Here is a 72089-nt window from a genome sequence, read left to right on the forward strand (position 1 = left end):
TCAGTCCTTTTGTACTTAAGTCGGCATTGTGCCTTTTGTATTGAATTCCGATGCAATTTCTGTGTTTCATCGTCAATAAGAGGGTCCAAGGGATACAGTAAACCTGAAGTAAAGCATCGTAATCTATAACGAGTGTCACAGGAATGGTTCAAAACATAGACAGTAGGAAGAGACAGTCTTCTTGTACTTATGTCGGCATTGTGCCTTTTGTATTTAATTCCGATTCAATTTCTATGTTTCAGCGTCAATAAGAAGGTCCAAGGGATACAGTAAATCTCAAGTGAAGCATCTGAATCTATAACTAGTGTCACAGGAATGGTTCAAAACATAGACAGTAAGAAGAGTCAGTCCTCTTGTACTTAAGTCGGCATTGTGCCTTTTGTTTTTAATTCCGATGCAATTTCTGTGTCTCATCGTCAATACGAGAGTCAGAGGGATACACTAAACCTGAAGTGAAGCATCGGAATCTATAGCTAATGTCACAGGATTGGATCAAAACATAGTCAGTAAGAAGAGTCACTCTTCTTGTCCTTAAGTCGGCATTGGGCCTTTTGTGTTTAATTCCGATGCAATTTGTGTGTTTCTTCGTCAATAAGAAGGTCCAAGGGGTACAGTAAACCTGGAGTGAAGCATCGGAATCTATAACTAGTCTCACAGGAATGGTTCAAAACATAGACAGTAAGAAGAGTCAATCTTGTTGTCCTTAAGTCGGCATTGTGCCTTTTGTATTTAATTCCGATGCAATTTCTGTGTTTCATCGTCAATAAGAAGGTCCATGGGATACAGTAAACCTGGAGTGTATCATCGGAATCTATAACTAGTGTCACAGGAATGGTTCAAATCATAGACAGTAAGAAGAGTCAGTCTTCGTGTACTTAAGTCGGCATTTTGCCTTTTGTATGTAATTCCGATGCAATTTGTGTGTTTCATCGTCAATAAGAAGGTCCAAGGGATACAGTTAACCTGGAGTGAAGCATCGGAATCTATAACTAGTGTCACAGGAATTGTTCAAAGCATAGACTGTAAGAAGAGTCAGTCTTCTTGTACTTAAGTCGGCATTGTGCCTTTAGTATTTAATTCCGATGCAATTTCTGTGTCTCATTGTCAATAAGAAGGTCCAAGGGATACAGTTAACCTCAAGTGAAACATCGGAATCTATAACTAGTGCCACAGGAATGGTTCAAAGCATAGTCAGTAGGAAGAGTCGGTCTTCATGTACTTAAGCCGGCAATGTGCCTTTTGTATTTAATACCGATACAATTTTTGTGTTTCTTTGTAAATAAGAAGGTCCAAGCGATACAGTAAACCACAAGTGAAGCATCGGTATCAATAACTAGTGTCACAGGAATGGTTCAAAACATAGTCAGTAGGAAGAGTCGGTCTTCATGTACTTAAGTCGGCATTGTGCCTCTTGTATTTAATTCCGATGCAATTTCTGTGTTTCATCGTCAATAAGAAGGTCCAAGGGATACTGTAAACATGAAGTGAAGCATCGGAATCTATAACTAGTGTCACAGGAATGGTTCAAAACATAGTCAGTAAGAAGAGTCAGTCCTCTTGTACTTAAGTCGACATTGTGCTTTTTGTAATTAATTCCGATACAATTTCTGTGTTTCATTGTCAATAAGAAGGTCCAAGGGATACAGTAAACCTGGAGCGAAGCATCGGAGTCTATAACTAGTGTCACAGGAATGGTTCAAAACATAGACAGTAAGAAGAGTCAGTCTTCTTGTACTTAAGTCGGCATTGTGCCTTTTGTATTTAATTCCGATGCAATTTCTTTGTTTCATCGTCAATAAGAAGGTCCAAGCGATGCAGTTAACTTCAAGTGAAGAATCGCAATCTATAACGAGTGTCAGAGGAATGGTTCAAATATAGAGAGTAAGAAGAGTCAGTCCTTTTGTACTTAAGTCGGCATTGAGCCTTTTGTATTGAATTCCGATGCAATTTCTGTGTTTCATCGTCAATAAGAGGGTCCAAGGGATACAGTAAACCTGAAGTAAAGCATCGTAATCTATAACGAGTGTCACAGGAATGGTTCAAAAGATAGACAGTAGGAAGAGACAGTCTTCTTCTACTTATGTCGGCATTGTGCCTTTTGTATTTAATTTCGATTCCATTTCTGTGTTTCAGCGTCAATAAGAAGGTCCAAGGGATACAGTAAACCTCAAGTGAAGCATCTGAATCTATAACTAGTGTCACAGGAATGGTTCAAAACATAGACAGTAGGAAGAGTCAGTCCTCTTGTACTTAAGTCGGCATTGTGCCTTTTGTATTTAATTCCGAAGCAATTTCTGTGTTTCATCGTCAATAAGAGAGTCAGAGGGATACACTAAACCTGAAGTGAAGCATCGGAATCTATAGCTAGTGTCACAGGATTGGTTCAAAACATAGTCAGTAAGAAGAGTCACTCTTCTTGTCCTTAAGTCGGCATTGTGCCTTTTGTGTTTAATTCCGATGCAATTTGTGTGTTTCTTCGTCAATAAGAAGGTCCGAGGGGTACAGTAAACCTGGAATGAAGCATCGGAATCTATAACTAGTGTCACAGGAATGGTTCAAAACATAGACAGTAAGAAGAGTCAATCTTGTTGTCCTTAAGTCGGCATTGTGCCTTTTGTATTTGTATTTAATTCCGATGCAATTTCTGTGATTCATCGTCAATAAGAAGGTCCAAGGGATACAGTAAACCTGGAGTGTATCATCGGAATCTATAACTAGTGTCACAGGAATGGTTCAAATCATAGACAGTAAGAAGAGTCAGTCTTCGTGTACTTAAGTCGGCATTTTGCTTTTGTATGTAATTCCGATGCAATTTGTGTGTTTCATCGTCAATAAGAAGGTCCAAGGGATACAGTAAAACTCGAGTGAAGTATCGGAATCTATAACTAGTGTCACAGGAATTGTTCAAAACATAGACTGTAAGAAGAGTCAGTCTTCTTGTACTTAAGTCGGCATTGTGCCTTTAGTATTTAATTCCGATGCAATTTCTGTGTCTCATTGTCAATAAGAAGGTCCAAAGGATACAGTTAACCTCAAGTGAAACATCGGAATCAAGAGTCAGTCCCCTTGTACTTAAGTCGGCATTGTGCCTTTTGTATTTAATTCCGAAGCCATTTCTGTGTTTCATCGTCAATAAGAGAGCCAGAGGGATACACTAAACCTGAAGTGAAGCATCGGAATCTATAGCTAGTGTCACAGGATTGGTTCAAAACATCGTCAGTAAGGAGAGTCAGTGTTCTCGTCCTGAAGTCGGCATTGTGCATTTTGTATTTAATTCCAATGCAATTTGTGTGTTTCTTCGTCAATACGAAGGTCCAAGGGATACAGTAAACCTGGAGTGAAGCATCGGAATCTGTAACTAGTGTCACAGGAATGGTTCAAATCATAGACAGTAAGAAGAGTCAGTCTTCGTGTACTTAAGACGGCATTTTGCCTTTTGTATTTAATTCCGATGCAATTTGTGTGTTTCATCGTCAATAAGAAGGTCCAAGGGATACAGTAAAGCTGAAGTAAAGCATCGTAATCTATAACGAGTGTCACAGGAATGGTTCAAAACATAGACAGTAAGAAGAGTCAGTCTTCTTGTACTTAAGTCGGCATTGTGCCTTTTGTATTTAATTCCGATTCAATTTCTGTGTTTCAGCGTCAATAAGAAGGTCCAAGGGATACAGTAAACCTGAAGTGAAGCATCGGAATCTATAACTAGTGTCACAGGAATGGTTCAAAACAAAGTCAGTAAGAAGAGTCAGTCTTCTTGTACTTAAGTCGGCATTGTGCCTTTTCTATTTAATTCCGATGCAATTTCTGTGTTTCATCGTCAATAACAAGGTCCAAGGGATACAGTAAACCTGGAGCGAAGCATCGTAATCTATAACTAGTGTCAATGGAATGGTTCAAAACATAGACAGTAAGAAGAGTCAGTCTTCTTGTACTTAAGTCGGCATTGTGCTTTTTGTATTTAATTCCGATGCAATTTCTGTGTTTCATCGTCAACAAGAAGGTCAGAGGGATACAGTAAACCTGAAGTGAAGCATCGGAATCTATAGCTAGTGTCACAGGAATGGTTCAAACATAGTCAGTAAGAAGAGTCAGTCTTCTTGTTTTTAAGTCGGCATTGTGCTTTTTGAATTTAATTCCGATGCAATTTCTGTGTTTCATTGTCAATAAGAAGGTCCAAGGGATACAGTAAACCTGGAGCGATGCATGGGAATCTATAACTAGTGTCACAGGAATGGTTCAAAACATAGACAGTAAGAAGAGTCAGTCTTCTTGTACTTAAGCCGGCATTGTGCCTTTTGTATTTAATTCCGATGCAATTTCTTTGTTTCATCGTCAATAAGAAGGTCCAAGCGATACAGTTAACCTCAAGTGAAGCATCGCAATCTATATCGAGTGTCAGAGGAATGGTTCAAAACATAGAGAGTAAGAAGAGTCAGTCCTTTCGTAATTAAGTCGGCATTGTGCCTTTTGTATTGAATTCCGATGCAATTTCTGTGTTTCATCGTCAATAAGAGGGTCCAAGGGATACAGTAAACCTGAAGTAAAGCATCGTAATCTATAACGAATGTCACAGGAATGGTTCAAAACATAGACAGTAGGAAGAGACAGTCTTCTTGTACTTATGTCGGCATTGTGCCTTTTGTATTTAATTCCGATTCAATTTCTGAGTTTCAGCGTCAATAAGAAGGTCCAAGGGATACAGTAAATCTCAAGTGAAACATCTGAATCTATAACTAGCGTCACAGGAATGGTTCAAAGCATAGACAGTAAGAAGAGTCAGTCCTCTTGTACTTAAGTCGGAATTGTGCCTTTTGTATTTAATTCCGAAGCAATTTCTGTGTTTCATCGTCAATAAGAGAATCAGAGGGATACACTAAACCTGAAGTGAAGCATCGGAATCTATAGCTAATGTCACAGGATTGGATCACAACATAGTCAGTAAGAAGAGTCACTCTTCTTGTCCTTAAGTCGGCATTGGGCCTATTGTGTTTAATTCCGATGCAATTTGTGTGTTTCTTCGTCAATAAGAAGGTCCAAGGGGTACAGTAAACCTGGAGTGAAGCATTGGAATCTATAACTAGTCTCACAGGAATGGTTCAAAACATAGACAGTAAGAAGAGTCAATCTTGTTGTCCTTAAGTCGGCATTGTGCCTTTTGTATTTAATTCCGATGCAATTTCTGTGTTTCATCGTCAATAAGAAGGTCCAAGGGATACAGTAAACCTGGAGTGTATCATCGGAATCTATAACTAGTGTCACAGGAATGGTTCAAATCATAGACAGTAAGAAGAGTCAGTCTTCGTGTACTTAAGTCGGCATTTTGCCTTTTGTATGTAATTCCGATGCAATTTGTGTGTTTCATCGTCAATAAGATGGTCCAAGGGATACAGTAAACCTGGAGTGAAGCATCGGAATCTATAACTAGTGTCACAGGAATTGTTCAAAGCATAGACTGTAAGAAGAGTCAGTCTTCTTGTACTTAAGTCGGCATTGTGCCTTTAGTATTTAATTCCGATGCAATTTCTGTGTCTCATTGTCAATAAGAAAGTCCAAGGGATACAGTTAACCTCAAGTGAAACATCGGAATCTATAACTAGTGCCACAGGAATGGTTCAAAGCATAGTCAGTAGGAAGAGTCGGTCTTCATGTACTTAAGCCGGCATTGTGCCTTTTGTATTTAATACCGATACAATTTTTGTGTTTCTTTGTAAATAAGAAGGTCCAAGCGATACAGTAAACCACAAGTGAAGCATCGGTATCAATAACTAGTGTCACAGGAATGGTTCAAAACATAGTCAGTAGGAAGAGTCGGTCTTCATGTACTTAAGCCGGCATTGTGCCTCTTGTATTTAATTCCGATGCAATTTCTGTGTTTCATCGTCAATAATAAGGTCCAAGGGATATAGTAAAAATCAAGTGAAGCATCGGAATCTATAACTAGTGTCACAGGAATGGTTGAAACCATAGACAGTAAGAAGAGTCACTCTTCTTGTCCTTAAGTCGGCATTGTGCCTTTTGTGTTTAATTCCGATGCAATTTGTGTGTTTCTTCGTCAATAAGAAGGTCCAAGGGGTACAGTAAACCTGGAGTGAAGCATCGGAATCTATAACTAGTCTCACAGGAATGGTTCAAAACATAGACAGTAAGAAGAGTCAATCTTGTTGTCCTTAAGTCGGCATTGTGCCTTTTGTATTTAATTCCGATGCAATTTCTTTGTTTCATCGTCAATAAGAAGGTCCAAGCGATACAGTTAACCTCAAGTGAAGCATCGCAATCTATAACGAGTGTCAGAGGAATGGTTCAAAACATAGAGAGTAAGAAGAGTCAGTCTTCTTGTACTTAAGTCGGCATTGTGCATTTTGTATTTAATTCCGATTCAATTTCTGTGTTTCAGCGTCAATAAGAAGGTCCAAGGGATACAGTAAACCTGAAGTGAAGCATCGGAATCTATAACTAGTGTCACAGGAATGGTTCAAAACAAAGTCAGTAAGAAGAGTCAGTCTTCTTGTACTTAAGTCGGCATTGTGCCTTTTCTATTTAATTCCGATGCAATTTCTGTGTTTCATCGTCAATAACAAGGTCCAAGGGATACAGTAAACCTGGAGCGAAGCACCGGAATCTATAACTAGTGTCAATGGAATGGTTCAAAACATAGACAGTAAGAAGAGTCAGTCTTCTTGTACTTAAGTCGGCATTGTGCCTTTTGTATTTAATTCCGATGCAATTTCTGTGTTTCATCGTCAACAAGAAGGTCAGAGGGATACAGTAAACCTGAAGTGAAGCATCGGAATCTATAGCTAGTGTCACAGGAATGGTTCAAACATAGTCAGTAAGAAGAGTCAGTCTTCTTGTTTTTAAGTCGGCATTGTGATTTTTGTATTTAATTCCGATGCAATTTCTGTGTTTCATTGTCAATAAGAAGGTCCAAGGGATACGGTAAACCTGGAGCGATGCATCGGAATCTATAACTAGTGTCACAGGAATGGTTCAAAACATAGACAGTAAGAAGAGTCAGTCTTCTTGTACTTAAGCCGGCATTGTGCCTTTTGTATTTAATTCCGATGCAATTTCTTTGTTTCATCGTCAATAAGAAGGTCCAAGCGATACAGTTAACCTCAAGTGAAGCATCGTAATCTATAACGAATGTCACAGGAATGGTTCAAAACATAGACAGTAGGAAGAGACAGTCTTCTTGTACTTATGTCGGCATTGAGCCTTTTGTATTTAATTCCGATTCAATTTCTGTGTTTCAGCGTCAATAAGAAGGTCCAAGGGATACAGTAAACCTCAAGTGAAGCATCTGAATCTATAACTAGTGTCACAGGAATGGTTCAAAACATAGACAGTAGGAAGAGTCAGTCCTCTTGTACTTAAGTCGGCATTGTGCCTTTTGTATTTAATTCCGAAGCAATTTCTGTGTTTCATCGTCAATAAGAGAGTCAGAGGGATACACTAAACCTGAAGTGAAGCATCGGAATTTATAGCTAGTGTCATAGGATTGGTTCAAAACATAGTCAGTAAGAAGAGTCACTCTTCTTGTCCTTAAGTCGGCATTGTGCCTTTTGTGTTTAATTCCGATGCAATTTGTGTGTTTCTTCGTCAATAAGAAGGTCCGAGGGGTACAGCAAACCTGGAATGAAGCATCGGAATCTATAACTAGTGTCACAGGAATGGTTCAAATCATAGACAGTAAGAAGAGTCAGTCTTCGTGTACTTAAGTCGGCATTTTGCCTTTTGTATGTAATTCCGATGCAATTTGTGTGTTTCATCGTCAATACGAAGGTCCAAGGGATACAGTAAACCTGGAGTGAAGCATCGGAATCTATAACTAGTGTCACAGGAATTGTTCAAAGCATAGACTGTAAGAAGAGTCAGTCTTCTTGTACTTAAGTCGGCATTGTGCTTTTTGTATTTAATTCCGATGCAATTTCTGTGTTTCATCGTCAATAAGAAGGTCAGAGGGATACAGTAAACCTGAAGTGAAGCATCGGAATCTATAGCTAGTGTCACAGGAATGGTTCAAACATAGTCAGTAAGAAGAGTCAGTCTTCTTGTTTTTAAGTCGGCATTGTGCTTTTTGTATTGAATTCCGATGCAATTTCTGTGTTTCATCGTCAATAAGAGGGTCCAAGGGATACAGTAAACCTGAAGTAAAGCATCGTAATCTATAACGAATGTCACAGGAATGGTTCAAAACATAGACAGTAGGAAGAGACAGTCTTCTTGTACTTATGTCGGCATTGTGCCTTTTGTATTTAATTCCGATTCAATTTCTGTGTTTCAGCGTCAATAAGAAGGTCCAAGGGATACAGTAAATCTCAAGTGAAGCATCTGAATCTATAACTAGCGTCACAGGAATGGTTCAAAACATAGACAGTAAGAAGAGTCAGTCCTCTTGTACTTAAGTCGGAATTGTGCCTTTTGTATTTAATTCCGAAGCAATTTCTGTGTTTCATCGTCAATAAGAGAATCAGAGGGATACACTAAACCTGAAGTGAAGCATCGGAATCTATAGCTAATGTCACAGGATTGGATCACAACATAGTCAGTAAGAAGAGTCACTCTTCTTGTCCTTAAGTCGGCATTGGGCCTATTGTGTTTAATTCCGATGCAATTTGTGTGTTTCTTCGTCAATAAGAAGGTCCAAGGGGTACAGTAAACCTGGAGTGAAGCATCGGAATCTATAACTAGTCTCACAGGAATGGTTCAAAACATAGACAGTAAGAAGAGTCAATCTTGTTGTCCTTAAGTCGGCATTGTGCCTTTTGTATTTAATTCCGATGCAATTTCTGTGTTTCATCGTCAATAAGAAGGTCCAAGGGATACAGTAAACCTGGAGTGTATCATCGGAATCTATAACTAGTGTCACAGGAATGGTTCAAATCATAGACAGTAAGAAGAGTCAGTCTTCGTGTACTTAAGTCGGCATTTTGCCTTTTGTATGTAATTCCGATGCAATTTGTGTGTTTCATCGTCAATAAGATGGTCCAAGGGATACAGTAAACCTGGAGTGAAGCATTGGAATCTATAACTAGTGTCACAGGAATTGTTCAAAGCATAGACTGTAAGAAGAGTCAGTCTTCTTGTACTTAAGTCGGCATTGTGCCTTTAGTATTTAATTCCGATGCAATTTCTGTGTCTCATTGTCAATAAGAAAGTCCAAGGGATACAGTTAACCTCAAGTGAAACATCGGAATCTATAACTAGTGCCACAGGAATGGTTCAAAGCATAGTCAGTAGGAAGAGTCGGTCCTCATGTACTTAAGCCGGCATTGTGCCTTTTGTATTTAATACCGATACAATTTTTGTGTTTCTTTGTAAATAAGAAGGTCCAAGCGATACAGTAAACCACAAGTGAAGCATCGGTATCAATAACTAGTGTCACAGGAATGGTTCAAAACATAGTCAGTAGGAAGAGTCGGTCTTCATGTACTTAAGTCGGCATTGTGCCTCTTGTATTTAATTCCGATGCAATTTCTGTGTTTCATCGTCAATAATAAGGTCCAAGGGATATAGTAAAAATCAAGTGAAGCATCGGAATCTATAACTAGTGTCACAGGAATGGTTGAAACCATAGACAGTAAGAAGAGTCACTCTTCTTGTCCTTAAGTCGGCATTGTGCCTTTTGTGTTTAATTCCGATGCAATTTGTGTGTTTCTTCGTCAATAAGAAGGTCCAAGGGGTACAGTAAACCTGGAGTGAAGCATCGGAATCTATAACTAGTCTCACAGGAATGGTTCACAAACATAGACAGTAAGAAGAGTCAATCTTGTTGTCCTTAAGTCGGCATTGTGCCTTTTGTATTTAATTCCGATGCAATTTCTTTGTTTCATCGTCAATAAGAAGGTCCAAGCGATACAGTTAACCTCAAGTGAAGCATCGCAATCTATAACGAGTGTCAGAGGAATGGTTCAAAACATAGAGAGTAAGAAGAGTCAGTCTTCTTGTACTTAAGTCGGCATTGTGCATTTTGTATTTAATTCCGATTCAATTTCTGTGTTTCAGCGTCAATAAGAAGGTCCAAGGGATACAGTAAACCTGAAGTGAAGCATCGGAATCTATAACTAGTGTCACAGGAATGGTTCAAAACAAAGTCAGTAAGAAGAGTCAGTCTTCTTGTACTTAAGTCGGCATTGTGCCTTTTCTATTTAATTCCGATGCAATTTCTGTGTTTCATCGTCAATTACAAGGTCCAAGGGATACAGTAAACCTGGAGCGAAGCATCGGAATCTATAACTAGTGTCAATGGAATGGTTCAAAACATAGACAGTAAAAAGAGTCAGTCTTCTTGTACTTAAGTATCATTGTGCCTTTTGTATTTAATTCCGATGCAATTTCTGTGTTTCATCGTCAACAAGAAGGTCAGAGGGATACAGTAAACCTGAAGTGAAGCATCGGAATCTATAGCTAGTGTCACAGGAATGGTTCAAACATAGTCAGTAAGAAGAGTCAGTCTTCTTGTTTTTAAGTCGGCATTGTGCTTTTTGTATTTAATTCCGATGCAATTTCTGTGTTTCATTGTCAATAAGAAGGTCCAAGGGATACGGTAAACCTGGAGCGATGCATCGGAATCTATAACTAGTGTCACAGGAATGGTTCAAAACATAGACAGTAAGAAGAGTCAGTCTTCTTGTACTTAAGCCGGCATTGTGCCTTTTGTATTTAATTCCGATGCAATTTCTTTGTTTCATCGTCAATAAGAAGGTCGAAGCGATACAGTTAACCTCAAGTGAAGCATCGCAATCTATATCGAGTGTCAGAGGAATGGTTCAAAACATAGAGAGTAAGAAGAGTCAGTCCTTTTGTAGTTAAGTCGGCATTGTGCCTTTTGTATTGAATTCCGATGCAATTTCTGTGCTTCATCGTCAATAAGAGGGTCCAAGGGATACAGTAAACCTGAAGTAAAGCATCGTAATCTATAACGAATGTCACAGGAATGGTTCAAAACATAGACAGTAGGAAGAGACAGTCTTCTTGTACTTATGTCGGCATTGAGCCTTTTGTATTTAATTCCGATTCAATTTCTGTGTTTCAGCGTCAATAAGAAGGTCCAAGGGATACAGTAAATCTCAAGTGAAGCATCTGAATCTATAACTAGCGTCACAGGAATGGTTCAAAACATAGACAGTAAGAAGAGTCAGTCCTCTTGTACTTAAGTCGGCATTGTGCCTTTTGTATTTAATTCCGAAGCAATTTCTGTGTTTCATCGTCAATAAGAGAGTCAGAGGGATACACTAAACCTGAAGTGAAGCATCGGAATCTATAGCTAATGTCACAGGATTGGATCAAAACATAGTCAGTAAGAAGAGTCACACTTCTTGTCCTTAAGTCGGCATTGGGCCTTTTGTGTTTAATTCCGATGCAATTTGTGTGTTTCTTCCTCAATAAGAAGGTCCAAGGGGTACAGTAAACCTGGAGTGAAGCATCGGAATCTATAACTAGTCTCACAGGAATGGTTCAAAACATAGACAGTAAGAAGAGTCAATCTTGTTGTCCTTAAGTCGGCATTGTGCCTTTTGTATTTAATTCCGATGCAATTTCTGTGTTTCATCGTCAATAAGAAGGTCCAAGGGATACAGTAAACCTGGAGTGTATCATCGGAATCTATAACTATTGTCACAGGAATGGTTCAAATCATAGTCAGTAGGAAGAGTCGGTCTTCATGTACTTAAGCCGGCATTGTGCCTTTTGTATTTAATTCCGATTCAATTTCTGTGTTTCAGCGTCAATAAGAAGGTCCAAGGGATACAGTAAATCTCAAGTGAAGCATCTGAATCTATAACTAGCGTCACAGGAATGGTTCAAAACATAGAAAGTAAGAAGAGTCAGTCCTCTTGTACTTAAGTCGGCATTGTGCCTTTTGTATTTAATTCCGAAGCAATTTCTGTGTTTCATCGTCAATAAGAGAGTCAGAGGGATACACTAAACCTGAAGTGAAGCATCGGAATCTATAGCTAATGTCACAGGATTGGATCAAAACATAGTCAGTAAGAAGAGTCACTCTTCTTGTCCTTAAGTCGGCATTGGGCCTTTTGTGTTTAATTCCGATGCAATTTGTGTGTTTCTTCGTCAATAAGAAGGTCCAAGGGGTACAGTAAACCTGGAGTGAAGCATCGGAATCTATAACTAGTCTCACAGGAATGGTTCAAAACATAGACAGTAAGAAGAGTCAATCTTGTTGTCCTTAAGTCGGCATTGTGCCTTTTGTATTTAATTCCGATGCAATTTCTGTGTTTCATCGTCAATAAGAAGGTCCAAGGGATACAGTAAACCTGGAGTGTATCATCGAAATCTATAACTAGTGTCACAGGAATGGTTCAAATCATAGACAGTAAGAAGAGTCAGTCTTCGTGTACTTAAGTCGGCATTTTGCCTTTTGTATGTAATTCCGATGCAATTTGTGTGTTTCATCGTCAATACGAAGGTCCAAGGGATACAGTAAACCTGGAGTGAAGCATCGGAATCTATAACTAGTGTCACAGGAATTGTTCAAAGCATAGACTGTAAGAAGAGTCAGTCTTCTTGTACTTAAGTCGGCATTGTGCCTTTATTATTTAATTCCGATACAATTTCTGTGTCTCATTGTCAATAAGAAGGTCCAAGGGATACAGTTAACCTCAAGTGAAACATCGGAATCTATAACTAGTGCCACAGGAATGGTTCAAAGCATAGTCAGTAGGAAGAGTCGGTCTTCATGTACTTAAGCCGGCATTGTGCCTTTTGTATTTAATACCGATACAATTTTTGTGTTTCTTTGTAAATAAGAAGGTCCAAGCGATACAGTAAACCACAAGTGAAGCATCGGTATCAATAACTAGTGTCACAGGAATGGTTCAAAACATAGTCAGTAGGAAGAGTCGGTCTTCATGTACTTAAGTCGGCATTGTGCCTCTTGTATTTAATTCCGATGCAATTTCTGTGTTTCATCGTCAATAATAAGGTCCAAGGGATACAGTAAAAATCAAGTGAAGCATCGGAATCTATAACTAGTGTCACAGGAATGGTTCAAAAGATAGACAGTAGGAAGAGACAGTCCTCTTGTACTTAAGTCGGCATTGTGCCTTTTGTATTTAATTCCGAAGCAATTTCTGTGTTTCATCGTCAATAAGAGAGTCAGAGGGATACAGTAAACCTGAAGTAAAGCATCGTAATCTATAACGAGTGTCACAGGAATGGTTCAAAAGATAGACAGTAGGAAGAGTCAGTCTTCTTGTACTTATTTCGGCACTGTGCCTTTTGTATTTAATTCCGATGCAATCTCTGTGTTTCATCGTCAATAAGAAGGTCCAAAAGAAACAGTAATCCTGAAGTGAAGAATCGGAATCTATGACTAATGTCACAGGAATGGTTCAAAACATAGTCAGTAAGAAGAGTCAGTCCTCTTGTACTTAAGTCGGCATTGTGCTTTTTGTAATTAATTCCGATACAATTTCTGTGTTTCATTGTCAATAAGAAGGTCCAAGGGATACAGTAAACCTGGAGCGAAGCATCGGAATCTATAACTAGTGTCACAGGAATGGTTCAAAACATAGACAGTAAGAAGAGTCAGTCTTCTTGTACTTAAGTCGGCATTGTGCCTTTTGTATTTAATTCCGATGCAATTTCTTTGTTTCATCGTCAATAAGAAGGTCCAAGCGATACAGTTAACCTCAAGTGAAGCATCGCAATCTATAACGAGTGTCAGAGGAATGGTTCAAAACATAGAGAGTAAGAAGAGTCAGTCCTTTTGTACTTTAGTCGGCATTGTGCCTTTTGTATTGAATTCCGATGCAATTTCTGTGTTTCATCGTCAATAAGAGGGTCCAAGGGATACAGTAAACCTGAAGTAAAGCATCGTAATCTATAACGAGTGTCACAGGAATGGTTCAAAAGATAGACAGTAGGAAGAGACAGTCTTCTTGTACTTATGTCGGCATTGTGCCTTTTGTATTTAATTTCGATTCCATTTCTGTGTTTCAGCGTCAATAAGAAGGTCCAAGGGATACAGTAAACCTCAAGTGAAGCATCTGAATCTATAACTAGTGTCACAGGAATGGTTCAAAACATAGACAGTAGGAAGAGTCAGTCCTCTTGTACTTAAGTCGGCATTGTGCCTTTTGTATTTAATTCCGAAGCAATTTCTGTGTTTCATCGTCAATAAGAGAGTCAGAGGGATACACTAAACCTGAAGTGAAGCATCGGAATCTATAGCTAGTGTCATAGGATTGGTTCAAAACATAGTCAGTAAGAAGAGTCACTCTTCTTGTCCTTAAGTCGGCATTGTGCCTTTTGTGTTTAATTCCGATGCAATTTGTGTGTTTCTTCGTCAATAAGAAGGTCCGAGGGGTACAGTAAACCTGGAATGAAGCATCGGAATCTATAACTAGTGTCACAGGAATGGTTCAAAACATAGACAGTAAGAAGAGTCAATCTTGTTGTCCTTAAGTCGGCATTGTGCCTTTTGTATTTAATTCCGATGCAATTTCTGTGTTTCATCGTCAATAAGAAGGTCCAAGGGATACAGTAAACCTGGAGTGTATCATCGGAATCTATAACTAGTGTCACAGGAATGGTTCAAATCATAGACAGTAAGAAGAGTCAGTCTTCGTGTACTTAAGTCGGCATTTTGCCTTTTGTATGTAATTCCGATGCAATTTGTGTGTTTCATCGTCAATAAGAAGGTCCAAGGGATACAGTAAAACTCGAGTGAAGCATCGGAATCTATAACTAGTGTCACAGGAATTGTTCAAAACATAGACTGTAAGAAGAGTCAGTCTTCTTGTACTTAAGTCGGCATTGTGCCTTTAGTATTTAAATCCGATGCAATTTCTGTGTCTCATTGTCAATAAGAAGGTCCAAAGGATACAGTTAACCTCAAGTGAAACATCGGAATCTATAACTAGTGCCACAGGAATGGTTCAAAGCATAGTCAGTAGGAAGAGTCGGTCTTCATGTACTTAAGCCGGCATTGTGCCTTTTGTATTTAATACCGATACAATTTTTGTGTTTCTTCGTAAATAAGAAGGTCCAAGCGATACAGTAAACCACAAGTGAAGGATCGGTATCAATAACTAGTGTCATAGGAATGGTTCAAAACATAGTCAGTAGGAAGAGTCGGTCTTCATGTACTTAAGTCGGCATTGTGCCTCTTGTATTTAATTCCGATGCAATTTCTGTGTTTCATCGTCAATAATAAGGTCCAAGGGATACCGTAAAAATCAAGTGAAGCATCGGAATCTATAACTAGTGTCACAGGAATGGTTCAAACCATAGACAGTAACAAGAGTCAGTCCCCTTGTACTTAAGTCGGCATTGTGCCTTTTGTATTTAATTCCGAAGCCATTTCTGTGTTTCATCGTCAATAAGAGAGCCAGAGGGATACACTAAACCTGAAGTGAAGCATCGGAATCTATAGCTAGTGTCACAGGATTGGTTCAAAACATCGTCAGTAAGGAGAGTCAGTGTTCTCGTCCTGAAGTCAGCATTATGCATTTTGTATTTAATTCCAATGCAATTTGTGTGTTTCTTCGTCAATACGAAGGTCCAAGGGATACAGTAAACCTGGAGTGAAGCATCGGAATCTGTAACTAGTGTCACAGGAATGGTTCAAATCATAGACAGTAAGAAGAGTCAGTCTTCGTGTACTTAAGTCGGCATTTTGCCTTTTGTATGTAATTCCGATGCAATTTGTGTGTTTCATCGTCAATAAGAAGGTCCAAGGGATACAGTAAACCTGGAGTGAAGCATCGGAATCTATAACTAGTGTCACAGGAATTGTTCAAAGCATAGACTGTAAGAAGAGTCAGTCTTCTTGTACTTAATTCGGCATTGTGCCTTTAGTATTTAATTCCGATGCAATTTCTGTGTCTCATTGTCAATAAGAAGGTCCAAGGGATACAGTTAACCTCAAGTGAAACATCGGAATCTATAACTAGTGCCACAGGAATGGTTCAAAGCATAGTCAGTAGGAAGAGTCGGTCTTCATGTACTTAAGCCGGCATTGTGCCTTTTGTATTTAATACCGATACAATTTTTGTGTTTCTTTGTAAATAAGAAGGTCCAAGCGATACAGTAAACCACAAGTGAAGCATCGGTATCAATAACTAGTGTCACAGGAATGGTTCAAAACATAGTCAGTAGGAAGAGTCGGTCTTCATGTACTTAAGTCGGCATTGTGCCTCTTGTATTTAATTCCGATGCAATTTCTGTGCTTCATCGTCAATAATAAGGTCCAAGGGATACAGTAAAAATCAAGTGAAGCATCGGAATCTATAACTAGTGTCACAGGAATGGTTCAAACCATAGACAGTAAGAAGAGTCACTCTTCTTGTCCTTAAGTCGGCATTGTGCCTTTTGTGTTTAATTCCGATGCAATTTGTGTGTTTCTTCGTCAATAAGAAGGTCCAAGGGGTACAGTAAACCTGGAGTGAAGCATCGGAATCTATAACTAGTCTCACAGGAATGGTTCAAAACATAGACAGTAAGAAGAGTCAATCTTGTTGTCCTTAAGTCGGCATTGTGCCTTTTGTATTTAATTCCGATGCAATTTCTTTGTTTCATCGTCAATAAGAAGGTCCAAGCGATACAGTTAACCTCAAGTGAAGCATCGCAATCTATAACGAGTGTCAGAGGAATGGTTCAAAACATAGAGAGAAAGAAGAGTCAGTCCTTTTGTACTTAAGTCGGCATTGTGCCTTTTGTAATGAATTCCGATGCAATTTCTGTGTTTCATCGTCAATAATAGGGTCCAAGGGATACAGTAAACCTGAAGTAAAGCATCGTAATCTATAACGAGTGTCACAGGAATGGTTCAAAAGATAGACAGTAGGAAGAGTCAGTCTTCTTGTACTTATTTCGGCACTGTGCCTTTTGTATTTAATTCCGATGCAATCTCTGTGTTTCATCGTCAATAAGAAGGTCCAAAAGAAACAGTACTCCTGAAGTGAAGCATCGGAATCTATGACTAATGTCACAGGAATGGTTCAAAACATAGTCAGTAAGAAGAGTCAGTCATCTTGTACTTAAGTCGGCATTGTGCTTTTTGTAATTAATTCCGATACAATTTCTGTGTTTCATTGTCAATAAGAACGTCCAAGGGATACAGTAAACCTGGAGCGAAGCATCGGAATCTATAACTAGTGTCACAGGAATGGTTCAAAACATAGACAGTAAGAAGAGTCAGTCTTCTTGTACTTAAGTCGGCATTGTGCCTTTTGTATTTAATTCCGATGCAATTTCTTTGTTTCATCGTCAATAAGAAGGTCCAAGCGATACAGTTAACCTCAAGTGAAGCATCGCAATCTATAACGAGTGTCAGAGGAATGGTTCAAAACATAGAGAGTAAGAAGAGTCAGTCCTTTTGTACTTTAGTCGGCATTGTGCCTTTTGTATTTAATTTCGATTCCATTTCTGTGTTTCAGCGTCAATAAGAAGGTCCAAGGGATACAGTAAACCTCAAGTGAAGCATCTGAATCTATAACTAGTGTCACAGGAATGGTTCAAAACATAGACAGTAGGAAGAGTCAGTCCTCTTGTACTTAAGTCGGCATTGTGCCTTTTGTATTTAATTCCGAAGCAATTTCTGTGTTTCATCGTCAATAAGAGAGTCAGAGGGATACACTAAACCTGAAGTGAAGCATCGGAATCTATAGCTAGTGTCACAGGATTGGTTCAAAACATAGTCAGTAAGAAGAGTCACTCTTCTTGTCCTTAAGTCGGCATTGTGCCTTTTGTGTTTAATTCCGATGCAATTTGTGTGTTTCTTCGTCAATAAGAAGGTCCGAGGGGTACAGTAAACCTGGAATGAAGCATCGGAATCTATAACTAGTGTCACAGGAATGGTTCAAAACATAGACAGTAAGAAGAGTCAATCTTGTTGTCCTTAAGTCGGCATTGTGCCTTTTGTATTTAATTCCGATGCAATTTCTGTGTTTCATCGTCAATAAGAAGGTCCAAGGGATACAGTAAACCTGGAGTGTATCATCGGAATCTATAACTAGTGTCACAGGAATGGTTCAAATCATAGACAGTAAGAAGAGTCAGTCTTCGTGTACTTAAGTCGGCATTTTGCCTTTTGTATCTAATTCCGATGCAATTTGTGTGTTTCATCGTCAATAAGAAGGTCCAAGGGATACAGTAAAACTCGAGTGAAGCATCGGAATCTATAACTAGTGTCACAGGAATTGTTCAAAACATAGACTGTAAGAAGAGTCAGTCTTCTTGTACTTAAGTCGGCATTGTGCATTTAGTATTTAATTCCGATGCAATTTCTGTGTCTCATTGTCAATAAGAAGGTCCAAAGGATACAGTTAACCTCAAGTGAAACATCGGAATCTATAACTAGTGCCACAGGAATGGTTCAAAGCATAGTCAGTAGGAAGAGTCGGTCTTCATGTACTTAAGCCGGCATTGTGCCTTTTGTTTTTAATACCGATACAATTTTTGTGTTTCTTCGTAAATAAGAAGGTCCAAGCGATACAGTAAACCACAAGTGAAGGATCGGTATCAATAACTAGTGTCATAGGAATGGTTCAAAACATAGTCAGTAGGAAGAGTCGGTCTTCATGTACTTAAGTCGGCATTGTGCCTCTTGTATTTAATTCCGATGCAATTTCTGTGTTTCATCGTCAATAATAAGGTCCAAGGGATACCGTAAAAATCAAGTGAAGCATCGGAATCTATAACTAGTGTCACAGGAATGGTTCAAACCATAGACAGTAACAAGAGTCAGTCCCCTTGTACTTAAGTCGGCATTGTGCCTTTTGTATTTAATTCCGAAGCCATTTCTGTGTTTCATCGTCAATAAGAGAGCCAGAGGGATACACTAAACCTGAAGTGAAGCATCGGAATCTATAGCTAGTGTCACAGGATTGGTTCAAAACATCGTCAGTAAGGAGAGTCAGTGTTCTCGTCCTGAAGTCGGCATTGTGCATTTTGTATTTAATTCCAATGCAATTTGTGTGTTTCTTCGTCAATACGAAGGTCCAAGGAATACAGTAAACCTGGAGTGAAGCATCGGAATCTGTAACTAGTGTCACAGGAATGGTTCAAATCATAGACAGTAAGAAGAGTCAGTCTTCGTGTACTTAAGACGGCATTTTGCCTTTTGTATTGAATTCCGATGCAATTTGTGTGTTTCATCGTCAATAAGAAGGTCCAAGGGATACTGTAAACATGAAGTGAAGCATCGGAATCTATAACTAGTGTCACAGGAATGGTTCAAAACATAGTCAGTAAGAAGAGTCAGTCCTCTTGTACTTAAATCGGCATTGTGCCTTTTCTATTTAATTCCGATGCAATTTCTGTGTTTCATCGTCAATGAGAAGGTCCAAGGGATACAGTAAACCTGGAGTGTAGCATCGGAATCTGTAACTAGTGTCACAGGAATGGTTCAAACATAGTCAGTAGGAAGAGTTAGTCTTCATGTACTTAAGTCGGCATTGTGCCTCTTGTATTTAATTCCGATGCAATTTCTGTGTTTCATCGTCAATAAGAAGGTCCAAGGGATACAGTAAAGCTGAAGTAAAGCATCGTAATCTATAACGACTGTCACAGGAATGGTTCAAAACATAGACAGTAAGAGGAGTCAGTCTTCTTGTACTTAAGTCGGCATTGTGCCTTTTGTATTTAATTCCGATTCAATTTCTGTGTTTCAGCGTCAATAAGAAGGTCCAAGGGATACAGTAAACCTGAAGTGAAGCATCGGAATCTATAACTAGTGTCACAGGAATGGTTCAAAACAAAGTCAGTAAGAAGAGTCAGTCTTCTTGTACTTAAGTCGGCATTGTGCCTTTTCTATTTAATTCCGATGCAATTTCTGTGTTTCATCGTCAATAACAAGGTCCAAGGGATACAGTAAACCTGGAGCGAAGCATCGGAATCTATAACTAGTGTCAATGGAATGGTTCAAAACATAGACAATAAGAAGAGTCAGTCTTCTTGTACTTAAGTCGGCATTGTGCCTTTTGTATTTAATTCCGATGCAATTTCTGTGTTTCATCGTCAACAAGAAGGTCAGAGGGATACAGTAAACCTGAAGTGAAGCATCGGAATCTATAGCTAGTGTCACAGGAATGGTTCAAACATAGTCAGTAAGAAGAGTCAGTCTTCTTGTTTTTAAGTCGGCATTGTGCTTTTTGTATTTAATTCCGATGCAATTTCTGTGTTTCATTGTCAATAAGAAGGTCCAAGGGATACAGTAAACCTGGAGCGATGCATCGGAATCTATAGCTAGTGTCACAGGAATGGTTCAAAACATAGACAGTGAGAAGAGTCAGTCCTTTTGTACTTAAGTCGGCATTGTGCCTTTTGTATTTAATTCCGAGCCATTTCTGTGTTTCATCGTCAAATAAGAAAGTCAGAGGGATACACTAAACCTGAAGAGATGCATCGGAATCTATAACTAGTGTCAAAGGAATTGTTCAAATCATAGACAGTAAGAAGAGTCAGTCTTCATGTACTTAAGTCGGCATTTTACCTTTTGTATTTAATTCCGATGCAATTTCTGTGTTTCATCGTCAATAAGAAGGTCCAAGGGATACAGTAAACCTAGAGTGAAGCATCGGAATCTATAACTGGTGTCACAGGAATGGTTCAAACAAAGACAGTAAGAAGAGTCAGTCTTCTTGTACTTAAGTCGGCATTGTGCCTGTTGTATTTAATTCCGATGCAATTTCTGTGTTTCATCGTCAATAAGAAGTTCCAAGGGATACAGTAAGCCTCAAGTGAAGCATCGGAATCTATAACTAGGGTCACAGGAATGGTTCAAAACATAGTCAGTAGGAAGAGTCGGTCTTCATGTACTTAAGTCGGCATTGTGCCTTTTGTATTTAATTCCGATGCAATTTTGGTGTTTCATCGTCAATAAGAAGGTCCAAGGGATCCAGTACACCTGAAGTGAAGCATCGGAATCTATAACTAGTGTCATACGAATAATAAAACATAGACAGTAGGAAGAGTCAGCCTACTTGTACTTTAGTCGGCATTGTGCCTTTTGTATTTAATTCCGATGCAATTTCTGTGTTTCATCGTCACTAAGAAGGTCCAAGGGATACAGTAAACCTGAAGTGAAGCATCGGAATCTATAACTAGTATCACACTAATAGTTCAAAACAAAGTCAGTAGGAATAGTCAGTCTTCTTGTCCTTAAGTCGGCATTGTGCCTTTTGTATTTAATTCCGATGCAATATCTGTGTTTCATCGTCAATAACAAGGTCCAAGGGATACAGTAAACCTGGAGTGTAGCATCGGAATCTGTAACTAGTGTCACAGGAATGGTTCAAAACATAGACTGTAAGAACAGTCAGTCTTCGTGTACTTAAGTCGGCATTTTTCCTTTTGTATTTAATTCCGATGCAATTTCTATGTTTCATCGTCAATAAGAAGGTCCAAGGGGTGCAGTAAACCAGAAGTGTAGCATCGGAATCCGTAACTAGTGTCACAGGAATGGTTCAAATCATAGTTAGTAAGAAGAGTCAGTCTTCTTGTACTTAAGTCGGCATTGTGCCTTTTCTATTTCATTCCGATACAATTTCTGTGTTTCATCGTCAATAACAAGGTCCAAGGGATACAGTAAACCTCAAGTGAAGCATCGGAATCTATAACTAGTGTCACGGGAATGGTTCAAAACATAGACAGTTAGAAGAGTCAGTCCTCTTGTACTTAAGTCGGCATTGTGCCTTTGGTATTTAATTCCGAAGCCATTTCTATGTTTCATCGTCAATAAGAAAGTCAGCGGGATACACTAAACCTGAAGTGAAGCATCGGAATCTATAGCTAGTGACACAGGAATGATTCAAAACATAGTCAGTAAGAAGAGTCAGTCATCTTGTCCTTAAGTCGGCATTGTGCCTTTTGTATTTAATTCCGATGCAATTTGTGTGTTTCTTCGTCAATAAGAAGGTCCACGGGATACAGTAAACCTGGAGTGAAGCATCGGAATCTATAACTAGTGTCACAGGAATGGTTCAAAACATAGACAGTAAGAAGAGTCAGTCTTCTTGTACTTAATTCGGCATTGTGCATTTTGTATTTAATTCCGATGCAATTTCTGTGTTTCATCGTCAATAGGATGGTCCAAGGGATACAGTAAACCTGAAGCGAGGCATCGGAATCTATAACTAGTGTCACAGGAATGATTCAAAACATAATCAGTAGGAAGAGTCGGTCTTCATGTACTTAAGTTGGCATTGTGCCTTTTGTATTTCATTCCGATGCAATTTCTGTGTTTCATCGTCAATAAGAAAGTCCAAGGGATACAGTAACCCTGAAGTAAAGTATCGTAATCTATAACGAGTGTCACGGGAATGGTTCAAAGCATAGACAGTAGTTAGAGTCAGCCATCTTGTACTTAAGTCGGCATTGTGCCGTTTGTATTTAATTCCTATGCAATTTCTGTGTTTCATCGTCAATAAGAAGGTCCAAGGGATACAGTAAACCTGGAGTGTAGCATCGGAATCTATAACTAGTGTCACAGGAATGGTTCAAATCATAGACAGTAAGAACAGTCGGTCTTCACGTACTTAAGTCGGCATTGTGCCTTTTGTATTTAATTCCGATGCAATTTCTTTGTTTCATCGTCAATAAGAAGGTCCAAGGGATACAGTAAACCTGAAGTAAGGCATCGTAATCTATAACGAGTGTCACAGGAATGGTTCAAATCATAGACAGTGAGAAGAGTCAGTCTTCGTGTACTTAAGTCAGCATTTTGCCTTTTGTATTTAATTCCGATGCAATTTCTGTGATTCATCGTCAATAAGAAGGTCCAAGGGATCCAGTAAACCTGGAGTGAAGCATCGGAATCTATAACTAGTGTCAATGGAATGGTTCAAAACATAGACACTAAGAAGAGTCAGTCTTCTTGTACTTAAGTCGGCATTGTGCCGTTTGTATTTAATTCCTATGCAATTTCTGTGTTTCATCGTCAATAAGAAGGTCCAAGGGATACAGTAAACCTGGAGTGTAGCATCGGAATCTATAACTAGTGTCACAGGAATGGTTCAAATCATAGACAGTAAGAACAGTCGGTCTTCACGTACTTAAGTCGGCATTGTGCCTTTTGTATTTAATTCCGATGCAATTTCTTTGTTTCATCGTCAATAAGAAGGTCCAAGGGGTACAGTTAACCTCAAGTGAAGCATCGGAATCTATAACTAGTGTCACAGGACTGGTTCAAATCATAGACAGTGAGAAGAGTCAGTCTTCGTGTACTTAAGTCGGCATTTTGCCTTTTGTAATTAATTCCGATGCAATTTCTGTGGTTCATCGTCAATAAGATGGTCCAAGGGATACAGTAAACCAGAAGTGAGGCATCGGAATCTATAACTAGTGTCACAGGAATAGTTCAAAACATAATCAGTAGGAAGAGTCGGTCTTCATGTACATTAGTCGGCATTGTGCCCTTTGTATTTCATTCCGATGCAATTTCTGTGTTTCATCGTCAGTAAGAAAGTCTAAGGGATACAGTAAACCTGAAGTAAAGCATCGTAATCTATAACGAGTGCCACAGGAATGGTTCAAAACATAGACAGTAGGTAGAGTCAGTCTTCCTGTACTTAAGTCGGCATTGTGCGTTAGTATTTAATTCCGATTCAATTTCTGTGTTTCAGCGTCAATAAGAAGGTCCAAGGGATACAGTAAACCTGAAGTGAAGCATCGGAATCTATAACTAGTGCCACAGGAATGATTCAAAACCAAGTCAGTAAGAAGAGTCAATCTTGTTGTCCTTAAGTCGGCATTGTGCCTTTTGTATTTAATTCCGATGCAATTTCAATGTTTCATCGTCAATAAGAAGCTCCAATGGATACAGTAAACCTGGAGTGTATCATCGGAATCTATAACTAGTGTCACAGGAATGATTCAAAACAAAGACAGTAAGAAGAGTCAATCTTGTTGTCCTTAAGTCGGCATTGTGCCTTTTCCATTTAATTCCGATGCTATTTCTGTGTTTCATCGTCAATAAGAAGGTCCAAGGGATATATTAAACCTGAAGTGAATCATCGGAATCTATAACTAGTGTCACAGGAATGGTTCAAAACATAGTCAGTAAGAAGGGTCAGTCCTCTTGTACTTAAGTCGGCATTTTGCCGTTTCTATTTAATTCCGATGCAATTTCTGTGTTTCATCGTCAATAAGAAGTTCCAAGGGATACAGTAAACCTGGAGTGTACCATCGGAATCAGTAACTAGTGTCACAGGAATGGTTCAATACATAGTCAGTAGGAAGAGTCGGTCTTCATGTACTTAAGTCGGCATTGTGCCTTTTGTATTTAATTCCGATGCAATTTCTGTGCTTCATCGTCAATAAGAAGGTCCAAGGGATACAGTAAACCTGAAGTAAAGCATCGTAATCTATAACGAGTGTCACAGGAATGGTTCACAACATAGACAGTGGGAAGAGTCAGTCTTCTTGTACTTAAGTCGGCATTGTGCCTTTTGTATTTAATTCCGATTCAATTTCTGTGTTTCAGCGTCAATAAGAAGATCCAAGGGATACAGTAAACCTGAAGTGAAGCATCGGAATCTATAACTAGTGTCACAGGAATGGTTCAAAACAAAGTCAGTAAGAAGAGTCAATCTTCTTGTCCTTAAGTCGGCATTGTGCCTTTTGTATTTAATCCCGATGCAATTTCTGTGTTTCATCGTCAATAAGAAGGTCCAAGGGATACAGTAAACCTGGAGTGTAACATCGGAATCTATAACTAGTGTCACAGGAATGGTTTAAATCATAGACAGTGAGAAGAGTCAGTCTTCGTGTACTTAAGTCAGCATTTTGCCTTTTGTATTTCATTCCGATGCAATTTCTGTGTTTCATCGTCCATAAGAAGGTACAAGGGATACAGTAAACCCGAAGTGAAGAATCGGAATCTATAACTAGTGTCACAGGAATGGTTCAAAACATAGTCAGTAAGAAGAGTCAGTCCTCTTGTACTTAAGTCGGCATTGTGCCTTTTCTATTTAATTCCGATGCAATTTCTGTGTTTCATCGTCAATAAGATGGTCCAAGGGATACAGTAAACCTGGAGTGTACTATCGGAATCTGTAACTAGTGTCACAGGAATGGTTCAAAACATAGACAGTAAGAAGAGTCAGTCTTCGTGTACTTAAGTCGGCATTTTGCCTTTTGTATTTAATTCCGATGCAATTTCTGTGTTTCATTGTCAATAAGAAGGTCCAAGGGATACAGTAAACCTGGAGCGATGCATCGGAATCTATAGCTAGTGTCACAGGAATGGTTCAAAACATAGACAGTGAGAAGAGTCAGTCCTTTTGTACTTAAGTCGGCATTGTGCCTTTTGTATTTAATTCCGAGCCATTTCTGTGTTTCATCGTCAAATAAGAAAGTCAGAGGGATACACTAAACCTGAAGAGATGCATCGGAATCTATAACTAGTGTCAAAGGAATTGTTCAAATCATAGACAGTAAGAAGAGTCAGTCTTCATGTACTTAAATCGGCATTTTACCTTTTGTTTTTAATTCCGATGCAATTTCTGTGTTTCATCGTCAATAAGAAGGTCCAAGGGATACAGTAAAACTGGAGTGAAGCATCGGAATCTATAACTGGTGTCACAGGAATGGTTCAAACAAAGACAGTAAGAAGAGTCAGTCTTCTTGTACTTAAGTCGGCATTGTGCCTGTTGTATTTAATTCCGATGCAATTTCTGTGTTTCATCGTCAATAAGAAGTTCCAAGGGATACAGTAAGCCTCAAGTGAAGCATCGGAATCTATAACTAGGGTCACAGGAATGGTTCAAAACATAGTCAGTAGGAAGAGTCGGTCTTCATGTACTTAAGTCGGCATTGTGCCTTTTGTATTTAATTCCGATGCAATTTTGGTGTTTCATCGTCAATAAGAAGGTCCAAGGGATCCAGTACACCTGAAGTGAAGCATCGGAATCTATAACTAGTGTCACAGGAATAATAAAACATAGACAGTAGGAAGAGTCAGCCTACTTGTACTTTAGTCGGCATTGTGCCTTTTGTATTTAATTCCGATGCAATTTCTGTGTTTCATCGTCACTAAGAAGGTCCAAGGGATACAGTAAACCTGAAGTGAAGCATCGGAATCTATAACTAGTATCACACTAATAGTTCAAAACAAAGTCAGTAGGAATAGTCAGTCTTCTAGTCCTTAAGTCGGCATTGTGCCTTTTGTATTTAATTCCGATGCAATATCTGTGTTTCATCGTCAATAACAAGGTCCAAGGGATACAGTAAACCTGGAGTGTAGCATCGGAATCTGTAACTAGTGTCACAGGAATGGTTCAAAACATAGACTGTAAGAAGAGTCAGTCTTCGTGTACTTAAGTCGGCATTTTTCCTTTTGTATTTAATTCCGATGCAATTTCTATGTTTCATCGTCAATAAGAAGGTCCAAGGGGTACAGTAAACCAGAAGTGTAGCATCGGAATCCGTAACTAGTGTCACAGGAATGGTTCAAATCATACTTAGTAAGAAGAGTCAGTCTTCTTGTACTTAAGTCGGCATTGTGCCTTTTCTATTTCATTCCGATACAATTTCTGTGTTTCATCGTCAATAACAAGGTCCAAGGGATACAGTAAACCTCAAGTGAAGCATCGGAATCTATAACTAGTGTCACAGGAATGGTTCAAAACATAGACAGTAAGAAGAGTCAGTCCTCTTGTACTTAAGTCGGCATTGTGCCTTTGGTATTTAATTCCGAAGCCATTTCTGTGTTTCATCGTCAATAAGAAAGTCAGCGGGATACACTAAACCTGAAGTGAAGCATCGGAATCTATAGCTAGTGACACAGGAATGATTCAAAACATAGTCAGTAAGAAGAGTCAGTCATCTTGTCCTTAAGTCGGCATTGTGCCTTTTGTATTTAATTCCGATGCAATTTGTGTGTTTCTTCGTCAATAAGAAGGTCCACGGGATACAGTAAACCTGGAGTGAAGCATCGGAATCTATAACTAGTGTCACAGGAATGGTTCAAAACATAGACAGTAAGAAGAGTCAGTCTTCTTGTACTTAATTCGGCATTGTGCATTTTGTATTTAATTCCGATGCAATTTCTGTGTTTCATCGTCAATAGGATGGTCCAAGGGATACAGTAAACCTGAAGCGAGGCATCGGAATCTATAACTAGTGTCACAGGAATGATTCAAAACATAATCAGCAGGAAGAGTCGGTCTTCATGTACTTAAGTTGGCATTGTGCCTTTTGTATTTCATTCCGATGCAATTTCTGTGTTTCATCGTCAATAAGAAAGTCCAAGGGATACAGTAAACCTGAAGTAAAGTATCGTAATCTATAACGAGTGTCACGGGAATGGTTCAAAGCATAGACAGTAGTTAGAGTCAGCCATCTTGTACTTAAGTCGGCATTGTGCCGTTTCTATTTAATTCCGATGCAATTTCTGTGTTTCATCGTCAATAAGAAGTTCCAAGGGATACAGTAAACCTGGAGTGTACCATCGGAATCAGTAACTAGTGTCACAGGAATGGTTCAATACATAGTCAGTAGGAAGAGTCGGTCTTCATGTACTTAAGTCGGCATTGTGCCTTTTGTATTTAATTCCGATGCAATTTCTGTGCTTCATCGTCAATAAGAAGGTCCAAGGGATACAGTAAACCTGAAGTAAAGCATCGTAATCTATAACGAGTGTCACAGGAATGGTTCACAACATAGACAGTGGGAAGAGTCAGTCTTCTTGTACTTAAGTCGGCATTGTGCCTTTTGTATTTAATTCCGATTCAATTTCTGTGTTTCAGCGTCAATAAGAAGATCCAAGGGATACAGTAAACCTGAAGTGAAGCATCGGAATCTATAACTAGTGTCACAGGAATGGTTCAAAACAAAGTCAGTAAGAAGAGTCAATCTTCTTGTCCTTAAGTCGGCATTGTGCCTTTTGTATTTAATCCCGATGCAATTTCTGTGTTTCATCGTCAATAAGAAGGTCCAAGGGATACAGTAAACCTGGAGTGTAACATCGGAATCTATAACTAGTGTCACAGGAATGGTTTAAATCATAGACAGTGAGAAGAGTCAGTCTTCGTGTACTTAAGTCAGCATTTTGCCTTTTGTATTTCATTCCGATGCAATTTCTGTGTTTCATCGTCCATAAGAAGGTACAAGGGATACAGTAAACCCGAAGTGAAGAATCGGAATCTATAACTAGTGTCACAGGAATGGTTCAAAACATAGTCAGTAAGAAGAGTCAGTCCTCTTGTACTTAAGTCGGCATTGTGCCTTTTCTATTTAATTCCGATGCAATTTCTGTGTTTCATCGTCAATAAGATGGTCCAAGGGATACAGTAAACCTGGAGTGTACTATCGGAATCTGTAACTAGTGTCACAGGAATGGTTCAAAACATAGACAGTAAGAAGAGTCAGTCTTCGTGTACTTAAGTCGGCATTTTGCCTTTTGTATTTAATTCCGATGCAATTTCAATGTTTCATCGTCAATAAGAAGGTCCAAGGGGTACAGTAAACCTGAAGTGAAGCATCGGAATCTATAACTAGTGTCACAGGAATGGTTCAAAACATAGTCAGTAAGAAGAATCAGTCTTCTTGTACTTAAGTCGGCATTGTGGCTTTTCTATTTAATTCCAATGCAATTTCTGTGTTTCATCGTCAATAACAAGGTCGAAGGAATACAGTAAACCTGGAGTGAAGCATCGGAATCTATAACTAGTGTCAATGGAATGGTTCAAAACATAGACAGTAAGAAGGGTCAGTCTTCTTGTACTTAAGTCGGCATTGTGGGTATTGTATTTAATTCCGATGCAATTTCTGTGTTTCATCGTCAACAAGAAGGTCAGAGGTATACAGTAAACCTGTAGTGAAGCATCGGAATCTATAGCTAGTGTCACAGGAATGGTTCAAACATAGTCAGTAAGAAGAGTCAGTCTTCTTGTACTTAAATCGGCATTGTGCTTTTTGTATTTAATTCCGATGCAATTTCTGTGTTTCATTGTCAATAAGAAGGTCCAAGGGGTACAGTTAAGCTCAAGTGAAGCATCGGAATCTATAACTAGTGTCACAGGAATGGTTCAAAACATAGACAGTAAGAAGAGTCAGTCCTCTTGTACTTAAGTCGGCATTGTGCCTTTTGTATTTAATTCCGAAGCCATTTCTGTGTTTCATCGTCAATAAGAAAGTCACAGGGATACACTAAACCTGAAGTGAAGCACCGGAATCGATAACTAGTGTCACAGGAATGGTTCAAATCATAGACAGTAAGAAGAGTCAGTCTTCGTGTACTTAAGTCTGCATTTTGCATTTTGTATTTAATTCCGATGCAATTTCTGTGTTTCATCGTCAATAAGAAGGTCCAAGGGATACAGTAAACCTGAAGTGAAGCATCGGAATCTATAACTAGTATCACACTAACAGTTCAAAACAAAGTCAGTAGGAATAGTCAGTCTTCTTGTCCTTAAGTCGGCATTGTGCCTTTTGTATTTAATTCCGATGCAATATCTGTGTTTCATCGTCAATAACAAGGTCCAAGGGATACAGTAAACCTGGAGTGTAGCATCGGAATCTGTAACTAGTGTCACAGGAATGGTTCAAAACATAGACTGTAAGAAGAGTCAGTCTTCGTGTACTTAAGTCGGCATTTTTCCTTTTGTATTTAATTCCGATGCAATTTCTATGTTTCATCGTCAATAAGAAGGTCCAAGGGGTACAGTAAACCAGAAGTGTAGCATCGGAATCCGTAACTAGTGTCACAGGAATGGTTCAAATCATAGTTAGTAAGAAGAGTCAGTCTTCTTGTACTTAAGTCGGCATTGTGCCTTTTCTATTTCATTCCGATACAATTTCTGTGTTTCATCGTCAATAACAAGGTCCAAGGGATACAGTAAACCTCAAGTGAAGCATCGGAATCTATAACTAGTGTCACAGGAATGGTTCAAAACATAGACAGTAAGAAGAGTCAGTCCTCTTGTATTTAAGTCGGCATTGTGCCTTTGGTATTTAATTCCGAAGCCATTTCTGTGTTTCATCGTCAATAAGAAAGTCAGCGGGATACACTAAACCTGAAGTGAAGCATCGGAATCTATAGCTAGTGACACAGGAATGATTCAAAACATAGTCAGTAAGAAGAGTCAGTCATCTTGTCCTTAAGTCGGCATTGTGCCTTTTGTATTTAATTCCGATGCAATTTGTGTGTTTCATCGTCAATAAGAAGGTCCACGGGATACAGTAAACCTGGAGTGAAGCATCGGAATCTATAACTAGTGTCACAGGAATGGTTCAAAACATAGACAGTAAGAAGAGTCAGTCTTCTTGTACTTAATTCGGCATTGTGCATTTTGTATTTAATTCCGATGCAATTTCTGTGTTTCATCGTCAATAGGATGGTCCAAGGGATACAGTAAACCTGAAGCGAGGCATCGGAATCTATAACTAGTGTCACAGGAATGATTCAAAACATAATCAGCAGGAAGAGTCGGTCTTCATGTACTTAAGTTGGCATTGTGCCTTTTGTATTTCATTCCGATGCAATTTCTGTGTTTCATCGTCAATAAGAAAGTCCAAGGGATACAGTAAACCTGAAGTAAAGTATCGTAATCTATAACGAGTGTCACGGGAATGGTTCAAAGCATAGACAGTAGTTAGAGTCAGCCATCTTGTACTTAAGTCGGCATTGTGCCGTTTGTATTTAATTCCTATGCAATTTCTGTGTTTCATCGTCAATAAGAAGGTCCAAGGGATACAGTAAACCTGGAGTGTAGCATCGGAATCTATAACTAGTGTCACAGGAATGGTTCAAATCATAGACAGTAAGAACAGTCGGTCTTCATGTACATAAGTCGGCATTGTGCCTTTTGTATTTAATTCCGATGCAATTTCTTTGTTTCATCGTCAATAAGAAGGTCCAAGGGATACAGTAAACCTGAAGTAAGGCATCGTAATCTATAACGAGTGTCACAGGAATGGTTCAAATCATAGACAGTGAGAAGAGTCAGTCTTCGTGTACTTAAGTCAGCATTTTGCCTTTTGTATTTAATTCCGATGCAATTTCTGTGATTCATCGTCAATAAGAAGGTCCAAGGGATCCAGTAAACCTGGAGTGAAGCATCGGAATCTATAACTAGTGTCAATGGAATGGTTCAAAACATAGCCACTAAGAAGAGTCAGTCTTCTTGTACTTAAGTCGGCATTGTGCCTTTTGTATTTAATTCCGATGCAATTTCTATGTTTCATCGTTAATAGGAAGGTCAAAGGGATACAGTAAACCTGGAGTGAAGCATCGGAATCTATAACTGGTCACAGGAATGGTTCAAAACATAGACAGTAAGAAGAGTCAGTCTTCTTGTACTTAAGACGGCATTTTGCCTTTTGTATTTAATTCTGATGCAATTTCTGTGTTTCATTGTCAATAAGAAGGTCCAAGGGGTACAGTTAACCTCAAGTGAAGCATCGGAATCTATAACTAGTGTCACAGGACTGGTTCAAATCATAGACAGTGAGAAGAGTCAGTCTTCGTGTACTTAAGTCGGCATTTTGCCTTTTGTAATTAATTCCGATGCAATTTCTGTGGTTCATCGTCAATAAGATGGTCCAAGGGATACAGTAAACCAGAAGTGAGGCATCGGAATCTATAACTAGTGTCACAGGAATAGTTCAAAACATAATCAGTAGGAAGAGTCGGTCTTCATGTACATAAGTCGGCATTGTGCCCTTTGTATTTCATTCCGATGCATTTTCTGTGTTTCATCGTCAGTAAGAAAGTCTAAGGGATACAGTAAACCTGAAGTAAAGCATCGTAATCTATAACGAGTGCCACAGGAATGGTTCAAAACATAGACAGTAGGTAGAGTCAGTCTTCCTGTACTTAAGTCGGCATTGTGCGTTAGTATTTAATTCCGATTCAATTTCTGTGTTTCAGCGTCAATAAGAAGGTCCAAGGGATACAGTAAACCTGAAGCGAAGCATCGGAATCTATAACTAGTGCCACAGGAATGATTCAAAACCAAGTCAGTAAGAAGAGTCAATCTTGTTGTCCTTAAGTCGGCATTGTGCCTTTTGTATTTAATTCCGATGCAATTTCTGTGTTTCATCGTCAATAAGAAGCTCCAAGGGATACAGTAAACCTGGAGTGTATCATCGGAATCTATAACTAGTGTCACAGGAATGATTCAAAACAAAGACAGTAAGAAGAGTCAATCTTGTTGTCCTTAAGTCGGCATTTTGCCGTTTCTATTTAATTCCGATGCAATTTCTGTGTTTCATCGTCAATAAGAAGTTCCAAGGGATACAGTAAACCTGGAGTGTACCATCGGAATCAGTAACTAGTGTCACAGGAATGGTTCAATACATAGTCAGTAGGAAGAGTCGGTCTTCATGTACTTAAGTCGGCATTGTGCCTTTTGTATTTAATTCCGATGCAATTTCTGTGCTTCATCGTCAATAAGAAGGTCCAAGGGATACAGTAAACCTGAAGTAAAGCATCGTAATCTATAACGAGTGTCACAGGAATGGTTCACAACATAGACAGTGGGAAGAGTCAGTCTTCTTGTACTTAAGTCGGCATTGTGCCTTTTGTATTTAATTCCGATTCAATTTCTGTGTTTCAGCGTCAATAAGAAGATCCAAGGGATACAGTAAACCTGAAGTGAAGCATCGGAATCTATAACTAGTGTCACAGGAATGGTTCAAAACAAAGTCAGTAAGAAGAGTCAATCTTCTTGTCCTTAAGTCGGCATTGTGCCTTTTGTATTTAATCCCGATGCAATTTCTGTGTTTCATCGTCAATAAGAAGGTCCAAGGGATACAGTAAACCTGGAGTGTAACATCGGAATCTATAACTAGTGTCACAGGAATGGTTTAAATCATAGACAGTGAGAAGAGTCACTCTTCGTGTACTTAAGTCAGCATTTTGCCTTTTGTATTTCATTCCGATGCAATTTCTGTGTTTCATCGTCCATAAGAAGGTACAAGGGATACAGTAAACCCGAAGTGAAGAATCGGAATCTATAACTAGTGTCACAGGAATGGTTCAAAACATAGTCAGTAAGAAGAGTCAGTCCTCTTGTACTTAAGTCGGCATTGTGCCTTTTCTATTTAATTCCGATGCAATTTCTGTGTTTCATCGTCAATAAGATGGTCCAAGGGATACAGTAAACCTGGAGTGTACTATCGGAATCTGTAACTAGTGTCACAGGAATGGTTCAAAACATAGACAGTAAGAAGAGTCAGTCTTCGTGTACTTAAGTCGGCATTTTGCCTTTTGTATTTAATTCCGATGCAATTTCAATGTTTCATCGTCAATAAGAGGGTCCAAGGGGTACAGTAAACCTGAAGTGAAGCATCGGAATCTATAACTAGTGTCACAGGAATGGTTCAAAACATAGTCAGTAAGAAGAATCAGTCTTCTTGTACTTAAGTCGTCATTGTGGCTTTTCTATTTAATTCCAATGCAATTTCTGTGTTTCATCGTCAATAACAAGGTCGAAGGAATACAGTAAACCTGGAGTGAAGCATCGGAATCTATAACTAGTGTCAATGGAATGGTTCAAAACATAGACAGTAAGAAGGGTCAGTCTTCTTGTACTTAAGTCGGCATTGTGGGTATTGTATTTAATTCCGATGCAATTTCTGTGTTTCATCGTCAACAAGAAGGTCAGAGGTATACAGTAAACCTGTAGTGAAACATCGGAATCTATAACTAGTGTCACAGGAATGGTTCAAAACATTGTCGGTAAGAAGAGTTAGTCCTCTTGTACTTAAGTCGGCATTGTGCCTTTTGTATTTAATTCCGAAGCCATTTCTGTGTTTCATCGTCAATAAGAAAGTCACAGGGATACACTAAACCTGAAGTGAAGCACCGGAATCGATAACTAGTGTCACAGGAATGGTTCAAATCATAGACAGTAAGAAGAGTCAGTCTTCGTGTACTTAAGTCTGCATTTTGCATTTTGTATTTAATTCCGATGCAATTTCTGTGTTTCATCGTCAATAAGAAGGTCCAAGGGATACAGTAAACCTGAAGTGAAGCATCGGAATCTATAACTAGTGTCACAGGAATGGTTCAAAACATAGTCAGTAAGAAGAGTCAGTCTTCTTGTACTTAAGTCGGCATTGTGCCTTTTCTATTTAATACCGATGCAATATCTGTGTTTCATCGTCAATAACAAGGTCCAAGGGAAACAGTAAACCTGGAGTGAAGCATCGGAATCTATAACTAGTGCCAATGGAATGGTTCAAAACATAGACAGTAAGAAGGGTCAGTCTTCTTGTACTTAATTCGGCATTGTGCCTTTTGTATTTAATTCCGATGCAATTTCTGTGTTTCATCGTCAATAAGAAGGTCCAAGGGATACAGTAAGCCTCAAGTGAAGCATCGGAATCTATAACTAGTGTCACAGGAATGGATCAAAACATAGTCTGTAGTAAGATTCAGTCTTCATGTACTTAAGTCGGCATTGTGCCTTTTCTATTTAATTCCGATGCAATTTCTGTGTTACATCGTCAATAAGTAGGTCCAAGGGATCCAGTAAACCTGAAGTGAAGCATCGGAATCTATAACTAGTGTCACAGGAATGGTTCAAAACATAGACAGTAGGAAGAGTCAGCCTTCTTGCACTTAAGTCGGCATTGTGCCTTTATATGTAATTCCGATGCAATTTCAGTGTTTCTACGTCAATAAGAAGGTCCGAGGGATACAGTAAACCTGAAGTGAAGCATCGGAATCTATAACTAGTGTCACAGGAATGGTTCAAAACATTGTCGGTAAGAAGAGTTAGTCCTCTTGTACTTAAGTCGGCATTGTGCCGTTTCTATTTAATTCCGATGCAATATCTGTGTTTCATCGTAAATAAGAAGATACAAGGGATACAGTAAACCTTGAGTGTAGCATCGGAATCGGTAACCAGTGTCACAGGAATGGTTCAAAACATAGTCTGTAGGAAGAGTCGGTCTTCATGTACTTAAGTCGGCATTGTGCCTTTTGTATTTAATTCCGATGCAATTTCTGTGCTTCATCGTCAATAAGAAGGTCCAAGGGATACAGTAAATCTGAAGTAAAGCATCGTAATCTATAACGAGTGTCACAGGAATGGTTCAGAACAGAGACAGTAGGAAGAGTCAGTCTTCTTGTACTTAAGTCGGCATTGTGCCTTTTGTATTTAATTCCGTTTCAATTTCTGTGTTTCAGCGTCAATAAGAAGACCCAAGGGATACAGTAAACCTGAAGTGAAGCATCGGAATCTATAACTAGTGTCACAGGAATGGTTCAAAACAAAGTCAGTAAGAAGAGTCAATCTTCTTGTCCTTAAGTCGGCATTGTGCCTTTTATATTTAATTCCGATGCAATTTGTGTGTTTCATCGTCAATAAGAAGGTCCAAGGGATACAGTAAACCTGGAGTGTAACATCGGAAACTGTAACTAGTGTCACAGGAATGGTTCAAAACATAGACAGTAAGAAGAGTCAGTCTTCTTGTACTTAAGTCGGCATTGTGCCTTTTGTATTTAATTCCGATGCTATTTCTGTGTTTCATCGTCAATAAGAAGTTCCAACGGATACAGTAAGCCTCAAGTGAAGCATTGGAATCTATAACTAGTGTCACAGGAATGGTTCAAAACATAGTCAGTAGGAAGAGTCGGTCTTCATGTACTTAAGTCGGCATTGTGCCTTTTCTATTTAATTCCGATGAAATTTCTGTGTTACATCGTCAATATGTAGGTCCAAGGGATCCAGTAAACCTGAAGTGAAGCATCGGAATCTATAACTAGTGTCACAGGAGTCGTTCAAAACATAGACAGTAGGAAGAGTCAGCCTTCTTGTACTTAAGTCGGCATTCTGCCTTTTGTATTTAATTCCGATGCAATTTCTGTGTTTCATCGTCAATAAGAAGGTCCAAGGGATACAGCAAACCTGAAGTGAAGCATCGGAATCTATAACAAGTGTCACACTAATGGTTCAAAACAAAGACTGTAGGAATAGTCAGTCTTCTTGTACTTAAGTCGGCATTGTGCCTTTTGTATTTAATTCCGATGCAATTTCTGTGTTTCATCGTCACTAAGAAGTTCCAAGGGATACAGTAAGCCTCAAGTGAAGCATCGGAATCTATAACTAGTGTCACAGGAATGGTTCAAAACATAGTCAGTAGGAAGAGTCGGTCTTCTTGTACTTAAGTCGGCATTGTGCCTTTTCTATTTAATTCCGATGCAATTTCTGTGTTACATCGTCAATAAGTAGGTCCAAGGGGTACAGTAAACCTGAAGTGTAGCATCGGAATCTATATTTAGTATCACAGGAATGGTTCAAAACATAGTCAGTAAGAAGAGTCAGTCTTCTTGTACTTAATTCGGCATTGTGCCTTTTCTATTTAATTCCGATGCAATTTCTTTGTTTCATCGTCAATAACAAGGTCCAAGGGAAACAGTAAACCTGGAGTGAAGCATCGGAATCTATAACTAGTGCCAATGGAATGCTTCAAAACATAGACAGTAAGAAGAGTCAGTCTTCTTGTACTTAAGTCGGCATTGTCCCTTTTGTATTTAATTCCGATGCAATTTCTGTGTTTCATCGTCAATAAGAAGGTCCAAGGGATACAGTATACCTGGAGTGAAGCATCGGAATCTATAACTGATGTCACAGGAATGGTTCAAAACATAGACAGTAAGAAGAGTCAGTCTTCTTGTACTTAAGTCGGCATTGTGCTTTTTGTATTTAATTCCGATGCTATTTCTGTGTTTCATCGTCAATAAGAAGTTCCAACAGATACAGTAAGCCTCAAGTGAAGCATTGGAATCTATAACTAGTGTCACAGGAATGGTTCAAAACATAGTCAGTAGGAAGAGTCGGTCTTCATGTACTTAAGTCGGCATTGTGCCTTTTCTATTTAATTCCGATGCAATTTCTGTGTTACATCGTCAATATGTAGGTCCAAGGGATCCAGTAAACCTGAAGTGAAGCATCGGAATCTATAACTAGTGTCACAGGAGTCGTTCAAAACATAGACAGTAGGAAGAGTCAGCCTTCTTGTACTTAAGTCGGCATTCTGCCTTTTGTATTTAATTCCGATGCAATTTCTGTGTTTCATCGTCAATAAGAAGGTCCAAGGGATACAGCAAACCTGAAGTGAAGCATCGGAATCTATAACAAGTGTCACACTAATGGTTCAAAACAAAGACTGTAGGAATAGTCAGTCTTCTTGTACTTAAGTCGGCATTGTGCCTTTTGTATTTAATTCCGATGCAATTTCTGTGTTTCATCGTCACTAAGAAGTTCCAAGGGATACAGTAAGCCTCAAGTGAAGCATCGGAATCTATAACTAGTGTCACAGGAATGGTTCAAAACATAGTCAGTAGGAAGAGTCGGTCTTCTTGTACTTAAGTCGGCATTGTGCCTTTTCTATTTAATTCCGATGCAATTTCTGTGTTACATCGTCAATAAGTAGGTCCAAGGGGTACAGTAAACCTGAAGTGTAGCATCGGAATCTATATTTAGTATCACAGGAATGGTTCAAAACATAGTCAGTAAGAAGAGTCAGTCTTCTTGTACTTAATTCGGCATTGTGCCTTTTCTATTTAATTCCGATGCAATTTCTTTGTTTCATCGTCAATAACAAGGTCCAAGGGAAACAGTAAACCTGGAGTGAAGCATCGGAATCTATAACTAGTGCCAATGGAATGCTTCAAAACATAGACAGTAAGAAGAGTCAGTCTTCTTGTACTTAAGTCGGCATTGTCCCTTTTGTATTTAATTCCGATGCAATTTCTGTGTTTCATCGTCAATAAGAAGGTCCAAGGGATACAGTATACCTGGAGTGAAGCATCGGAATCTATAACTGATGTCACAGGAATGGTTCAAAACATAGACAGTAAGAAGAGTCAGTCTTCTTGTACTTAAGTCGGCATTGTGCTTTTTGTATTTAATTCCGATGCTATTTCTGTGTTTCATCGTCAATAAGAAGTTCCAACAGATACAGTAAGCCTCAAGTGAAGCATTGGAATCTATAACTAGTGTCACAGGAATGGTTCAAAACATAGTCAGTAGGAAGAGTCGGTCTTCATGTACTTAAGTCGGCATTGTGCCTTTTCTATTTAATTCCGATGCAATTTCTGTGTTACATCGTCAATATGTAGGTCCAAGGGATCCAGTAAACCTGAAGTGAAGCATCGGAATCTATAACTAGTGTCACAGGAATGGTTCAAAACATAGACAGTAGGAAGAGTCAGCCTTCTTGTACTTAAGTCGGCATTGTGCCTTTTGTATTTAATTCCGATGCAATTTCTGTGTTTCATCGTCAATAAGAAGGTCCAAGGGATACAGCAAACCTGAAGTGAAGCATCGGAATCTATAACTAGTGTCACACTAATGGTTCAAACAAAGACTGTAGTAATAATCAGTCTTCTTGTCCTTAAGTCGGCATTGTGCCGTTTCTATTTAATTCCGATGCAATATCTGTGTTTCATCGTCAGTAAGAAGATACAAGGGATACAGTAAGCCTCAAGTGAAGCATCGGAATCTATAACTAGTGTCACAGGAATGGTTCAAAACATAGTCTGTAGGAAGAGTCGGTCTTCATGTACTTAAGTCGGCATTGTGCCTCTTCCATTTAATTCCGATGCAATTTCTGTGATACATCGTCAATAAGTAGGTCCAAGGGATCCAGTAAACTTGAAGTGAAGCATCGGAATCTATAACTGATGTCACAGGAATGGTTCAAAACATAGACAGAAAGAAGAGTCAGTCTTCTTGTACTTAAGTCGGCATTGTGCCTTTTGTATTTAATTCCGATGCAATTTCTGTGTTTCATCGTCAATAAGAAGTTCCAAGGGATACAGTAAGCCTCAAGTGAAGCATCGGAATCTATAACTAGTGTCACAGGAATGGTTCAAAACATTGTCAGTAAGAAGAGTCAGTCCTCTTGTACTTAAGTCGGCATTGTGCCGTTTCTATTTAATTCCGATGCAATATCTGTGTTTCATCGTCAATAAGAAGATACAAGGGATACAGTAAACCTGGAGTGTAGCATCGGAATCGGTAACCAGTGTCACAGGAATGGTTCAAAACATAGTCAGTAGGAAGAGTCGGTCTTCATGTACTTAAGTCGGCATTGTGCCTTTTGTATTTAATTCCGATGCAATTTCTGTGTTTCATCGTCAACAAGAAGGGCAGAGGGATACAGTAAACCTGAAGTGAAGCATCGGAATCTATAACTAGTGTCAATGGAATGGTACAAAATATAGACAGTAAAAAGAGTCAGTCTTCTTTTACTTAAGTCGGCATTGTGCCTACTGTATTTAATTCCGATGCAATTTCTGTGTTTCATCGTCAACAAGAAGGGCAGAGGGATACAGTAAACCTGAAGTGAAGCATCGGAATCTATAGCAAGTGTCACAGGAATGGTTCAAACATAGTCAGTAAGAAGAGTCAGTCTTCTTGTTCTTAAGTCGGCATTGTGCTTTTTGTATTTAATTCCGATGCAATTTCTGTGTTTCATTGTCAATAAGAAGGTCCAAGGGATACAGTAAACCTGGAGCGAAGAATCGGAATCTATAACTAGTGTCACAGGAATGGTTCAAAACATAGACAGTAAGAAGAGTCAGTCTTCTTGTATTTAAGTCGGTATTGTGCCTTTAGTATTTATTTCCGATGCAATTTCTGTGTTTCATCGTCAATAAGAAGGTCCAAGGGATACAGTTAACCTCAAGTGAAACATCGGAATCTATAACTAGTGTCGCAGGAATGGGTCAAAACATAGTCAGTAGGAAGAGTCGGTTTTCATGTACGTAAGCCGCCATTGTTCCTTTTGCATTTAATACCGATATAATTTTTGTGTTTCATCGTCAATAAGAAGGTCCAAGGGATACAGTAAACCTCAAGTGAAGCATCGGTATCAATAACTAGTGTCACAGGAATGGTTCAAAACGTAGTCAGTAGGAAGAGCCGGTCTTCATGTACTTAAGTCGGCATTGTGCCGTTTGTATTTAATTCCGATGCAATTTCTGTGTTTCATCGTCAATACGAAGGTCCAAGAGATACAGTAAACCTCAAGTGAAGCATCGGAAACTTTAACTAGTGTTACAGGAATGGTTCAAAACAGAGTCAGTAAGAAGAGTCAGTCCTCTTGTACTTAAGTCAGCATTGTGCCTTTTGTATTTAATTCCGAAGCCATTTCTGTGTTTCATCGTCAATAAGAAAGTCAGAGGGATACAGTAAACCTGAAGTGAAGCATCGGAATCTGTAGCTAGTGTCACAGGAATGGTTCAAAACATAGTCAGTAAGAAGAGTCAGTCTTCTTGCCCTTAAGTCGGCATTGTACCTTTTGTAGTTAATTCCGATGCAATTTGTGTGTTTCTTCGTCAATACGAAGGTCCAAGGGATACAGTAAACCTGGAGTGAAGCATCGGAATCTATAACTAGTGTCACAGGAATGGTTCAAAAGCATAGACAGTAAGAAGAGTCAGTCTTCTTGTACTTAATTCGGCATTGTGAATTTTTTATTTAATTCCGATGCAATTTCTGTGTTTCATCGTCAATAAGAAGGTCCAAGGGATACACTAACCTGAAGTAAAGCGTCGTAATCTATAACGAGTGTCACAGGAATGGTTCAAAACATAGACAGTAGGAAGAGCAGTCTTCTTGTAGTTAAGTCGGCATTGTGCCTCTTGTATTTAATTCCAATTCAGTTTCTGTGTTTCAGCGTAAATAAGAAGGTCCAAGGGATACAGTAAACCTGAAGTGAAGCATCGGAATCTATAACTAGTGTCACAGGAATGGTTCAAAACAAAGTCAGTAAGAAGAGTCAATCTTGTTGTCCTTATGACGGCATTGTGCCTTTTGTATTTAATTCCGATGCAATTTCTGTGTTTCATCGTGAATAAGAAGGTCCAAGGGATACAGTAAACCTGGAGTGTAGAATCGGAATCTATAACTAGCGTCACAGGAATGGTTCAATTCATAGTAAGAAGAGTCAGTCTTCGTGTACTTAAGTCGGCATTTTGCCTTTTATATTTAATTCCAAAGCAATTTCTGTGCTTCATTATCTATAAGAAGGTCCAAGGGATACAGTAAACCTGAAGTGAAGCATCGGAATCTATAACTAGTGTCACAGGAATGGTTCAAAACATAGTCAGCAAGAAGAGTCAGTCCTCTTGTACTTAAGTCGGCATTGTGGTTTTCTATTTAATTCCGATGCAATTTCTGTGTTTCATCGGCAATAAGAAGGTCCAAGGGATACAGTAAACCTGGAGTGTAGCATCGGAATCTGTAACTAGTGTCACAGGAATGGTTCAAAGCATAGACAGTAAGAAGAGTCAGTCTTCGTGTACTTAAGTCGGCATTTTGCCTTTTGTATTTAATTCCGATGCAATTTCTATGTTTCATCATGAATAAGAAGGTCTAAGGGATACAGTAAACCTGAAGTGAAGCATCGGAATCTATAACTAGTGTCACAGGAATGGTTCAAAACATAGACAGTAGGAAGAGTCAGCCTTCTTGTACTTAAGTCGGCATTGTGCCTTTTGTATTTAATTCCGATGCAATTTTTGTGTTTCATCGTCAATAAGAAGGTCCAAGGGATACAGCTAACCTGAAGTGAAGCATCGGAATCTATAACTATTGTCACACTAATGGTTCAAAACAAAGACTGTAGGGATAGTCAGTCTTCTTGTCCTTAAGTCGGCATTGTGCCTTTTGTATTAATTCCGATGCAATATCTGTGTTTCATCGTCAATAAGAAGGTCCAAGGGATACAGTAAACCTGGAGTGTAGCATCGGTATCTGTAACTAGTGTCACAGGAATGGTTCAAAACATAGACAGTAAGAAGAGTCAGTCTTCGTGTACTTAAGTCGGCATTTTGCCTTTTGTATTTAATTCAGATGCAATTTCTATGTTTCATCGTCAATAAGAAGGTCCAAGGGGTACAGTAAACCTGAAGTGAAGCATCGGAATCTATAACTAGTGTCACAGGAATGGTTCAAAACATAGTCAGTAAGAAGAGTCAGTCTTCTTGTACTTAAGTCGGCATTGTGCCTTTTCTATTTATTTCCGATGCAATTTCTGTGTTTCATTGTCATTAACAAGGTCCAAAAGAAACAGTAAACCTGGAGTGAAGCATCGGAATCTATAACTAGTGCCAATGGAATGCTTCAAAACATAGACAGTAAGAGGAGTCAGTCTTTTTGTACTTAAGTCGGCATTGTGAATTTTGTATTTAATTCCGATGCAATTTCTGTGTTTCATCGTCAATAAGAAGTTCCAAGGGACACAGTAAGCCTCAAGTGAAGCATTGGAATCTATAACTAGTGTCACACTAATGGTTCAAAACAAAGACTGTAGGAATAGTCAGTCTTCTTGTCCTTAAGTCGGCATTGTGCCTTTTGTATTTAATTCCCATGTAATATCTGTGTTTCATCGTCAATAAGAAGGTCCAAGAGATACAGTAAACCTGGAGTGTAGCATCGGAATCTCAAACTAGTGTCACAGGAATGGTTCAAAACATAGACAGTAAGAAGAGTCAGTCTTCGTGTACTTAAGTCGGCATTTTGCCTTTTGTATTTAATTCCGATGCAATTTCTATGTTTCATCGTCAATAAGAAGGTCCAAGGGGTACAGTAAACCTGACGTGAAGCATCGGAATCTATAACTAGTGTCACAGGAATGGTTCAAAACATAGTCAGTAAGAAGAGTCAGTCTTCTTGTACTTAAGTCGGCATTGTGCCTTTTGTATTTAATTCCGATGCAATTTCTGTGTTTCATCGTCAATATCAAGGTCCAAGGGATACAGTAAGCCTGGAGTGAAGAATCGGAATCTATAACTAGTGTCACAGGAATGGTTCAAAACATAGACAGTAAGAAGAGTCAGTCTTCTTGTATTTAAGTCGGTATTGTGCCTTTAGTATTTATTTCCGATGCAATTTCTGTGTTTCATCGTCAATAAGAAGGTCCAAGGGATACAGTTAACCTCAAGTGAAACATCGGAATCTATAACTAGTGTCGCAGGAATGGGTCAAAACATAGTCAGTAGGAAGAGTCGGTTTTCATGTACTTAAGTCGGCATTGTGCCTTTTGCATTTAATACCGATATAATTTTTGTGTTTCATCGTCAATAAGAAGGTCCAAGGGATACAGTAAACCTCAAGTGAAGCATCGGTATCAATAACTAGTGTCACAGGAATGGTTCAAAACGTAGTCAGTAGGAAGAGCCGGTCTTCATGTACTTAAGTCGGCATTGTGCCGTTTGTATTTAATTCCGATGCAATTTCTGTGTTTCATCGTCAATAAGAAGGTCCAAGAGATACAGTAAACCTCAAGTGAAGCATCGGAAACTTTAACTAGTGTTACAGGAATGGTTCAAAACATAGTCAGTAAGAAGAGTCAGTCCTCTTGTACTTAAGTCGGCATTGTGCCTTTTGTATTTAATTCCGAAGCCATTTCTGTGTTTCGTCGTCAATAAGAAAGTCAGAGGGATACAGTAAACCTGAAGTGAAGCATCGGAATCTGTAGCTAGTGTCACAGGAATGGTTCAAACATAGTCAGTAAGAAGAGTCAGTCTTCTTGCCCTTAAGTCGGCATTGTACCTTTTGTATTTAATTCCGATGCAATTTGTGTGTTTCTTCGTCAATACGAAGGTCCAAGGGATACAGTAAACCTGGAGTGAAGCATCGGAATCTATAACTAGTGTCACAGGAATGGTTCAAAAGCATAGACAGTAAGAAGAGTCAGTCTTATTGTACTTAATTCGGCATTGTGAATTTTTTATTTAATTCCGATGCATTTTCTGTTTTTCATCGTCAATAAGATGGTCCAAGGGATACAGTAAACCTGAAGTGAGGCATCGGAATCTATAACTAGTGTCACAGGAATGGTTAAAAGCATAATCAGTAGGAAGAGTCGGTCTTCATGTACTTAAGTCGGCATTGTGCCTTTTGTATTTAATTCCGATGCAATTTCTGTGTTTCATCGTCAATAAGAAGGTCCAAGGGATACACTAACCTAAAGTAAAGTGTCGTAATCTATAACGAGTGTCACAGGAATGGTTCAAAACATAGACAGTAGGAAGAGTCAGTCTTCTTGTAGTTAAGTCGGCATTGTGCCTCTTGTATTTAATTCCAATTCAATTTCTGTGTTTCAGCGTCAATAAGAAGGTCCAAGGGATACAGTAAACCTGAAGTGAAGCATCGGAATCTATAACTAGTGTCACAGGAATGGTTCAAAGCAAAGTCAGTAAGAAGAGTCAATCTTGTTGTCCTTATGTCGGCATTGTGCCTTTTGTATTTAATTCCGATGCAATTTCTGTGTTTCATCGTGAATAAGAAGGTCCAAGGGATACAGTAAACCTGGAGTGTAGAATCGGAATCTATAACTAGTGTCATAGGAATGGTTCAATTCATAGTAAGAAGAGTCAGTCTTCGTGTACTTAAGTCGGCATTTTGCCTTTTATATTTAATTCCAAAGCAATTTCTGTGCTTCATTATCTATAAGAAGGTCCAAGGGATACAGTAAACCTGAAGTGAAGCATCGGAATCTATAACTAGTTTCACAGGAATGGTTCAAAACATAGTCAGTAAGAAGAGTCAGTCCTCTTGTACTTAAGTCGGCATTGTGCTTTTCTATTTAATTCCGATGCAATTTCTGTGTTTCATCGGCAATAAGAAGGTCCAAGGGATACAGTAAACCTGGAGTGTAGCATCGGAATCTGTAACTAGTGTCACAGGAATGGTTCAAAACATAGACAGTAAGAAGAGACAGTCTTCGTGTACTTAAGTCGGCATTTTGCCTTTTGTATTTAATTCCGATGCAATTTCTATCTTTCATCGTCAATAAGAAGGTCTAAGGGGTACAGTAAACCTGGAGTGAAGCATCGGAATCTATAACAAGTGTCAATGGAATGGTTCAAAACATAGACAGTAAGAAGAGTCAGTCCTCTTTACTTAAGTCGGCATTGTGCCTTTTGTATTTAATTCCCATGCAAATTCTGTGTTTCATTGTCAACAAGAAGGTCAGAGGGATACAGTAAACCTGACGTGAAGCATCGGAATCTATAGCTAGTGTCACCGGAATGGTTCAAACATAGTCAGTAAGAAGAGTCAGTCTTCTTGTTCTTAAGTCGGCATTTTGCCTTTTGTATTTAATTCCGATGCAATTTCTATGTTTCATCGTCAATAGGAAGGTCCAAGGGGTACAGTAAACCTGAAGTGAAGCATCGGAATCTATAACTAGTGTCACAGGAATGGTTCAAACCATAGTCAGTAAGAAGAGTCAGTCTTCTTGTACTTATGTCGGCATTGTGCCTTTTGTATTTATTCCGATGCAATTTCTGTGTTTCATCGTCAATAACCAAGTCCAAGGGATACAGTAAACCTGAAGTGAAGCATCGGAATCTATAACTAGTGTCAAGGGAATGGTACAAAACATAGACAGTAAAAAGAGTCAGTCTTCTTTTACTTAAGTCGGCATTGTGCCTATTGTATTTAATTCCGATGCAATTTCTGTGTTTCATCGTCAACAAGAAGGTCAGAGGGATACAGTAAACCTGGAGCGAAGAATCGGAATCTATAACTAGTGTCACAGGAATGGTTCAAAGCATAGACAGTAAGAAGAGTCAGTCTTTTTGTACTTAAGTCGGCATTGTGCCTTTAGTATTTATTTCCGATGCAATTTCTGTGTTTCATCGTCAATAAGAAGGTCCAAGGGATACAGTTAACCTCAAGTGAAACATCGGAATCTATAACTAGTGTCGCAGGAATGGGTTAAAACATAGTCAGTAGGAAGAGTCGGTCTTCATGTACTTAAGTCGGCATTGTGCCTTTTGTATTTAATTCCAAAGCAATTTCTGTGCTTCATTGTCAATAAGAAGGTCCAAGGGATACAGTAAACCTGAAGTGAAGCATCGGAATCTAAAACTAGTGTCACAGGAATGGTTCAAAACAGAGTCAGTAAGAAGAGTCAGTCTTCTTGTACTTAATTCGGCATTGTGCCTTTTCTATTTAATTCCGATGCAATTTCTGTGTTGCATCGTCAATAACAAGGTCCAAGGGATACAGTAAACCTGGAGTGAAGCATCGGAATCTATAACTAGTGTCAATGGAATGGTTCAAAACATAGACAGTAAGAAGAGTCAGTCTTCTTGTACATAAGTCGGCATTGTACCTTTTGTATTTAATTCCGCTGCAATTTCTGTGTTTCATTGTCAATAAGAAGGTCCAAAGGATACAGTAAACCTGGAGCGAAGCATCGGAATCTATAACTAGTGTCACAGGAATGGTTCAAAACATAGACAGTAGGAAGAGTCAGTCCTCTTGTACTTAAATCGGCATTGTACCTATTGTATTTAATTCCGATGCAATTTCTGTGTTTCATCGTCAACAAGAAGGTTAGAGGGATACAGTAAACCTGAAGTGAAGCATCGGAATCTATAGCTAGTGTCACCGGAATGGTTCAAACATAGTCAGTAAGAAGAGTCAGTCTTCTTGTTCTTAAGTCGGCATTGTGCTTTTTGTATTTAATACCGATACAATTTCTGTGTTTCTTCGTCAATAAGAAGGTCCAAGAGATACAGTAAACCTGGAGTGTAGCATCGGAATCTCAAACTAGTGTCACAGGAATGGTTCAAAACATAGACAGTAAGAAGAGTCAGTCTTCGTGTACTTAAGTCGGCATTTTGCCTTTTGTATTTAATTCCGATGCAATTTCTATGTTTCATCGTCAATAAGAAGGTCCAAGGGGTACAGTAAACCTGACGTGAAGCATCGGAATCTATAACTAGTGTCACAGGAATGGTTCAAAACATAGTCAGTAAGAAGAGTCAGTCTTCTTGTACTTAAGTCGGCATTGTGCCTTTTGTATTTAATTCCGATGCAATTTCTGTGTTTCATCGTCAATATCAAGGTCCAAGGGATACAGTAAGCCTGGAGTGAAGAATCGGAATCTATAACTAGTGTCACAGGAATGGTTCAAAACATAGACAGTAAGAAGAGTCAGTCTTCTTGTATTTAAGTCGGTATTGTGCCTTTAGTATTTATTTCCGATGCAATTTCTGTGTTTCATCGTCAATAAGAAGGTCCAAGGGATACAGTTAACCTCAAGTGAAACATCGGAATCTATAACTAGTGTCGCAGGAATGGGTCAAAACATAGTCAGTAGGAAGAGTCGGTTTTCATGTACTTAAGTCGGCATTGTGCCTTTTGCATTTAATACCGATATAATTTTTGTGTTTCATCGTCAATAAGAAGGTCCAAGGGATACAGTAAACCTCAAGTGAAGCATCGGTATCAATAACTAGTGTCACAGGAATGGTTCAAAACGTAGTCAGTAGGAAGAGCCGGTCTTCATGTACTTAAGTCGGCATTGTGCCGTTTGTATTTAATTCCGATGCAATTTCTGTGTTTCATCGTCAATAAGAAGGTCCAAGAGATACAGTAAACCTCAAGTGAAGCATCGGAAACTTTAACTAGTGTTACAGGAATGGTTCAAAACATAGTCAGTAAGAAGAGTCAGTCCTCTTGTACTTAAGTCGGCATTGTGCCTTTTGTATTTAATTCCGAAGCCATTTCTGTGTTTCGTCGTCAATAAGAAAGTCAGAGGGATACAGTAAACCTGAAGTGAAGCATCGGAATCTGTAGCTAGTGTCACAGGAATGGTTCAAACATAGTCAGTAAGAAGAGTCAGTCTTCTTGCCCTTAAGTCGGCATTGTACCTTTTGTATTTAATTCCGATGCAATTTGTGTGTTTCTTCGTCAATACGAAGGTCCAAGGGATACAGTAAACCTGGAGTGAAGCATCGGAATCTATAACTAGTGTCACAGGAATGGTTCAAAAGCATAGACAGTAAGAAGAGTCAGTCTTATTGTACTTAATTCGGCATTGTGAATTTTTTATTTAATTCCGATGCATTTTCTGTTTTTCATCGTCAATAAGATGGTCCAAGGGATACAGTAAACCTGAAGTGAGGCATCGGAATCTATAACTAGTGTCACAGGAATGGTTAAAAGCATAATCAGTAGGAAGAGTCGGTCTTCATGTACTTAAGTCGGCATTGTGCCTTTTGTATTTAATTCCGATGCAATTTCTGTGTTTCATCGTCAATAAGAAGGTCCAAGGGATACACTAACCTAAAGTAAAGTGTCGTAATCTATAACGAGTGTCACAGGAATGGTTCAAAACATAGACAGTAGGAAGAGTCAGTCTTCTTGTAGTTAAGTCGGCATTGTGCCTCTTGTATTTAATTCCAATTCAATTTCTGTGTTTCAGCGTCAATAAGAAGGTCCAAGGGATACAGTAAACCTGAAGTGAAGCATCGGAATCTATAACTAGTGTCACAGGAATGGTTCAAAGCAAAGTCAGTAAGAAGAGTCAATCTTGTTGTCCTTATGTCGGCATTGTGCCTTTTGTATTTAATTCCGATGCAATTTCTGTGTTTCATCGTGAATAAGAAGGTCCAAGGGATACAGTAAACCTGGAGTGTAGAATCGGAATCTATAACTAGTGTCATAGGAATGGTTCAATTCATAGTAAGAAGAGTCAGTCTTCGTGTACTTAAGTCGGCATTTTGCCTTTTATATTTAATTCCAAAGCAATTTCTGTGCTTCATTATCTATAAGAAGGTCCAAGGGATACAGTAAACCTGAAGTGAAGCATCGGAATCTATAACTAGTTTCACAGGAATGGTTCAAAACATAGTCAGTAAGAAGAGTCAGTCCTCTTGTACTTAAGTCGGCATTGTGCTTTTCTATTTAATTCCGATGCAATTTCTGTGTTTCATCGGCAATAAGAAGGTCCAAGGGATACAGTAAACCTGGAGTGTAGCATCGGAATCTGTAACTAGTGTCACAGGAATGGTTCAAAACATAGACAGTAAGAAGAGACAGTCTTCGTGTACTTAAGTCGGCATTTTGCCTTTTGTATTTAATTCCGATGCAATTTCTATCTTTCATCGTCAATAAGAAGGTCTAAGGGGTACAGTAAACCTGGAGTGAAGCATCGGAATCTATAACAAGTGTCAATGGAATGGTTCAAAACATAGACAGTAAGAAGAGTCAGTCCTCTTTACTTAAGTCGGCATTGTGCCTTTTGTATTTAATTCCCATGCAAATTCTGTGTTTCATTGTCAACAAGAAGGTCAGAGGGATACAGTAAACCTGACGTGAAGCATCGGAATCTATAGCTAGTGTCACCGGAATGGTTCAAACATAGTCAGTAAGAAGAGTCAGTCTTCTTGTTCTTAAGTCGGCATTTTGCCTTTTGTATTTAATTCCGATGCAATTTCTATGTTTCATCGTCAATAGGAAGGTCCAAGGGGTACAGTAAACCTGAAGTGAAGCATCGGAATCTATAACTAGTGTCACAGGAATGGTTCAAACCATAGTCAGTAAGAAGAGTCAGTCTTCTTGTACTTATGTCGGCATTGTGCCTTTTGTATTTATTCCGATGCAATTTCTGTGTTTCATCGTCAATAACCAAGTCCAAGGGATACAGTAAACCTGAAGTGAAGCATCGGAATCTATAACTAGTGTCAAGGGAATGGTACAAAACATAGACAGTAAAAAGAGTCAGTCTTCTTTTACTTAAGTCGGCATTGTGCCTATTGTATTTAATTCCGATGCAATTTCTGTGTTTCATCGTCAACAAGAAGGTCAGAGGGATACAGTAAACCTGGAGCGAAGAATCGGAATCTATAACTAGTGTCACAGGAATGGTTCAAAGCATAGACAGTAAGAAGAGTCAGTCTTTTTGTACTTAAGTCGGCATTGTGCCTTTAGTATTTATTTCCGATGCAATTTCTGTGTTTCATCGTCAATAAGAAGGTCCAAGGGATACAGTTAACCTCAAGTGAAACATCGGAATCTATAACTAGTGTCGCAGGAATGGGTTAAAACATAGTCAGTAGGAAGAGTCGGTCTTCATGTACTTAAGTCGGCATTGTGCCTTTTGTATTTAATTCCAAAGCAATTTCTGTGCTTCATTGTCAATAAGAAGGTCCAAGGGATACAGTAAACCTGAAGTGAAGCATCGGAATCTAAAACTAGTGTCACAGGAATGGTTCAAAACAGAGTCAGTAAGAAGAGTCAGTCTTCTTGTACTTAATTCGGCATTGTGCCTTTTCTATTTAATTCCGATGCAATTTCTGTGTTGCATCGTCAATAACAAGGTCCAAGGGATACAGTAAACCTGGAGTGAAGCATCGGAATCTATAACTAGTGTCAATGGAATGGTTCAAAACATAGACAGTAAGAAGAGTCAGTCTTCTTGTACATAAGTCGGCATTGTACCTTTTGTATTTAATTCCGCTGCAATTTCTGTGTTTCATTGTCAATAAGAAGGTCCAAAGGATACAGTAAACCTGGAGCGAAGCATCGGAATCTATAACTAGTGTCACAGGAATGGTTCAAAACATAGACAGTAGGAAGAGTCAGTCCTCTTGTACTTAAATCGGCATTGTACCTATTGTATTTAATTCCGATGCAATTTCTGTGTTTCATCGTCAACAAGAAGGTTAGAGGGATACAGTAAACCTGAAGTGAAGCATCGGAATCTATAGCTAGTGTCACCGGAATGGTTCAAACATAGTCAGTAAGAAGAGTCAGTCTTCTTGTTCTTAAGTCGGCATTGTGCTTTTTGTATTTAATACCGATACAATTTCTGTGTTTCTTCGTCAATAAGAAGGTCCAAGGGATACAGTTAACCTCAAGTGAAACATCGGAATCTATAACTAGAACACAGGAATGGTTCAAAGCAGAGTCAGTAGGAAGAGTCGGTCATCATGTACTTAAATCGGCATTGTGCCTTTTGTATTTAATTCCAATGCAATTTCTGTGTTTCATCGTCACTAAGAAGGTCCAAGGGATACAGTAAACCTCAAGTGACGCATCGGAATCTGTAACTAGTGTCACAGGAATGGTTCAAAAAATAGACAGTTAGAAGAGTCAGTCCTCTTGTACTTAAGTCGGCATTGTGCCTTTTGTATTTAATTCCGAAGCCGTTTATGTGTTTCATCGTCAATAAGAAGGTCGGAGGGATACAGTAAACCTGAAGTGAAGCATCGGAATCTGAAACTAGTGTCACAGGAATGGTTCAAAACATAGTCAGTAAGAAGAGTCAATCTTCTTGTACTGAAGTCGGCATTGTGCCTTTTCTATGTAATTCCGATGCAATTTCTGTGTTTCATCGTCAATAACAAGGTCCAAGGGATACAGTAAACCTGGTGTGAAGCATCGGAATCTATAACTAGTGTCAATGGAATGGTTCATAACATAGACAGTAGGAAGAGTCAGTCTTCTTGTACTTAATTCGGCATTGTGCCTTTTGTATTTAATTCCGATGCAATTTCTGTGTTTCATCGTCAATATGAAGGTCCAAGGGATACAGTTAACCTCAAGTGAAACATCGGAATCTATAACTAGAACACAGGAATGGTTCAAAACAGAGTCAGTTTGAAGAGTCGGTCTTATTGTACTTAAGTCGGCATTGTGCCTTTTGTATTTAATTCCCATGCAAATTCTGTGTATCATTGTCAACAAGAAGGTCAGAGGGATACAGTAAACCTGACGTGAAGCATCGGAATCTATAGCTAGTGTCACCGGAATGGTTCAAACATAGTCAGTAATAAGAGTCAGTCTTCTTGTTCTTAAGTCGGCATTGTGCTTTTTGTATTTAATACCGATACAATTTCTGTGTTTCATCGTCACTAAAAAGGTCCAAGGGATACAGTTAACCTCAAGTGAAACATCGGAATCTATAACTAGAACACAGGAATGGTTCAAAACAGAGTCAGTAGGAAGAGTCGGTCATCATGTACTTAAATCGGCATTGTGCCTTTTGTATTTAATTCCGATGCAATTTCTGTGTTTCATCGTCACTAAAAAGGTCCAAGGGATACAGTAAACCTCAAGTGAAGCATCGGAATCTGTAACTAGTGTCACAGGAATGGTTCAAAAAATAGACAGTTAGAAGAGTCAGTCCTCTTGTACTTAAGTCGGCATTGTGCCTTTTGTATTTAATTCCGAAGCCGTTTATGTGTTTCATCGTCAATAAGAAGGTCAGAGGGATACAGTAAACCTGAAGTGAAGCATCGGAATCTGAAACTAGTGTCACAGGAATGGTTCAAAACATAGTCAGTAAGAAGAGTCAATCTTCTTGTACTGAAGTCGGCATTGTGCCTTTTCTATGTAATTCCGATGCAATTTCTGTGTTTCATCGTCAATAACAAGGTCCAAGGGATACAGTAAACCTGGAGTGAAGCATCGGAATCTATAACTAGTGTCAATGGAATGGTTCATAACATAGACAGTAAGAAGAGTCAGTCTTCTTGTACTTAAGTCGGCATTGTGCCTATTGTATTTAATTCCGATGCAATTTCTGTGTTTCATCGTCAACAAGAAGGTCAGAGGGACACAGTAAACCTGAAGTGAAGCATCGGAATCTATAGCTAGTATCACAGGAATGGTTCAAACATAGTCAGTAAGAAGAGTCATTCTTCTTGCTCTTAAGTCGGCATTTTGCTTTTTGTATTTAATTCCGATGCTATTTCTGTGTTTCATTGTCAATAAGAAGGTCCAAGAATACAGTAAACCTGGAGCGAAGCATCGGAATCTATAACTACTGTCACAGGAATGGTTCAAAACATAGACAGTAAGAAGAGTCAGTCTTCTTGTACTTAATTCGGCATTGTGCCTTTTGTATTTAATTCCGATGCAATTTCTGTGTTTCATCGTCAATATGAAGGTCCAAGGGATACAGTTAACCTCAAGTGAAACATCGGAATCTATAACTAGAACACAGGAATGGTTCAAAACAGAGTCAGTAGGAAGAGTCGGTCTTATTGTACTTAAGTCGGCATTGTGCCTTTTGTATTTAATACTGATCCAATTTCTCTGTTTCATCGTCAATAAGAAAGTCAGAGGGATACACTAAACCTGAAGTGAAGCATCGGAATCTGTAGCTAGTGTCACAGGAATGGTTCAAAACATAGTCAGTAAGAACAGTCAGTCTTCTTGCCCTTAAGTCGGCATTGTGCATTTTGTATTCTATTCCGATGCAATTTGTGTGTTTCTTCGTCAATACGAAGGTCCAAGGGATACAGTAAACCTGGAGTGAAGCATCGGAATCTATAACTAGTGTCACAGGAATGGTTCAAAACATAGACAGCAAGAAGAGTTAGTCTTCTTGTACTTAATTCGGCATTGTGCCATTTGTATTTAATTCCGATGCAATTTCTGTGTTTCATCGTCAATAAGATGGTCCAAGGGATACAGTAAACCTGAAGTGAGGCATCGGAATCTATAACTAGTGTCACAGGAATGGTTAAAAACATAATCAGTAGGAAGAGTCGGTCTTCATGTACTTAAGTCGGCATTGTGCCTTTTGTATTTAATTTCGATGCAATTTCTGTGTTTCATCGTCAATAAGAAGGTCCAAGGGATACACTAACCTGAAGTAAAGCGTCGTAATCTATAACGAGGGTCACAGGAATGGTTCAAAATATAGACAATAGGAAGAGTCAGTCTTCTTGTAGTTAAGTAGGCATTGTGCCTTTTGTATTTAATTCCGATGCAATTTCTGTGTTTCATCGTGAATAAGAAGGTCCAAGGGATACAGTAAACCTGGAGTGTAGAATCGGAATCTATAACTAGTGTCATAGGAATGGTTCAATTCATAGTAAGAAGAGTCAGTCTTCGTGTACTTAAGTCGGCATTTTGCCTTTTATATTTAATTCCAAAGCAATTTCTGTGCTTCATTATCTATAAGAAGGTCCAAGGGATACAGTAAACCTGAAGTGAAGCATCGGAATCTATAACTAGTTTCACAGGAATGGTTCAAAACATAGTCAGTAAGAAGAGTCAGTCCTCTTGTACTTAAGTCGGCATTGTGCTTTTCTATTTAATTCCGATGCAATTTCTGTGTTTCATCGGCAATAAGAAGGTCCAAGGGATACAGTAAACCTGGAGTGTAGCATCGGAATCTGTAACTAGTGTCACAGGAATGGTTCAAAACATAGACAGTAAGAAGAGACAGTCTTCGTGTACTTAAGTCGGCATTTTGCCTTTTGTATTTAATTCCGATGCAATTTCTATCTTTCATCGTCAATAAGAAGGTCTAAGGGGTACAGTAAACCTGGAGTGAAGCATCGGAATCTATAACAAGTGTCAATGGAATGGTTCAAAACATAGACAGTAAGAAGAGTCAGTCCTCTTTACTTAAGTCGGCATTGTGCCTTTTGTATTTAATTCCCATGCAAATTCTGTGTTTCATTGTCAACAAGAAGGTCAGAGGGATACAGTAAACCTGACGTGAAGCATCGGAATCTATAGCTAGTGTCACCGGAATGGTTCAAACATAGTCAGTAAGAAGAGTCAGTCTTCTTGTTCTTAAGTCGGCATTTTGCCTTTTGTATTTAATTCCATTGCAATTTCTATGTTTCATCGTCAATAGGAAGGTCCAAGGGGTACAGTAAACCTGAAGTGAAGCATCGGAATCTATAACTAGTGTCACAGGAATGGTTCAAACCATAGTCAGTAAGAAGAGTCAGTCTTCTTGTACTTAAGTCGGCATTGTGCCTTTTGTATTTATTCCGATGCAATTTCTGTGTTTCATCGTCAATAACCAAGTCCAAGGGATACAGTAAACCTGAAGTGAAGCATCGGAATCTATAACTAGTGTCAAGGGAATGGTACAAAACATAGACAGTAAAAAGAGTCAGTCTTCTTTTACTTAAGTCGGCATTGTGCCTATTGTATTTAATTCCGATGCAATTTCTGTGTTTCATCGTCAACAAGAAGGTCAGAGGGATACAGTAAACCTGGAGCGAAGAATCGGAATCTATAACTAGTGTCACAGGAATGGTTCAAAGCATAGACAGTAAGAAGAGTCAGTCTTTTTGTACTTAAGTCGGCATTGTGCCTTTAGTATTTATTTCCGATGCAATTTCTGTGTTTCATCGTCAATAAGAAGGTCCAAGGGATACAGTTAACCTCAAGTGAAACATCGGAATCTATAACTAGTGTCGCAGGAATGGGTTAAAACATAGTCAGTAGGAAGAGTCGGTCTTCATGTACTTAAGTCGGCATTGTGCCTTTTGTATTTAATTCCAAAGCAATTTCTGTGCTTCATTGTCAATAAGAAGGTCCAAGGGATACAGTAAACCTGAAGTGAAGCATCGGAATCTAAAACTAGTGTCACAGGAATGGTTCAAAACAGAGTCAGTAAGAAGAGTCAGTCTTCTTGTACTTAATTCGGCATTGTGCCTTTTCTATTTAATTCCGATGCAATTTCTGTGTTGCATCGTCAATAACAAGGTCCAAGGGATACAGTAAACCTGGAGTGAAGCATCGGAATCTATAACTAGTGTCAATGGAATGGTTCAAAACATAGACAGTAAGAAGAGTCAGTCTTCTTGTACATAAGTCGGCATTGTACCTTTTGTATTTAATTCCGCTGCAATTTCTGTGTTTCATTGTCAATAAGAAGGTCCAAAGGATACAGTAAACCTGGAGCGAAGCATCGGAATCTATAACTAGTGTCACAGGAATGGTTCAAAACATAGACAGTAGGAAGAGTCAGTCCTCTTGTACTTAAATCGGCATTGTACCTATTGTATTTAATTGCGATGCAATTTCTGTGTTTCATCGTCAACAAGAAGGTTAGAGGGATACAGTAAACCTGAAGTGAAGCATCGGAATCTATAGCTAGTGTCACCGGAATGGTTCAAACATAGTCAGTAAGAAGAGTCAGTCTTCTTGTTCTTAAGTCGGCATTGTGCTTTTTGTATTTAATACCGATACAATTTCTGTGTTTCTTCGTCAATAAGAAGGTCCAAGGGATACAGTTAACCTCAAGTGAAACATCGGAATCTATAACTAGAACACAGGAATGGTTCAAAGCAGAGTCAGTAGGAAGAGTCGGTCATCATGTACTTAAATCTTCATTGTGCCTTTTGTATTTAATTCCAATGCAATTTCTGTGTTTCATCGTCACTAAGAAGGTCCAAGGGATACAGTAAACCTCAAGTGAGGCATCGGAATCTGTAACTAGTGTCACAGGAATGGTTCAAAAAATAGACAGTTAGAAGAGTCAGTCCTCTTGTACTTAAGTCGGCATTGTGCCTTTTGTATTTAATTCCGAAGCCGTTTATGTGTTTCATCGTCAATAAGAAGGTCAGAGGGATACAGTAAACCTGAAGTGAAGCATCGGAATCTGAAACTAGTGTCACAGGAATGGTTCAAAACATAGTCAGTAAGAAGAGTCAATCTTCTTGTACTGAAGTCGGCATTGTGCCTTTTCTATGTAATTCCGATGCAATTTCTGTGTTTCATCGTCAATAACAAGGTCCAAGGGATACAGTAAACCTGGTGTGAAGCATCGGAATCTATAACTAGTGTCAATGGAATGGTTCATAACATAGACAGTAGGAAGAGTCAGTCTTCTTGTACTTAATTCGGCATTGTGCCTTTTGTATTTAATTCCGATGCAATTTCTGTGTTTCATCGTCAATATGAAGGTCCAAGGGATACAGTTAACCTCAAGTGAAACATCGGAATCTATAACTAGAACACAGGAATGGTTCAAAACAGAGTCAGTTTGAAGAGTCGGTCTTATTGTACTTAAGTCGGCATTGTGCCTTTTGTATTTAATTCCCATGCAAATTCTGTGTATCATTGTCAACAAGAAGGTCAGAGGGATACAGTAAACCTGACGTGAAGCATCGGAATCTATAGCTAGTGTCACCGGAATGGTTCAAACATAGTCAGTAATAAGAGTCAGTCTTCTTGTTCTTAAGTCGGCATTGTGCTTTTTGTATTTAATACCGATACAATTTCTGTGTTTCATCGTCACTAAAAAGGTCCAAGGGATACAGTTAACCTCAAGTGAAACATCGGAATCTATAACTAGAACACAGGAATGGTTCAAAACAGAGTCAGTAGGAAGAGTCGGTCATCATGTACTTAAATCGGCATTGTGCCTTTTGTATTTAATTCCGATGCAATTTCTGTGTTTCATCGTCACTAAAAAGGTCCAAGGGATACAGTAAACCTCAAGTGAAGCATCGGAATCTGTAACTAGTGTCACAGGAATGGTTCAAAAAATAGACAGTTAGAAGAGTCAGTCCTCTTGTACTTAAGTCGGCATTGTGCCTTTTGTATTTAATTCCGAAGCCGTTTATGTGTTTCATCGTCAATAAGAAGGTCAGAGGGATACAGTAAACCTGAAGTGAAGCATCGGAATCTGAAACTAGTGTCACAGGAATGGTTCAAAACATAGTCAGTAAGAAGAGTCAATCTTCTTGTACTGAAGTCGGCATTGTGCCTTTTCTATGTAATTCCGATGCAATTTCTGTGTTTCATCGTCAATAACAAGGTCCAAGGGATACAGTAAACCTGGAGTGAAGCATCGGAATCTATAACTAGTGTCAATGGAATGGTTCATAACATAGACAGTAAGAAGAGTCAGTCTTCTTGTACTTAAGTCGGCATTGTGCCTATTGTATTTAATTCCGATGCAATTTCTGTGTTTCATCGTCAACAAGAAGGTCAGAGGGACACAGTAAACCTGAAGTGAGGCATCGGAATCTATAGCTAGTATCACAGGAATGGTTCAAACATAGTCAGTAAGAAGAGTCATTCTTCTTGCTCTTAAGTCGGCATTTTGCTTTTTGTATTTAATTCCGATGCTATTTCTGTGTTTCATTGTCAATAAGAAGGTCCAAGAATACAGTAAACCTGGAGCGAAGCATCGGAATCTATAACTACTGTCACAGGAATGGTTCAAAACATAGACAGTAAGAAGAGTCAGTCTTCTTGTACTTAATTCGGCATTGTGCCTTTTGTATTTAATTCCGATGCAATTTCTGTGTTTCATCGTCAATATGAAGGTCCAAGGGATACAGTTAACCTCAAGTGAAACATCGGAATCTATAACTAGAACACAGGAATGGTTCAAAACAGAGTCAGTAGGAAGAGTCGGTCTTATTGTACTTAAGTCGGCATTGTGCCTTTTGTATTTAATACTGATCCAATTTCTCTGTTTCATCGTCAATAAGAAAGTCAGAGGGATACACTAAACCTGAAGTGAAGCATCGGAATCTGTAGCTAGTGTCACAGGAATGGTTCAAAACATAGTCAGTAAGAACAGTCAGTCTTCTTGCCCTTAAGTCGGCATTGTGCATTTTGTATTCTATTCCGATGCAATTTGTGTGTTTCTTCGTCAATACGAAGGTCCAAGGGATACAGTAAACCTGGAGTGAAGCATCGGAATCTATAACTAGTGTCACAGGAATGGTTCAAAACATAGACAGCAAGAAGAGTTAGTCTTCTTGTACTTAATTCGGCATTGTGCCATTTGTATTTAATTCCGATGCAATTTCTGTGTTTCATCGTCAATAAGATGGTCCAAGGGATACAGTAAACCTGAAGTGAGGCATCGGAATCTATAACTAGTGTCACAGGAATGGTTAAAAACATAATCAGTAGGAAGAGTCGGTCTTCATGTACTTAAGTCGGCATTGTGCCTTTTGTATTTAATTTCGATGCAATTTCTGTGTTTCATCGTCAATAAGAAGGTCCAAGGGATACACTAACCTGAAGTAAAGCGTCGTAATCTATAACGAGGGTCACAGGAATGGTTCAAAATATAGACAATAGGAAGAGTCAGTCTTCTTGTAGTTAAGTAGGCATTGTGCCTTTTGTATTTAATTCCGATTCAATTTCTGTGTTTCAGCGTCAATAAGAAGGTCCAAGGGATACAGTAAACCTGAAGTGAAGCATAGGAATCTATAACTAGTGTCACAGGAATGGTTCAAAACAAAGTCAGTAAGAAGAGTCAATCTTGTTGTCCTTAAGCCGGCATTGTGCCTTTTGTATTTAATTCCGATGCAATTTCTGTGTTTCATCGTCAATAAGAAGGTCCAAGGGATACAGTAAACCTGGAGTGTAGCATCGGAATCTATAACTAGTGTCACAGGAATGGTTCAATTCATAGTAAGAAGAGTCAGTCTTCGTGTACTTAAGTCGGCATTTTGCCTTTTGTATTTAATTCCGAAGCAATTTCTGTGCTTCATTGTCAATAAGAAGGTCCAAGGGATACAGTAAACCTGAAGTGAAGCATCGGAATCTAAAACTAGTGTCACAGGAATGGTTCAAAACAGAGTCAGTAAGAAGAGTCAGTCTTCTTGTACTTAATTCGGCATTGTGCCATTTCTATTTAATTCCGATGCAATTTCTGTGCTTCATCGTCAATAACAAGGTCCAAGGGATACAGTAAACCTGGAGTGAAGCATCGGAATCTATAACTAGTGTCAATGGAATGGTTCAAAACATAGACAGTAAGAAGAGTCAGTCTTCTTGTACTTAAGTCGGCATTGTACCTTTTGTATTTAATTCCGCTGCAATTTCTGTGTTTCATTGTCAATAAGAAGGTCCAAAGGATACAGTAAACCTGGAGCGAAGCATCGGAATCTATAACTAGTGTCACAGGAATGGTTCAAAGCATAGACAGTAGGAAGAGTCAGTCTTCTTGTACTGAAGTCGGCATTGTGCCTTTTCTATGTAATTCCGATGCAATTTCTGTGTTTCATCGTCAATAACAAGGTCCAAGGGATACAGTAAACCTGGAGTGAAGCATCGGAATCTATAACTAGTGTCAATGGAATGGTTCATAACATAGACAGTAAGAAGAGTCAGTCTTCTTGTACTTAATTCGGCATTGTGCCTTTTGTATTTAATTCCGATGCAATTTCTGTGTTTCATCGTCATAAGATGGTCCAAGGGATACAGTAAACCTGAAGTGAGGCATCGGAATCTATAACTAGTGTCACAGGAATGGTTAAAAACATAATCAGTAGGAAGAGTCGGTCTTCATGTACTTAATTCGGCATTGTGCCTTTTCTATTTAATTCCAATGCAATTTCTGTGTTTCATCGTCAACAAGAAGGTTAGAGGGATACAGTGAACCTGAAGTGAAGCATCGGAATCCATAGCTAGTGTCACCGGAATGGTCAAACATAGTCAGTAAGAAGAGTCAGTCTTTTTGTTCTTAAGTCGGCATTGTGCTTTTTGTATTTAATACCGATACAATTTCTGTGTTTCATCGTCAATAAGAAGGTCCAAGGGATACAGTTAACCTCAAGTGAAACATCGGAATCTATAACTAGAACACAGGAATGGTTCAAAACAGAGTCAGTAGGAAGAGTCGGTCATCATGTACTTAAATCGGCATTGTGCCTTTTGTATTTAATTCCGATGCAATTTCTGTGTTTCATCGTCACTAAGAAGGTCCAAGGGATACAGTAAACCTCAAGTGAAGCATCGGAATCTGTAACTAGTGTCAAAGGAATGGTTCAAAAAATAGACAGTTAGAAGAGTCAGTCCTCTTGTACTTCAGTCGGCATTGTGCCTTTTGTATTTAATTCCGAAGCCGTTTATGTGTTTCATCGTCAATAAGAAGGTCAGAGGGATACAGTAAACCTGAAGTGAAGCATCGGAATCTGAAACTAGTGTCACAGGAATGGTTCAAAACATAGTCAGTAAGAAGAGTCAGTCTTCTTGTACTGAAGTCGGCATTGTGCCTTTTCTATGTATTTCCGATGCAATTTCTGTGTTTCATCGTCAATAACAAGGTCCAAGGGATACAGTAAACCTGGAGTGAAGCATCGGAATCTATAACTAGTGTCAATGGAGTGGTTCATAACATAGACAGTAAGAAGAGTCAGTCTTCTTGTACTTAAGTCGGCATTGTGCCCATTGTATTTAATTCCGATGCAATTTCTGTGTTTCATCGTCCACACGATGGTCAGAGGGATGCAGTAAACCTGAAGTGAAGCATCGGAATCTATAGCTAGTGTCACAGGAATGGTTCAAACATAGTCAGTCTAGAAGAGTCATTCTTTTTGCTCTTAAGTCGGCATTTTGCTTTTTGTATTTAATTCCGATGCAAATTCTGTGTTTCATTGTCAATAAGAAAGTCCAAGAATACAGTAAACCTGGAGCGAAGCATCGGAATCTATAACTAGTGTCACAGGAATGGTTCAAAACATATACAGTAAGAAGAGTCAGTCTTCTTGTACTTAAGTTGGCATTGTGCCTTTTGTATTTAATTCCGATGCAATTTCTGTGTTTCATCGTCAATATAAAGGTCCAAGGGATGCAGTTAACCTCAAGTGAAACATCGGAATCTATAACGAGAACACAGGAATGGTTCAAAACAGAGTCAGTAGGAAGAGTCGGTCTTATTGTACTTAAGTAGGCATTGTGCCTTTTGTATTTAATACCGATCAAATTTCTGTGTTTCATCGTCAATAAAAGGTCCAAGGGATACAGTAAACCTCAAGTGAAGCATCGGTATCAATAACCAGTGTCACAGGAATGGTTCAAAACATAGTCAGTAGGAGAGTCGGTCATCATGTACTTAAATCGGCATTGTGCCTTTTGTATTTAATTCCGATGCAATTTCTGTGTTTCATCGTCAATAAGATGGTCCAAGGGATACAGTAAACCTCAAGTGAAGCATCTGAATCTATAACTAGTGTCACAGGAATGGTTCAAAACATAGACAGTAAGAAGAGTCAGTCCTCTTGTACTTAAGTCGGCATTGGGCCGTTTGTATTTAATTCCGAAGCCGTTTCTGTGTTTCATCGTCAATAAGAAAGTCAGAGGAATACACTAAACCTGTAGTGAAGCATCGGAATCAATAGCTAGTGTCACAGGAATGGTTCAAAACATAGTCAGTAGGAGAGTCGGTCATCATGTACTTAAATCGGCATTGTGCCTTTTGTATTTAATTCCGATGCAATTTGTGTGTTTCTTCGTCAATAAGAAGGTCCAAGGGGTACAGTAAACCTGGAGTGAAGCATCGGAATCTATAACTATTGTCACAGGAATGGTTCAAAGCATAGACAGTAAGAAGAGTCAGTCTTCTTGTACTTAATTCAGCATTGTGCCTATTGTATTTAATTCCGATGCAATTTCTGTGTTTCATCGTCAATAAGAAGGTCCAAGGGATACAGTAAACCTGAAGTGAGGCATCGGAATCTGTAACTAGTGTCACAGAAATGGTTCAAAACATAGTCAGTAGGAAGAGTCGGTCTTCATGTACTTAAGTCGGCATAGTGCCTTTTGTATTTAATTCCGATGCAATTTCTGTGTTTCATCGTCAATAAGAAGGTCCAAGGGATACAGTAAACCTGAAGTAAAGCATCGTATTCTATAACGAGTGTCACAGGAATGGTTCAAAACATAGACAGTAGGAAGAGTCAGTCTTCTTGTACTTAAGTCGGCATTGTGCTTTTGTATTTAATTCCGATTCAATTTCTGTGTCTCAACGTCAATACGAAGGTCCAAGGGATACAGTAAACCTGAAGTGAAGCATCGGAATCTATAACTAGTGTCACAGGAATGGTTCAAAACAAAGTCAGTAAGAAGTGTCAATCTTCTTGTCCTTAAGTCGGCTTTGTGCCTTTTGTATTTAATTCCGATGCAATATCTGTGTTTCATCGTCAATAAGGAGGTCCAAGGGATACAGTAAACCTGGAGTGTAGCATCGGAATCTGTAACTAGTGTCACAGGAATTGTTCAAAACATAGACAGTAAGAAGAGTCAGTCTTCGTGTACTTAAGTCGGCATTTTGCCTTTTGTATTTAATTCAGTTGCAATTTCTATGTTTCATCGTCAATAAGAAGGTCCAAGTGATACAGTAAACCTGAAGTGAAGCATCGGAATCTATAACTAGTGTCACAGGAATGGTTCAAAACATAGTCAGTAAGAAGAGTCAGTCTTCTTGTACTTAAGTCGGCATTGTGCCTTTTCTATTTAATTCCGATGCAATTTCTGTGTTTCATCGTCAATAACAAGGTCCAAAAGAAACAGTAAACCTGGAGTGAAGCATCGGAATCTATAACTAGTGCCAATGGAATGGTTCAAAACATAGACAGTAAGAAGAGTCAGTCTTCTTGTACTTAAGTCGGCATTGTGCCTTTTGTATTTAATTCCGATGCAATTTCTGTGTTTCATCGTCAATAAGAAGGTCCAAGGGATACAGTATACCTGGAGTGAAGCATCGGAATCTATAACTGATGTCACAGGAATGGTTCAAAACATAGACAGTAAGAAGAGTCAGTTTTTTTGTACTTATGTCGGCATTGTGCCTTTTGTATTTAATTCCGATGCAATTTCTGTGTTTCAACGTCAATAAGAAGTTCCAAGGGATACAGTAAGCCTCAAGTGAAGCATTGGAATCTATAACTAGTGTCACAGGAATGGTTCAAAACATAGTCAGTAGGAAGAGTCGGTCTTCATGTACTTAAGTCGGCATTGTGCCTTTTCTATTTAATTCCGATGCAATTTCTGTGTTACATCGTCAATAATTAGGTCCAAGGGATCCTGTAAACCTGAAGTGAAGCATCTGAATCTATAACTAGTGTCACAGGAATGGTTCAAAACATAGTCAGTAGGAAGAGTCAGCCTTCTTGTACTTAAGTCGGCATTGTGCCTTTTGTATTTAATTCCGATGCAATTTCTATGTTTCATCGTCAATAAGAAGGTCCAAGGGGTACAGTAAACCTGAAGTGAAGCATCGGAATCTATAACTAGTGTCACAGGAATGGTTCAAAACATAGTCAGTAAGAAGAGTCAGTCTTCTTGTACTTAAGTCGGCATTGTGCCTTTTGTATTTAATTCCGATGCAATTTCTGTGTTTCATCGTCAATATCAAGGTCCAAGGGATACAGTAAACCTGGAGTGAAGCATCGGAATCTATAACTAGTGTCAATGGAATGGTACAAAACATAGACAGTAAAAAGAGTCAGTCTTCTTTTACTTAAGTCGGCATTGTGCCTACTGTATTTAATTCCGATGCAATTTCTGTGTTTCATCGTCAATAAGAAGGTCCAAGAGATACAGTAAACCTCAAGTGAAGCATCGGAAACTTTAACTAGTGTTACAGGAATGGTTCAAAACATAGTCAGTAAGAAGAGTCAGTCCTCTTGTACTTAAGTCGGCATTGTGCCTTTTGTATTTAATTCCGAAGCCATTTCTGTGTTTCATCGTCAATAAGAAAGTCAGAGGGATACACTAAACCTGAAGTGAAGCATCGGAATCTGTAGCTAGTGTCACAGGAATGGTTCAAACTTAGTCAGTAAGAAGAGTCAGTCTTCTTGCCCTTAAGTCGGCATTGTACCTTTTGTATTTAATTCCGATGCAATTTGTGTGTTTCTTCGTCAATACGAAGGTCCAAGGGATACAGTAAACCTGGAGTGAAGCATCGGAATCTATAACTAGTGTCACAGGAATGGTTCAAAAGCATAGACAGTAAGAAGAGTCAGTCTTCTTGTACTTAATTCGGCATTGTGAATTTTTTATTTAATTCCGATGCATTTTCTGTGTTTCATCGTCAATAAGATGGTCCAAGGGATACAGTAAACCTGAAGTGAGGCTTCGGAATCTATAACTAGTGTCACAGGAATGGTTAAAAGCATAATCAGTAGGAAGAGTCGGTCTTCATGTACTTAAGTCGGCATTGTGCCTTTTGTTTTTAATTCCGATGCAATTTCTGTGTTTCATCGTCAATAAGAAGGTCCAAGGGATACACTAACCTGAAGTAAAGCGTCGTAATCTATAACGAGTGTCACAGGAATGGTTCAAAACATAGACAGTAGGAAGAGTCAGTCTTCTTGTAGTTAAGTCGGCATTGTGCCTCTTGTATTTAATTCCAATTCAATTTCTGTGTTTCAGCGTCAATGACAAGGTCCAAGGGAAACAGTAAACCTGGAGTGAAGCATCGGAATCTATAACTAGTGTCAATGGAATGGTTAAAACATAGACTCTAAGAAGAGTCAGTCTTCATGTACTTAAGTCGGCATTGTGCCTTTTGTATTTAATTCCGATGCAATTTCTGTGTTTCATCGTCAATAAGGAGGTCCAAGGGATACAGTAAACCTGGAGTGTAGCATCGGAATCTGTAATTAGTGTCACAGGAATGGTTCAAAACATAGACAGTAAGAAGAGTCAGTCTTCGTGTACTTAAGTCGGCATTTTGCCTTTTGTATTTAATTCAGATGCAATTTCTATGTTTCATCGTCAATAAGAAGGTCCAAGGAGTACAGTAAACCTGAAGGGAAGCATCGGAATCTATAACTAGTGTCACAGGAATGGTTCAAAACATAGTCAGTAAGAAGAGTCAGTCTTCTTGTACTTAAGTAGGCATTGTACCTTTTCTATTTAATTCCGATGCAATTTCTGTGTTTCATCGTCAATAACAAGGTCCAAAAGAAACAGTAAACTTGGAGTGAAGCTTCGGAATCTATAACTAGTGCCAATGGAATGGTTCAAAACATAGACAGTAAGAAGAGTCAGTCTTCTTGTACTTAAGTCGGCTTTGTGCCTTTTGTATTTAATTCCGATGCAATTTCTGTGTTTCATCGTCAATAAGAAGGTCCAAGGGATACAGTATACCTGGAGTGAAGCATCGGAATCTATAACTGATGTCACAGGAATGGTTCAAAACATAGACAGTAAGAAGAGTCAGTCTTTTTGTACTTAAGTCGGCATTGTGCCTTTTGTATTTAATTCCGATGCAATTTCTGTGTTTCATCGTCAATAAGAAGTTCCAAGGGATACAGTAAGCCTCAAGTGAAGCATTGGAATCTATAACTAGTGTCACAGGAATGGTTCAAAACATAGTCAGTAGGAAGAGTCGGTCTTCATGTACTTAAGTCGGCATTGTGCCTTTTCTATTTAATTCCGATGCAATTTCTGTGTTACATCGTCAATAAGTAGGTCCAAGGGATCCAGTAAACCTGAAGTGAAGCATCGGAATCTATAACTAGTGTCACAGGAATGGTTCAAAACATAGACAGTAGCAAGAGTTAGCCTTCTTGTACTTAAGTCGGCATTGTGACTTTTGTATTTAATTCCGATGCAATTTCTGTGTTTCATCGTCAATAAGAAGGTCCAAGGGATACAGCAAACCTGAAGTGAAGCATCGGAATCTATAACTAGTGTCACACTAATGGTTCAAAACAAAGACTGTAGGAATAGTCAGTCTTCTTGTCCTTAAGTCGGCATTGTGCCTTTTGTATTTAATTCCGATGCAATATCTGTGTTTCATCGTCAATAAGAAGGTCCAAGGGATACAGTAAACCTGGAGTGTAGCATCGGAATCTCTAACTAGTGTCACAGGAATGGTTCGAAACATAGACAGTAAGAAGAGTCAGTCTTCGTGTACTTAAGTCGGCATTTTGCCTTTTGTATTTAATTCCGATGCAATTTCTATGTTTCATCGTCAATAAGAAGGTCCAAGGGGTACAGTAAACCTGAAGTGAAGCATCGGAATCTATAACTAGTGTCACAGGAATGGTTCAAAACATAGTCAGTAAGAAGAGTCAGTCTTCTTGTACTTAAGTCGGCATTGTGCCTTTTGTATTTAATTCCGATGCAATTTCTGTGTTTCATCGTCAATATCAAGGTCCAAGGGATACAGTAAACCTGGAGTGAAGCATCGGAATCTATAACTGGTGTCAATGGAATGGTACAAAAAATAGACAGTAAAAAGAGTCAGTCTTCTTTTACTTAAGTCGGCATTGTGCCTACTGTATTTAATTCCGATGCAATTTCTGTGTTTCATCGTCAACAAGAAGGTCAGAGGGATACAGTAAACCAGAAGTGAAGCATCGGAATCTATAGCTAGTGTCACAGGAATGGTTCAAACATAGTCAGTAAGAAGAGTCAGTCTTCTTGTTCTTAAGTCGGCATTGTGCTTTTTGTATTTAATTCCGATGCAATTTCTGTGTTTCATTGTCAATAAGAAGGTCCAAGGGATACAGTAAACCTGGAGCGAAGAATCGGAATCTATAACTAGTGTCACAGGAATGGTTCAAAACATAGACAGTAAGAAGAGTCAGTCTTCTTGTATTTAAGTCGGTATTGTGCCTTTAGTATTTATTTCCGATGCAATTTCTGTGTTTCATCGTCAATAAGAAGGTCCAAGGGATACAGTTAACCTCAAGTGAAACATCGGAATCTATAACTAGTGTCGCAGGAATGGGTCAAAACATAGTCAGTAGGAAGAGTCGGTTTTCATGTACTTAAGTCGGATTGTGCCTTTTGCATTTAATACCGATATAATTTTTGTGTTTCATCGTCAATAAGAAGGTCCAAGGGATACAGTAAACCTCAAGTGAAGCATCGGTATCAATAACTAGTGTTGTGTCGGTAGCTGGGCCGACACCGTGAAGTGAGATGGCTGAAAATGAACGCTAGACTAACGCTGTAGCCGATAGGGCACGCAAGGCTAACGCCGACGGGCGTGAAGTCTGGAACATGAGAACTTATAAATGAATAAGAAGAAAAGTATGTAGATGCTTATTACTTATCTTTTTATTAGTCCTTGGAATACATCTCTCTTGAGTACTCGTAAGCTATAGGCACTGATACAAATGGCGCCTTGCTAGTTCGTAGCCATTAACTTAGCTGATGGCTATTCTGTCTCTCGGCTAATGAGAGAGAAAGGCTTCGTACATCTGGTCGGAAGCTAGGTTCTCGTACAACTGGGCGGTAGCTAGGTTCTCGTACAACTGGGGTGAGTCCACTCTCGTATCACGAGACCTGCCTTGGTGGTGGCGCTAGGTCTGCGATCACAGTGGCGACACGCGGGTCCGACATGTACTACATGGACCGCGGCCGATTTAAGCTACCACCTAGCAAGTGTGGTGTCTGGCGGTGACACCACAACTAGTGTCACAGGAATGGTTCAAAACGTAGTCAGTAGGAAGAGCCGGTCTTCATGTACTTAAGTCGGCACTGTGCCGTTTGTATTTAATTCCGATGCAATTTCTGTGTTTCATCGTCAATAAGAAGGTCCAAGAGATACAGTAAACCTCAAGTGAAGCATCGGAAACTTTAACTAGTGTTACAGGAATGGTTCAAAACATAGTCAGTAAGAAGAGTCAGTCCTCTTGTACTTAAGTCGGCATTGTGCCTTTTGTATTTAATTCCGAAGCCATTTCTGTGTTTCATCGTCAATAAGAAAGTCAGAGGGATACACTAAACCTGAAGTGAAGCATCGGAATCTGTAGCTAGTGTCACAGGAATGGTTCAAACTTAGTCAGTAAGAAGAGTCAGTCTTCTTGCCCTTAAGTCGGCATTGTACCTTTTGTATTTAATTCCGATGCAATTTGTGTGTTTCTTCGTCAATACGAAGGTCCAAGGGATACAGTAAACCTGGAGTGAAGCATCGGAAACTATAACTAGTGTCACAGGAATGGTTCAAAAGCATAGACAGTAAGAAGAGTCAGTCTTCTTGTACTTAATTCGGCATTGTGAATTTTTTATTTAATTCCGATGCATTTTCTGTGTTTCATCGTCAATAAGATGGTCCAAGGGATACAGTAAACCTGAAGTGAGGCATCGGAATCTATAACTAGTGTCACAGGAATGGTTAAAAGCATAATCAGTAGGAAGAGTCGGTCTTCATGTACTTAAGTCGGCATTGTGCCTTTTGTATTTAATTCCGATGCAATTTCTGTGTTTCATCGTCAATAAGAAGGTCCAAGGGATACACTAACCTGAAGTAAAGCGTCGTAATCTATAACGAGTGTCACAGGAATGGTTCAAAACATAGACAGTAGGAAGAGTCAGTCTTCTTGTAGTTAAGTCGGCATTGTGCCTCTTGTATTTAATTCCAATTCAATTTCTGTGTTTCAGCGTCAATAAGAAGGTCCAAGGGATACAGTAAACCTGAAGTGAAGCATCGGAATCTATAACTAGTGTCACAGGAATGGTTCAAAACAAAGTCAGTAAGAAGAGTCAATCTTGTTGTTCTTATGTCGGCATTGTGCCTTTTGTATTTAATTCCGATGCAATTTCTGTGTTTCATCGTGAATAAGAAGGTCCAAGGGATACAGTAAACCTGGAGTGTAGAATCGGAATCTATAACTAGTGTCACAGGAATGGTTCAATTCATAGTAAGAAGAGTCAGTCTTAGTGTACTTAAGTCGGCATTTTGCCTTTTATATTTAATTCCAAAGCAATTTCTGTGCTTCATTATCTATAAGAAGGTCCAAGGGATACAGTAAACCTGAAGTGAAGCATCGGAATCTATAACTAGTGTCACAGGAATGGTTCAAAACATAGTCAGTAAGAAGAGTCAGTCCTCTTGTACTTAAGTCGGCATTGTGCTTTTCTATTTAATTCCGATGCAATTTCTGTGTTTCATCGGCAATAAGAAGGTCCAAGGGATACAGTAAACCTGGAGTGTAGCATCGGAATCTGTAACTAGTGTCACAGGAATGGTTCAAAGCATAGACAGTATGAAGAGTCAGTCTTCGTGTACTTAAGTCGGCATTTTGCCTTTTGTATTTAATTCCGATGCAATTTCTATGTTTCATCGTCAATAAGAAGGTCTAAGGGGTACAGTAAACCTGAAGTGAAGCATCGGAATCTAAAACTAGTGTCACAGGAATGGTTCAAAACATAGTCTGTAAGAAGAGTCAGTCTTCTTGTACTTAATTCGGCATTGTGCCTTTTCTATTTCATTATGATGCAATTTCTGTGTTTCATCGTCAATAACAAAGTCCAAGGGATACAGGAAACCTGGAGTGAAGCATCGGAATCTATAACTAGTGTCAAGGGAATGGTACAAAACATAGACAGTAAAAAGAGTCAGTCTTCTTTTACTTAAGTCCGCATTGTGCCTATTGTATTTAATTCTGATGCAATTTCTGTGTTTCATCGTCAACAAGAAGGTCAGAGGGATACAGTAAACCTGGAGCGAAGAATCGGAATCTATGACTAGTGTCACAGGAATGGTTCAAAGCATAGACAGTAAGAAGAGTCAGTCTTCTTGTACTTAAGTCGGCATTGTGCCTTTAGTATTTATTTCCGATGCAATTTCTGTGTTTCGTCGTCAATAAGAAGGTCCAAGGGATACAGTTAACCTAAAGTGAAACATCGGAATCTATAACTAGTGTCGCAGGAATGGGTCAAAATATAGTCAGTAGGAAGAGTCGGTCTTCATGTACTTAAGTCGGCATTGTGCCTTTTGTATTTAATACCGATACAATTTTTGTGTTTCATCGTCAATAAGAAGGTCCAAGGGATACAGTAAACCTGAAGTGAAGCATCAGTATCAATAACTAGTGTCACTGGAATGGTTCAAAACAAAGTCAGTAGGAAGAGTCGGTCTTCATGTACTTAAGTCGGCATTGTGCCGTTTGTATTTAATTCCGAGGAATTTCTGTGTTTCTTCGTCAATAAGAAGGTCCAACGGATACAGTAAACCTCAAGTGAAGCATCGGAAACTTTAACTAGTGTTACAGGAATGGTTCAAAACATAGTCAGTAAAAAGAGGAAGTCCTCTTGTACTTAAGTCGGCATTGTGCCTTTTGTATTTAATTCCGAAACCATTTCTGTGTTTCATCGTCAATAAGAAAGTCAGAGGGATACACTAAACCTGAAGTGAAGCATCGGAATCTGTAGCTAGTGTCACAGGAATGGTTCAAAACATAGTCAGTAAGAAGAGTCAGTCTTCTTGTGCTTAATTCGGCATTGTGCCTTTTGTATTTAATTCCGATGCAATTTCTGTGTTTCATCGTCAATAAGATGGTCCAAGGGATGCAGTAAACCTGAAGTGAGGCATCGGAATCTATAACTAGTGTCACAGTAATGGTTCAAAACAGAGTCAGTAAGAAGAGTCAGTCTTCTTGTACTTAATTCGGCATTGTGCCTTTTCTATTTAATTCCGATGCAATTTCTGTGTTTCATCGTCAATAAGAAGGTCCAAGGGATACAGTAAACCTGGAGTGTAGCATCGGAATCTATAACTAGTGTCACAGGAATGGTTCAATTTCTGTGTTTCATCGGCAATAAGAAGGTCCAAGGGATACAGTAAACCTGGAGTGTAGCATCGGAATCTGTAACTAGTGTCACAGGAATGGTTCAAAGCATAGACAGTAAGAAGAGTCAGTCTTCATGTACTTAAGTCGGCATTTTGCCTTTTGTATTTAATTCCGATGTAATTTCTATGTTTCATCGTCAATAAGAAGGTCTAAGGGGTACAGTAAACCTGGAGTGTAGAATCGGAATCTAAAACTAGTGTCACAGGAATGGTTCAAAACATAGTCAGTAAGAAGAGTCAGTCTTCTTGTACTTAATTCGGCATTGTGCCTTTTCTATTTAATTCCGATGCAATTTCTGTGTTTCATCGTCAATAACAAGGTCCAAGGGATACAGTAAACCTGGAGTGAAGCATCGGAATCTATAACTAGTGTCAATGGAATGGTTCATAACATAGACAGTAAGAAGAGTCAGTCTTCTTGTACTTAAGTCGGCATTGTGCCTATTGTATTTAATTCCGATGCAATTTCTGTGTTTCATCGTTAACAAGAAGGTCAGAGGGATACTGTAAACCTGAAGTGAAGCATCGGAATCTATAGCTAGTGTCACAGGAATGGTTCAAACATAGTCAGTAAGAAGAGTCATTCTTCTTGCTCTTAAGTCGGCATTTTGCTTTTTGTATTTAATTCCGATGCAATTTCTGTGTTTCATTGTCAATAAGAAGGTCCAAGAATACAGTAAACCTGGAGCGAAGCATCGGAATCTATAACTAGTGCCACAGGAATGGTTCAAAACATAGACAGTAAGAAGAGTCAGTCTTCTTGTACTTAAGTTGGCATTGTGCCTTTTGTATTTAATTCCGATGCAATTTCTGTGTTTCATCGTCAATATGAAGGTCCAAGGGATACAGTTAACCTCAAGTGAAACATCGGAATCTATAACTAGAACACAGGAATGGTTCAAAACAGAGTCAGTAGGAAGAGTCGGTCTTATTGTACTTAAGTCGGCATTGTGCCTTTTGTATTTAATACCGATCCAATTTCTGTGTTTCATCGTCAATAAGAAAGTCAGAGGGATACACTAAACCTGAAGTGAAGCATCGGAATCTGTAGCTAGTGTCACAGGAATGGTTCAAAACATAGTCAGTAAGAAGAGTCAGTCTTCTTGCCCTTAAGTCGGCATTGTGCCTTTTGTATTTAATTCCGACGCAATTTGTGTGTTTCTTCGTCAATACGAAGGTCCAAGGGATACAGAACCTGGAGTGAAGCATCGGAATCTATAACTAGTGTCACAGGAATGGTTCAAAACATAGACAGTAAGAAGAGTCAGTCTTCTTGTACTTAAATCGGCATTGTACCTATTGTATTTAATTCC

Source organism: Schistocerca serialis, chromosome 9 (genome assembly GCF_023864345.2).
Source record: "Schistocerca serialis cubense isolate TAMUIC-IGC-003099 chromosome 9, iqSchSeri2.2, whole genome shotgun sequence".
Classification (NCBI taxonomy): domain Eukaryota; kingdom Metazoa; phylum Arthropoda; class Insecta; order Orthoptera; family Acrididae; genus Schistocerca; species Schistocerca serialis.